This window comes from Neovison vison, chromosome 11 (genome assembly GCF_020171115.1).
Source record: "Neovison vison isolate M4711 chromosome 11, ASM_NN_V1, whole genome shotgun sequence".
Classification (NCBI taxonomy): domain Eukaryota; kingdom Metazoa; phylum Chordata; class Mammalia; order Carnivora; family Mustelidae; genus Neogale; species Neogale vison.
Window position 1 is genome coordinate 80,572,862 of NC_058101.1, and position 72,089 is coordinate 80,644,950.

The 72,089-nt window shown below is 35.0% G+C and overlaps 1 long non-coding RNA gene across 1 annotated transcript; it reads left to right on the top strand.

The window, feature by feature from the left end:
- The first annotated feature begins 18,822 nt into the window (after window positions 1-18,822).
- On the top strand, window positions 18,823-47,305 carry LOC122890111. The gene is made up of 3 exons (XR_006381059.1): window positions 18,823-18,839; window positions 38,918-38,989; window positions 47,284-47,305. It is a non-coding gene; the product is annotated as an uncharacterized LOC122890111 (long non-coding RNA).
- The last annotated feature ends 24,784 nt before the right edge of the window (window positions 47,306-72,089 follow it).

Here is a 72,089-nt window from a genome sequence, read left to right on the forward strand (position 1 = left end):
AGAACCATATTGCTACATTTCCTTACCTTTTTTCCACCTCATCTTCACCACCTAGCGTTGTATCTCCCCAACTACTGACACTTAATACTTTGCCTCTAGCTCTGTTTCTAGAATATCTGGGACAATAAACATGGTTAACTTTCCTTAAGAATGATCGTGGTTTTATGATATAAGAAGCAAACTATATTGTCTAAAAGTCAGATAAGAAAAAGTGCTGTGGCATAATTTTTAATCCAAAGAAGCATTCTATTCTTATAAAATCAAAGTGAGCCTATAGTCAAAGAGCAAATCTAGTAGGGCTCAATTATGGAACAAATCACATTGAGGGCAGTATCTCTTCAGATAGTTATAAGGTTGTATTTCACAGTCTCCAGGTTTACAAATTAAGTACAGTATAAAATCTAGCCTCAATCATATTTGTTCAATAAGCCATTAATCCTGATTTGGAGCTACATCTTCTCAGATACATTTTATGAAATGCACTCGATATGGGATACTGACAGCCCTATCTTCAGGCTCTCCTTTTATCCACTTATGTTGTTATGTGAAAAATTAAATTTAAAATTATGATGACAAATAATTCCAAAGGGGGGAAAAATGGCTTGTAATCTCATCATGTCATTCAAATCTGATTTAAATATATTTGTAAGATGGTCAAAGAAGTGGAAATAACTTTGGTTATTGAAGACTGTAGCCCCATACTTTAGTAAGAAGAAGAATGAAACCAAAAGAGATGCTTTCATCAAAACATGGTTTCTCAATTCTCCATAAAAGGACATCTACCAGGGTACCAGCATGGCTCAGTTGGTTAAGTGTCTGCCTTCAGCTCAGGTCATGATCCCAGGGTCCTGAGATTTAGCGCTGCATGAGGCTCTCTGCTCAGGCAGGAGTCTGTGTGCTCTCTTTCTCTCTCAAATAAATAAATTAAATTAAATTAAATTTTAAAAGGGACATCTACCTCCAATGCTTACCAATACATAAACAGTTGATCACAGAATGTCTGATATAGAACAAATACTAAATTGGACAAATAAACAAATTTTGACAAATCAACAGTGTATAGTCCACTATGTGCAATATTTTTTTACAAAAAGAACTAGTTTTGTGGCATATCTTACCAATTTCAAAATGTAACAATCTTTGATAAAGGTTCTAATAGTGTTAAATGACAAAACTAAAGCAACTTAGTAAAAAGTTTGATGTCATTTACTCAAAAGAAAATGATTCATGAATTGGGGGAGTACAGTACCTCTCAAGCACCAAAGCACTCTTCCCAAAGAATTTTGGGTGAGAGCAAGTTTTATAGAATGACATGAGAAGAGACAATGCAGAAAGGGCACGATTGGTTAGGAGGTCTGGGATTCCTTATAAGACTAACAGGTCCTACTTTCTAGGGTAAGCTAGCTAAAGCTGACTTAGAGGACTGTGATTGGTGTATATGAGGTTTCCTTGACAGGTGTTTCTGGAAAGTGCAGGTTGACTGAGGGTTAGATGTGTGAGGTAGGCCAGGCCACAAAGGTAGCTTCCATTTTGTGGATCCTGATATGTGAATTGACTTTGTTTGAGAGACACTCAGACTTCTTTCTGCTATTCCTAGACCAGTAGGTACTGTGAAAGACAACTAAAAAACAATCTTGGAAAAATTCACTCCAGACATAATATATCACATATTGCCTAGCTTGGCACAAATTAAGATAAATATGTACCCCCATGTCCTAATTAGATCAGTGTACTTTGTTCCTCCAAATTTAAGGCTATCTGTAATTTCAGTTATATCACTTTATCCAGGATAGTTCAGGCTTTCATCAGCCAAACTTAGAGAAAACTAACTGTTGAACTTCTCAGGACATAGAGCTTTCTAGTAACTAGAATGGTTTCTCTCCTTTTCTTAGTAACAGGCTTTCTGGAGGTGATGGGGTAACTGGAAGTTTTTGTGGTGTTTATAGAGCTAACATACTGTGATCATTTATGGGAAACAATATTGAGAAGTAATTTCTGGATTATTCAAATTTATAACTTTATTCTTTCTTAGGCTGGAATATCCTTACTTGCTGCTAGCAGGGAAAGTTGAAAAAATATTAAATAAAATACCTCTAAGATTACAGCAGGATTTCTAATGAGGAAGAATGATTGAATTACAAATGCATGGGGAGAAGTCTCTGCTGGTGGGTGGTATTTGTATTTTAAGAGACAGCATTTCATGGATCATAGGTTCAAGCAAATACCCATTGTGCTAGACATTAACCGCCACTTAGCAATAGTGATACAGAAGTAGAAAACATCTGGTTGTGGATAATGAGCCAGAGCTTCTCAGCACCCTTGGATGCTAATAGCATGGGGCAAAGGTCATGGTGGAAGGCCATCTGGCATCCTGTAAAGAGATGTAGAGATCTTTCTTATCACTGCAAATCACTAGCATATTTGTAAGATGCAGGTAAGAAAATCTAAGTGGTAAATATTTAACCACCAATTTTAAATATCTGATATTAATATGTTTTATTACCATTGTGGCTACTAATAATTAGATTTGTATCACAAAATACTGAAATACTACCTGTGTCCTGATAATATACAAATTCATAAAACTATATTATGAATACAAGACAAGTCATTGCTCATATACTTAAGTTATTCAGGCAGCAGAGCTGTTTGTAAAATTGTAATTTAGAAGAGATTTGCTTTCAGTAAATACTATTTTCCCTTTCTGATTTTTCTTTCTTATCTTTGTTGTGCCCAAATTCCGAGACCCCCCAAAGACGACCACCAGAGTCCAGAGTCAAAGCCAAACAGCAAGGGTGTTAATCACGAGTTCGAACCCAGACCTCCGCGCACTTATTGCCGGTGATGCTAAGAGGTCCTGAGCTCAGGATCACAGCACTTTTAATACTCTATTTTGGGGAGGCAGGGACTTAGCATACATCATAGCACCTCATAACAGATCACTACATACCGCGGGAAAATCAAACAGCAACTCTATAACATGACTGGCGCGCTACTGAGCGGGAAAAGGCTGAGAATAGATTATTGGTTAGATCAAAGGGCTGTCATTCTTCAAACTGCTTAGTTGGCGCTGCTAGGGTACTGCCCCCTCAGGATTGGCCGGGGTCTCCCTGTCAAGCCGCGGGGTGCCAGATGGTTATTATCTCCCGTACCCAAAGCTGAGTGGGGGGTTTGGGGGCAGTCACTTTGTCTCCTCCAATTCTGGGTGGGGGTTTCTCTGGCGCCAGATGGCTGTTACCTCTCCGCCCAGAGCCGGGAAGGGGTCCAGGAGCAGCCACTCTGCTAGGTTTAATTCTGGGCAGGGGTTGTGTGGTTACAGAGTGCCTATAGGAAGTTTGCTGCTAATTTTCCATCTCCTCATGGGTTAGCAAGCGAAGGTACAGAAGCAGAAATAGCGGTTATGGTTATAATTCAGGCATCTCATCTTCATCATATTTCTACCAAAAAATTACTTAGTGAAAAACACAAGCTATCATTCATATAAATTTAAATCTTCCTTTCTTTTTTAACCCAAAAAAAAAAGAAAAAAAAAAAAAGGAGCATCTATTACATCTGAGATGGCATGACTGGCTTTAAGAACTCAGCAAAATTAATGCCATAGTTATAGAAAAAGATTATAGAAATGTTTACAAGACTATTTTGTAGTGTAGTATAATAAACGCTCTAATAGAAACATGCTCCGGCCCTTATAGGAGAATGGTCGTGGAAAATTTCATTGGAGAAATGTTACCCAAGTTCTGACTTGTGTAAGGAGGAGGCACTGACAAAAAATCTTTGCTTCATCAAATTTTAGTCAGGCTCCTGAACCTTCTCCTAGGCCCATCTGTACACTTTCTTCTATAATACTGTTTTAACAAGCATCCTGATAAGTCAGTTAAGCAAGAATCCTCCTACCCTTGAGACAAATTACGCTTGATTTGTGATTAAAATTTCTCATTCCACAGCCTTAGTATCTGATCATCCCTGGTCTGCCTTCCCTAGGAATCCTGTTGGGTGAGTTCAGCAGACTCAGAAGGTACTATCTACAAAGAGACTAAAAAGGTAATATAAATAAGTGGTATTATAAAAATGATTAATATACAACCAGAGGACTTTAAAATTATGTTATTTTTAGGGGGTGCCTGGGTGGCTCAGTGAGTTAGGCCTCTGCCTTTGGCTCGGGTCATGATCTCAGGATCCTGGGATCGATCCCCAGGTTGGGCTCTCTGCTCAGCAGGGAGCCTGCTTCCCTCCCTCTCTCTGCCTGCCTACTTTTGATTTCTGTCAAATAAATAAATAATTTTTTTTTAAATTCAAAAAAAATTATGTTACTTTTACATATAACATGGGAAACCTAAAATAATATGGCTTCACTTCTTGATAATTTGAAAAATTTGATTAAAATGTATATTTTTAAACTTAATACTAAACACTCCTATTAAGCAAATATGTTCAATAAATACCATCTATGCCATATCAGAAAGCAAAATGCAAGTAAAAGTGATGTTAAAAAGTAAATAGCAGATAGATGAAAATAAAAACCAAAGATAATAACAAAATAACAGAAAGTACAAACCAAGGTAACAACAATATATTTCAATGTGATAATAAACTATATCCTTAATGTGTAAGAAGCTGAATTTTCAGAATAAAGATAACAAATTAAAAGAGTAAAACATATCCCCAGCTAAAATTTAGTAAAATCCATGTATATGTATATAAATGCGTGTGTGTGTTTCTGTGTGTGTGTGTGTGTGTGTGTGTGTATCTCAACACATGAAACATACAAACAACCGTAAAATTAAGGAAGAAGTAAGAAACAGATATGACAAACTTGCAACATCTCTTTCAGAGTATGACATGCAGGTAGGGGCAGAAAAACAGTTTCTTTTTTTCTTTTTTTTTTTTAATATTTTATTTATTTATTTGACAGACAGAAAGCGCAAGTAGGCAGAGAGAGAGAGGAGAAAGCAGGCTCTCTGCTGAGCAGAGAACCCAATGCAGGGCTCAATCCCAGGACCCTGGGATCATGACCTTAGCCGAAGGCAGAGGCTTTAACCCACTGAGCCACCCAGGCACCCCTTGAAAAACACAGTTTCATCATTTTTTATTTAGTTTTCATACAATCATTTACTACTTACTGCATATCTGCAAGCTCTCCAACATTTCCCATTCTCTTCATTGTTAGGCAATCTCTGGGTCTGGTTCTGGGAAATCGGTTGTGAAAGAGAACATTAGTTATATCATTTCTAAGCAAAAGCATGTAAAACTCATTATGCAACACCCCTTCCCTTCAAATATTTCATTCTCTGTCACATAATTCAAGATCATCATGGATCACATAGAGTGAAGTTTGAGCTTCTGTCAGTTTGGGCTCTTGATCAGCTGTGATGGACACAAATCATTAGCAAGGTATAAAATTTTGTTGTATTAAACCACTGATTTTGGTGGGTTGCTTGTTATGCAATACAATCCAGTTTTTCTGCAAAAGAGAGAAAATTAAATATTTCACTCTTTGTAGGCTATTTAGTTGCTTTCTCAACTACTCAACCTTTCCTTTGTAGCACAAAAGCAGCTATACACAATACATAAACAAATGAGTAAGGCTGCTTTTCAATAAAATTTTATTTACATAAACAAATAGTGGGCCAGATATGGCCCCAGGATAGTTTGCTGACATCTGATCTAGATCATGTAGATAATAAACTAACATCTTAATCATGAAATTGTACTTGCTGCATAGCAGAAATGTAAGGTTTGTTTCTATATGCTTCAAAGTTTAAAATGCTCTATGGAAGTAGTTCATTGATAGACGAATGGATAAAGAAGATGTGGTGTATGTACATGTACGCACACATACATGCCTACATGCAGTCAAATATTATTCAGCCACAAAAAAGAATGAAATCTTTCCATGTGCAATGACATAGATGGAACTACAGAGTATAATTCTAAGTGAAATAAGTCAGTTAGAGAAAGAAAAATACCATATGATCTCATTCATATGTCAAATTTAAGAAACAAAACAAACAAGTAAAGGAAAGAAAAAGAGAGAGAAAGAACCAAAAAACAGACTCCTAACCATAGAGAATAAACTGATGCAATGTGTGGAATTGTTTGGGAATGTTAGTAAAATTATACAAAAAATGAACAGAAAACTAACTACAAAGAAGCTGCACTGTTGCTCTCCTTCCAACTACTTGAGCAGCAGAACAGTGGCTACAATACCCACATCTCAAATGACATATTAGAAGAAAGTCACTCAGGGCATAAATGAGGCTGAGAGGTAGTCCAGGAGAATTCACCCTCATTACATATGGATAAATCAAGGACAAACATAGAGCTACCTACAACTAACAATCATGGGTAGAACATTATTAAAAAAGAAAAGAAAAGAAAAGAAAGAGAAAAAAAGGAAAGGAAAGGAAGGAAAAGAAAAAAAGAGAAGGAAGGAAAAGGAAAGGAAAGGAAAGGAAAGGAAAACTGCTACAGACATTGGGAAACAATAAAAAGAAAAAAACATGTAGAACAAAAAAAAAATTTAGAAAAATTGTTTTGCAAGCAGAAATCCCACCAGAATAGATTCTCTTCTGCAATAAATATTTTGTGTCAATGTTGAAAATGAAAATAACATCTTATCTATGAGAAGGAGAATCAAAATGATACAAAAAATCAATAGAAGGATATGAAAAGGAGACTAAGAGAAAAAGTAACAGAGAACAAAAGCACAAAAACAATATCATCAGGAAAACATTACCCAAATTAGAAACAAAGAACACATACATATTCACACAAAACCACAATTGAAAATTTAATAAAGTGTGACATAAATCATCAGAGTATGAATGCAGCAGAATGACATGATCAAAATTTTAAGACCTGGAGAAATATGACCATACAAAGAAATTCTAATAACTAAGAGACAAATCAAAATAAGGACATGTTAAGGGGGAAATACAGCATAGAACATAAATGAGCAGGTAATGAATACTGAATTCCTTTCATACTTAGAACTTACGTGATATAACAATGGGGATTATAGTTATAAAAAAGATTCAAATAAATCTATAAATAGTAAACATAAAAATAGTAAGATTACTACAATGAGTTAGGGAAAACTGCAATCCCTACTACCAAAACTATCATAAATTGGATAGAAAGTGTATGACTTAGGCAGAAGTGTAACTGAATTAATGTTATATCTTTGGGCATGGGAGTAATTGGATAGTTTTAAATACCACTGAGGATGTAATGGTTATCACCTTACAACTCTCAAATCACTAGTGGAAAAGAGAAAAAGAATATCAACCTAGAAAAAGTATTAGAAACAAAAACAAAAGTTTCTGTTAATTCAGATGGCACAATTAGTACTTACGTTTACATTGGTTAATATAAATTAGATCTATGTATATATTAAAGAAATGTACTCTTTTTGTGTTATATTCAAATAAGTTTAGTTTTAATGATTCAGAAAAGTGGATCATAAAAATAAAGACCCTCAATTTACCAAGAAAGTGCTGGCAAAATGGGATTGATATTAGTTTCACACACAGAGATCAGTCACTCCCCAAACTGAGACCAGTTCTTATCTGAAACTTAGTTTGAGGACATAGTTTTAGCCTAGTAACTTAATGGCTGAAGCAGCAATTCTGCTTTATTGCTTACTCATTGATAGTACTCATTGATAGCACACTTACCCACCAAGGACATGCCTTTCTTTAGCTATGTCCATGCCAAAACCCTGTCATACCCTAATTGTCAAAATTAGAGAGTCAGTAAAATAAGAAGATTATCTTTGAAATTGAACAATACTAAACTGAATATCCATAATCTACCATTTTTCTGTGGGAGCTTCACATTTAAATATGAACATGATTAAATAAATCTTTGCATTGCTGACTAACGTAACTAAAATAACTTTCGCAAAACACAAAGTTCAGTATTTAGCAGGTAGCAGACAACAAATAATTGTTAGTCCTCATGCTTCATTCCAAATCCTTTATTCCTACTGAGTTTCTTCCTTTCTTCTTCCTTTCTCTCTCAGAGCTTAGTCATACTTCTACTCTTAAAGGAAATCTTAATGCCTCAATCTCTTTTGCCTTCCTGACAGATTTTGTGAAGGAAACATTGTCTTCCAACCCTCAGACATCCCTGTGCTTTACCCAATTAAATATAAGCTCTACCAAGCTCTGCCATCTGTAGACTATGCCATCCTACTGAAAATTCAGCTCTTATTAGTACATAGGTGAGTGGGTATAAGGGTAATATTGATTTAGGTTATTTTAATCCCATGTAAAATAATATTTAAAGATAATAATCCTTATGTTGCTTAGGTAAAGATTTACAAAATTACTTGCGTATTTAAATATTATTAAGATAAATGCATTTGCCCTTCCCTTATTTGCTATGACAAGGATGAGATGTAAAGAAATGTCATGCTTGAAAGACATTATTTCTTAAATATTAGCTAAGGTTATTCTTTTTTTCAAAATTGACATTTCTGGGCAGCTATGTTGTCTTAGGAAGCAATATCATTTGTCCTAAGTTGCAATATATATACTCCTTCAGCTAGAATCAAAAACTTTTCAAACAGAATGCACATCAGTTAAAGATTAACTTCTAAAGGAAGTTCCCCATCATTTCAAAAAGGAACTGCTATAATGTATAGAAGTTCACAATTTTTATAAGTCTGGAGAGTAAAATGTTCTTTATAATGTGAGCCATCTCTCATTTTTTAACATGTAGGTTAGCAGCACAATTTGCACTTGACTGAAAATGCAATTTGCTTTTAAAATTGTTATTTTTTTTAAAGTGTGTTAAATTACTGAATTCTTCTCCCCACATCTTCCCTCATTTGTCTGACATAAAAAAGATTGAAATCAACTGCCAATAAGTGTATTTTAGATTAACTTAAGTTTTAAAATTAGAATATAACAGAATAGGTGTAAAGGAAATATTTATCTTAAGCTTAGGTTACATCAACGTGCATTCAGGACGAAGACAGGTTCATGAAAGAGTTTGCAACCAAGGGTAACAGGATTAATGAGATCTGGAGAACTGAATTAAGGGGTGGGGGAACCCACCTGTTGATTGGAAAAAACCAAAACCAAAACCAAACCAAACCAAAACAAACCCCCTTCAATGTGGGCCATAAAAATAGCTCATCTGAAGTTCAAATCTGGCCAAAAAGCACTTTATATTTTTCTTCTACTTGGAGTACCTTAAAAGTAGGGTAAGCATTTGGCCAGTGAGACCAGCAATGCAAGCCACAGGGGCAGACTCAGGGAGGGCACAGACAAGAGAGGCTATGCTAGCACGGTGGAGGCGGCTGGGGCGCTGCTGGCAGATGATTCCCACGGCTGTGCTAAGCCTCCCAGCCAAGGCTGGGCTGGGAGAAGGAGGGCTATTACCCCCTGCTTTCCTCCCTTTCTTGGCGAGTGTGCAGCCACCATGTCCTTCCTGCTTCCCTAGGCTTCCTGCAGGCCTCACAGCACCAGGTGAAGGGGGAGAACAGTAAGGTAGGCATTTCCTAATAAAAATAGCACGAGTTGAATATTAGCTCTAGGAATACACTTGGCATGCTTGGGAAAAATTTGATTCAATTGAGCAAAGACTACATAAAGGATGGGACATTGGTAACATTTAAGAAGCAAGTTACACTAATTGGTTATGAAAGACTGATCTAGATAGTCTCTGGTGTACGGATTGTAACGGGAAAGTTCGAAAGTCAGAAGAGTATTCAGATAACTATTTCAGCAATCCAGGCAGAGTAATGAGTTAATAGGCAAGACAATGACAGTGAGAACTGGGAAAAAACTGATTGAGAAGCATCCTGAGAAACCATAAACTAAATGTTCCGATAGACTAGTTGTAGAAAGGACCAGGGAAAATTGAACTTTTTTTTGGCAATGTCTAACCTGAGGGTATATAATGGTATATAAATAGGGAGGTGAGATAAAGCCATTCCCTTTGAGGGAAAGGTATTTATCTTGTTAAATGCATGCTGAATTTAAAATGACATGTGGGCATTTACAAGGAAGTATCCAGTAAGTAGAATGTGAAGAGACTCCAGGACACACATCTGCACTGGCCGAAGAATGCGAGAGAAGGAAATGGTGGCTGAAGAAAATGAAAATTTAACAGGTAGGTTAAAAGCATTAGCCATTATCCCAAAGGAAGCAGGGAGGATTTAATCACATACACCGGCATTAGCCCTAGAAAGCCAAAAAGATAATTTGTAGCATTTTTAAATTTGTAGGAAATTGCCAAACTCTTACGAAGTGGCTGCGCCATTTTATATTCCCACCAGTGATGAATTCCCATTGCTATGTATCCTCCTCTGCATTTGGTGGTGTCAGTGTTTTGGATTTTGGCCCTTCTCATGGGTGCGTATTGATATCTCATGATTTTTCTAAATTGCATTTCCCTGGTGACTTAGGATGTGGATCATCTTTCCATATGTTTATTTGCCATCCATGTATCTTTTTTGGTGAGGGGTCTGTTCGGGTTTCATGCCCATTTTTTAACTGAGTTGCGTTCTTACTTTTGAGTTTTAAGTGTTCTTTACATTATTTTTGGACAACAGTCCTTTATCAGCTATGTTGCAAATATTTTCTCAGGGTGTGATTTGTTTTTCATTCTCTTAATGGTGTATTTGACAGAGCAGAAGTTTTTAATTTTAATAAAGTCCAGCTCCTTGGTTTTTTCTTTCATTGAATCGTGCTTTCGGTTGCATATAAAAAATTTGTTGCCATGCTCTAGATTGTCTCCTATGTTGCCTGCTAGGAATTTTATAGTTTTATATTTTATGTTAATGTCTCTAATTCATTTTAAGTTAATATTTATGAAACTTTATTTTTTATTTTTGCATGTGGATGTCCAGTTGTTCAGCATTATTTTTGAAGACTATCGTTTCTTCATTGTGTTGGCTTTGCTCCTTTGCCAGAAAGATCAGTTGATTGTATTTGTGTGGGTCTGTTTCTGGGATATCCATTGATCTCTTTGTTCTTTTGCCAGTACCCCACTGTCTTGATTACTGTTGCTCTTATAGTAAGTCATAAAGTCAGGCAGTGTCAGTTCTCAGACTTCATTCTACCTCAGTACTGTATTTGCTATTCTGGAACTTTTGTCTTCCTATATAAGCTTTACATCAGTTTGTTGACATCCACAAAATTATCTGCTGGGATATTGACTGGACTTATACTGGGTTTACAGATGCTACACATTTTTAATCCCCCCATCAACTTTAATTGAATTTCATATCTTAATTTTGGGATTTATTGGGATTTATTCATCATGAATGCAGAAAAACCACTATGAAATCTTCCATCATTCAAAACAAATTGACATCAAGTTAACTAAGAGTTTGTGTAGAAGATACATCATTTCTCAGGGAATTCATTTCTTCCATCATCATTTGAAAGTTATTTTTCTCATAGGACTAATGCTTAATTGTATCTCTCAGATTTTACATTTTTGGGGTATATTTATAATATGGCTGAGGAAGATTAAATAACAGCCTTTCAAGAGTATTTATGTCCTAATCCTCAAGCCTGGGAGTAAGTTATATAAGTTGCCAAAGGACTTTGCAAATGTGATTAAGAATCTTGAGATAGGAAGATTACCCTATGTTATCTAAATGAGATCAATGTAATCACAAGAATCTTAAAAGAAGGAGGAAGTACGATCACAGATATGAAAGGTGACACAATAATGGAAACAAGGAGCAGAGGGATAGGAGAGAAAGAATGAAACAAAGGTCAGAGAGAAGAGAAGATGCTATGCTGCTGGGTTTGAAGATAGAGGAAGGGAGCATGAGTCAGAGAATGCAGGCAGCCTCTAGAGGCAAGGATAGAATTTAGAACCCAAAGCCTCCATAGCAATGAGCTTGCATCAACCTTGATTTCAGCCCTTTGAAACAGGTTTCTGACTTCAAGTCTGCAGAAATGTGAGCTAATAAATGCTAATAAATTTAAACCATTAAGTTTGTGGCAATTTGTTACAGCAGCCAATGGGAAACTACTATTGGAGTTCATTGTTATTTTCTTCAGTTTTCTTCTATTTAAACTGTTCCCGCTGGAGTATTTGTATCATGTGTTGTTAATAATTTTTTTGATAAATAACTGGAAGCAAAATCCAGCCAACTCCCTCTATATGTGTGTCTTTATGTGCATATATACATACATCTGTTTTGATATGCAGTTATGTGTATGTACAAATATACATATATGAAGTCCTACATATGCATAGCTACATGCATAACTAGAAAAAGAAATGTGAAATTTCATTTAGTTAATGATTCTTTTATTTGATTATATTGTGTAACTCAGCATTCTAGTATGTCATTTTTCAGTAATCTGGGAAATCTCAGATATTACTTGAAATTTATTCTATATATTTTTAGAATTCCTTTCAGCTTAGTTAGTAAAAAATTTTGAACCTAAATCTATGCATAATCTAATATCCATTTCAGTCTGGTGGTTCAATTTAGTATTATATGTACAAAGCATGTTTTAACAAGAAGGCTAAACTGTAAAAATAGGTTGATATATTTCAGTTTGAATTTGAATGGTGAAGTGATTCATTCTCAAATGTCCCTATATTTTTTTTTAACACAGTAAAATAATTTCACTGTAGTTTATAAAATTTAATAAAGCCACATTGAAAATAAAAATTATTGAAGAAATGATATTTGAATTAGTCCATCATAAATAATAGACATAATAGATTTCTGTTCATATTCTTTTTCACTAGGATTTAAAACCTGTAGAGAAATGCATATATGCATATACATTTATATATATAGTATATATATTAGTTATTTTTACTTTCTTATTATAATTTCCAAAAATAATCATATTAAATCTATTTATTTTAAATTAAGAAGTTTGATAGTAATTTTTCCAATAAATTTTCTGTTTGTAAATTACTTTAGGATAGAATTTCTCTGATATGGGCTTTAGAAATTGAATATTAGACTTGGTAGCTGCAACAAACTTACACCCAACTGTACACAGCTCTACAACAACAATGAAAATTAAAATTATTTTTACCCTTGTTTAATCATTAAAGAATTCTTGTACAGTATAAAAAATATGGTGATAAGTTTCAGTGTTGGTCCCAAAGCAAAAACTTAATAATACTTGTTCATTAATTGTGTTTACTGAAGGTTTTGTTTTTGTTTTTGTTTTAGATACACTTCATTACATTAAGGATATTCCTTTGTTAGACTAAATAGTGCATTGCCAAAATATCCTTTGTGTTGCTGTGAGTACTGGGGCCAATGACTAAGGTATTGTGATCATCTGCAGAGCATTGCCTTTGGCTAAAGGAAGCTTCCTGGCCTAGAGAAATATGAGATGTTATGCTTTCTTTGGTGATGGATGGCTGAATAATACAAAGATTGAAGCCCAGCCCTCTTGTTTCAAGGTAGAAAAACTAGTTTTGCTATTTGTATTCCAGAAGTTACCTGTTAATGACACTAAAATTAACTTTTGCCAAATATCTCATTTTTGCTCAGTCCTTTCCCTAGTCTTTGTTTCTGTCTCCCTTACAGTATATTCTGGATGAATGGATTTTCTAAAAAGTATTTGCATATGAGTCTATCTCAGGGATTCTAGGTCCTTCTCAGGAAACTGACCTAAACCAACTTCTCTTTTGACTTACTGTGATTTTGCATTATGAATAGATAGTGGGTATATGTATTTCCTGTCTTTATCCATGATGATAATTATATTGTTTTACTTTTTTTTTTTTTAAGAGGTTAGCAAACACTTTAATTTTTATGTAGGTTTATTTATATCAAAGTGACTATTGGAAAGAATCAGATAAGGTATACTGGTATGGAGTATTTTATTCATTTTAAATAACTGAAATAATGTGAGATTGTATTGATTGATTTTAAGATGACAAAGAACCTTTTATTTCAGGTATTAAACACTGGTCACTGTTTTAGTCCATTTGGGATGCTATAGCAAAACAACCATAGGTTAGGTAGCTTAAAAACAACAGAAATATATTTTGCACAATTCTGGAGACTAGTAATTCCAAGATCAGGGTACACATAGTTTGTATATTTTATAAATGATGATCTTAGTCATTTAAGTAATATATTTAGTCTTATTTAATATAATTTTTATATTTTTAATTTATTTCTATTATTTTTCTTTTCTATTTAACATTTTAATGTTAAATCTATCATTATCTGTTTTCTGTTTCCTCACCTATTTTATTGAGCTCTCATTTCTTGCCTTCTTTTGGATGAATTAATTTTATTATTCCATTTTTATCCTCATTACCTTGCTAGTTACACATTTTCTTAATCTTCCTTTAATATTACACTGAAGATTAAAATATTTGCCCCACTTATTCAAATCCATATAAATTAGGATTTTTTAAATCACTTTCAGAATATGCCAGGATTTTAAAACATTTTAAACATATTTTCCCTTTTCTGCCTTTTGTTCTACTGCCATATTGTCTTTTAGTCCTCTTCTGTACATTTTAGGGTTGGTAAGGAGACTGCCTTCAGCTCGGGTCATGATCTCAGTTTCCAGGGATCAAGCCCCATGTCAGTCTCCCTGCTCAGGGGGAAATCTGTTTTTCCCTCTCTGTGATCTCTCTTACTCTCCCTCTCTCTCAAATAAATAAGTAAAATATTTTAAAAAAATCATGTGTACATTTTAAACTCCATGACACATTACTATTTTGATTTTGTATAACCGTAATTTGTTCGACATGTTCACCTTAGCTCTTACTTTTTGGTACTATTGTATCTCTTATCTGCTGTGGGGATAATTGTGTTTTGCCCTGAACTCCCTTAATCCTGGTTTCATTGTGATGAATGCTGGTTTTTTTTTTCCCTCTGATATCTAAATTTTTTACTTGTTAAAGTATATTATTATGTATTGAATTCTACCTTAACTTTTATGTTGCTATGTATTTTACCTTATGGTGTTCCTTCTTTATTATTTTTGTTACTATTGATCCTTAAGTCAGTATCTTTTTTTTCCTCTACTTTATCTTCACATTTTAGAAGTTTTACTCTTATATTACAGGGTGAGGTTTTCTTTAAATTTGTGCTGCTTGGAATACATATATTCTCTTGAAATTTTCTTTTGTTTCCTTGCAGCAACATTGGAAATTTGTCAGGTGTTATCTTTGTAAATACTTGTCCCAACCAGTTTCTCTTCACTTTGTAGGACTCTAAGTATACCTGTTGTAAGGCTTGTGATCATCTCTGATACAACTTTTATACTATTTTAAAAAATATGTTGTAACTTTTTTTTTCCTCTATATATTTCAATGTAGGTATTCTTTTTTGATCTACTAGAAAGATCAATTCTACTAGAATTCACAATTCTCTTTTCAGAAGTGTCTAAGGTATCATGGCTTTCCCATAGTGTATTTTTAGTTTCTAGATTTTTTCATTTGTTTTTTTTTTGCAAATTTAAGCATCCCGCTGAGAGTATCACTCTTTTCACTTAATTTTTGTATGTGTTAGTCATTATATTTAAATGTTAATAGCTCCTGTATTTCTATTTCATAAGTTGGCCTATGTCTATTTTATCTTTCTATGTATGCTGGGAGTTTCAGTGCACTCTTCTGAAAGCCAAATTTTCTTTACTTGAATGTAAGATATTTTGTCTAAAAAATTTTAGAACTAAAATTGAACCTCCTTTTAAAGTAACCTGCTGCCTGAAAAGTTTTACTTTATTTCTGGCATGCCTTTGAATGATGTATTATTATCTTATCCAATCAAAGATTGATCTGTTTTGCAGCTGGACTTTTGGAGAATTTGATATTTATTATTTACTCTTAAACCTCAGTGTAGCCTTTTTGGGGTTCTAACTGAAATTCCTAAGTGTTTATTAGGCCTTCCTCCCAGGTCAGCGATGAACTGTTTTTTTGTTTGTTTGTTTGTTTGTTTTTTCTTCTATCCCTAAGTATTTTTTTTTAATTTTTTTATTTCTTTTCAGCATAACAGTATTCATTGTTTTTGCACCACACCCAGTGCTCCATGCAATCCGTGCCCTCTCTAATACCACCCTGGTTCCCCAACCTCCCACTCTCCGCCCCTTCAAAACCCTTAGATTGTTTTTCAGAGTCCATAGTCTCTCATGGTTCACCTCCCCTAAGTATTTTTAAATGAAAAAAATTTTTTTTAATATTTTATTTATTTATTTGACAGACGGAGATCACAAGTAGGCAGAGAGGCAGACAGAAAGAGAGGAGGAAGCGGGCTCCCTGCTGAGTAGAGAGCCCTATGCGGCCCTCAATCCCAGAACCCTGGGATCATGACCTGAGCCAAAGGCAGAGGCTTTAACCTACTGAGCCACCCAGGCGCCCTAAATGAAGGCTTTCTGAAAGACAAATGTCTGCTCAGTTCTCAGCCTCTGTAATCTCTTTCTCCTGCTCAGAATCTCAGACTTAACACACACAAATATATTTTCATTCCAGCTTTTCCTGGTGGTTTTATCAATAATGTTCATCAGTGGGGATGCCTGGGTGGCTCTTGGTTAAGTGTCTGCCTTCAGCTCAGGTCAATCCCAGGGTCCTGAGAGAGAGTCCCCCTTTGGGATCCTTGCTCAAAGGGGATCCTGCTTCTCCCTCTGCTTACTACCCCTGCTTGTGTACTATCTCTCTCTGACAAATGAATAAATAAAATCTTAAAAAATAATAATGCTGATCAGAAACATGGAAGCCCATTGAGGTCTGAAGCTGAAGTTTCTAGACTGGAAATGTTTGAAATTTGTAAATATTTTTAAATAAAAATAACTGAGAATTAACCAACAGGCACCTGGGTGGGTCAGTGAGTTAAGTGTCTGCCTTCAGCTCAGGTTATTATCCCAGGGTCCTGGGGTTGAGCCCTGCATTGGGATCCTTGCTCAATGGAGAACCTGCTTATCTCTCTCTCTGCTGTTCCCTTGCTTGTGCTCTTTTGTGCTCTTGCTCTCTCTCTCTCTCTCTGTCAAATAAATAAATTCTTTTTTTTTTTTAAAGATTTTATTTATTTATTTATTTGACAGAGAGACATCACAAGTAGGCAGAGAGGCAGGCAGAGAGAGAGAGAGGAGGAAGCAGGCTCCCCGCTGAGCAGAGAGCCTGATGTGGGACTCGATCCCAGGAACTTGAGATCATGACCTGAGTCGAAGGCAGTGGCTTAACCCACTGAGCCACCCAGGTGCCCCAAATAAATAAATTCTTAAAAAAAAAATTAGCCACCAAATTTAAAGCTATGAGTTTTAAAAGTTATTTTTAAAGTTTTCATAAGTGCAGGCAAATGATTTTAATAAGCCATTTTAAAATAATACAAAATGTTTGTCTAGGGGAAATTCCAATATACCTCAGACTTAATACACCCCCTAAATTCAGCCCTATCCCAAATTACAAGGATCATTACTCTAAAAGAAAATTCTTCTGACAAAGAATTTACACAGCTGATAAAGTTAAGAAAAGCATGTTATAGGCACACAATATTGAAGTTTGGTTTTATGTTCAATAAACATTAAAAAAGCATCCCTAAACTTAGGGAATACAAAGCAGCATAAATGGTATTTTATAGAATTACACTAATAATAAAAGGTCCTCATTAGTTAATTTTCCTTGACTATCTCTATTGGAAAAAAATCTCCACATCTGCTCTACCTTTAACTGAGATGGTTTTGCATATGTTATACATCTTTCCCTCCACAGTATTGGGTTTACCATCCAAAGTATTGAGCATTTTTATTTTATTATTTCCTTTTTCTTTAAGATTTTATTTATTTTTTGACAGACAGAGAGACAGCGAGAGAGGGAACACAAGCAGGGGGAGTCGGAGAGAGGGAGAAGCAGCTTTCCGGCTGAGCAGGGAGCCCAATGTGGGGCTTGATCCCAGGACCCTGGGATCACGACCTGAGCTGAAGACAGACGCTTAATGACTGAGCCACCCAGGCACCCCTATTTTGTTATTTCTATAAGATCCAAAACGTTAGTAAGATTGATGCTTGAAATGGAAGAAATTCATTTAAACTTTGACATATTCAGCTTAATACAGGAGAATTGAAAATGAGGACTGGCAAATAGGTGTTTTTCATAAATGCTTTGACAATTACAACTTCATCTATTAAAAGTCATATAATAACATTCTGATGTAGGACTCTCAGACATTATCACACATACACACACACACACACACACACACACACACAGAGACATGCACACACATACATATACACTCTCTCTCAGGCAGAACAGGATATTTGGATGTGAAGTCCAAGGTCTATTTTTCGTTGACATCACCTACTTTCTTGCTTCTTTCTTTCTTTTTTTTTTTTTTTTTTTGTTTATAGGTAAGTTTATTTATTTATTTTCAACGCATATTTAATTACAAATTTTCTTATTATATTCAGTTAGTGAACATATAATACATCATTAGTTTTATTTATTTATTTATTTCAGCATAACAGTATTCATTATTTTTGCACCACACCCAGTGCTCTATGCAATCCGTGCCCTCTCTAATACCCACCACCTGGTTTCCCAAACATCCCACCCCCCGCCCTTTCAAAACCCTCAGATTGTTTTTCAGAGTCCATAGTCTCTCTTGCTTATTTCTCTATAAAAAATCATATCCCTTTTCTTCTATAAAATTTTACTTCCATTTTTTCCTGATAATTGCAATGAGAAGTGATATAGAAAGCACATGTAAAAAATAATTTTCTCTGCATTTTATTTTTATTTAATTATATTTAGAAATAAGAGAATATTAACATTATTGTTTTAATTTAAAAAATGGTTCCCTTTGTCCTCCAGTAGTTCTATTGGAAGGTCTTTTTGGTTATATACCAACATCTGAAAAAAGGCATTCATTACTCTGGGTAAGTTATGTTATAAGAACTTTTGTTTTTAGTATCTTAAAAGCTTGTCTTCCAGACAGGAGACTGATGGTTTCCAGTAGGGGGAGGTGCTGTGGGACTAGGGAACAACAAGTATGAAATGACAACTTGGACTGGAAGAATGGACTCTCATTTGTGGGCCTGGATTAAAGTTATTTTTCAAAATCAGCATTGTGGTACATGGTTCTGATTTAGAAAAGTCACTGAACATAAGAATATGAAATCGAACAAGTATGTCTTTAACATTCAGTACACATGGAACGGTGACTGTGTAACAGGACACTCTTTTCATTCCTCTCTCTATCCGTTCCCAAAGCTCTCTTCTCACTGGTCTGGTTAACTAGAGGAACTTAGAGCACTGAAAATAAAAACATTGACAGTGGCTTATTTCTTACAAGTCTTCTTATAATCTAGAGAAAAGAACATGAAATCATTAGTTATTTCATAGAAGGATTCCCTTACTTGACTTCTGTGAGTATCCAAAGGGTGACTACTGGAGCAAACCCACACACACAGTCACACTAGAAAAGACACTTGTGAACCAAGATCAATCTGAGGAACAACACAGCCCACCTTCTTAATGAGGATGAAAAGTTCTATTCTATTTATGACACAATGTGCAGAACTTACCATGACCCACAGCAGATATAATCTTTGATATTTCTGTTAAGGAGATATTTCTTGGATTCTTGTCTCACTTTCATTTTGAGCCTCAGGGAATAAGCCATACCTATGAAGCATAATGCAAAAAAACATAAGAAACTTCTCTCCGTGGATGATCAGTCTCATCTAAACCAAGATTCACCAGAATCTTTATTACTTTTTATTTCTTCATTTTTAAGTTAACCTGGAAGCATGATGAACATCTTGCAAAAATACCTTATAATCACTATGAAATAGGATAGAGGGAGTTAAGGATTTAAGTTCCTCCAGTCCAAGCAAAGTCCCTAGAGTAAGAGGAGAGAGGATTTGATCTTCACTTACGTTTTATATTCAATAGTGGGAAGAGAGCATATATATTTTTTACAAAATATCCAGTAGATCCAAGCATGAATCCTGGGCCATGGTAGGTGTTTATTTGAAAAACAGTTATTTTTATTTTCATTTAAAATCAAAACCAAATTGGAGTGATTTAAAATATACAGGGAGGTAACACTGCAACAGCAAGCAAATCCCATGGAGATAGTGGAAATAACAGACGCTATCGAGAAGGTAGTACAGGCAGGGAGAGGAGCAAATAAAAAAAGGAAGAAACTGATGAAGACTCAAAAGAAGATTAACGTCCCTTGTGAGCACAGCCTTACAGCTGATAGCGCAAGTCTGATGTAAGGGCTGGAGAAGGGAGAGCTGCACTTATCACTACCTCCTGTGTACTCATGAGATGTCTGGAGATGAAACACCAACAGAGGCACTAATTTATCTTTCCTGGAGGTTTCACTTATCATTTAACAAAAGGACAAGCATGGTTTTTTACAAAGATTTTTTTTTTTTTTTATTATGTTACCTACAGATAGCAAAATAAAGCCTCGTGCTTTATGGAGCCTATAAATATAGGCCTTACCATCATTTCTACCTCATGCAACAGTGGTCAGTCATGCAGGAGAAATCAGAGACGGGCAAAAGCTAACATGACCACATTTTTAAAAGTACATGGGCATTATTTCCTTAAAATATAAAAATTAACATTGGGGCACTCAATTAAAATTCTACATTATTTTAAATTTCTTAAATTACACGGAAATCTTTAATTTTATTATTGATACATTGCTATTTATATATGTAACATTTTCATTAAAATAAAGCTTCACTGGAGGAAGGTCAAAACTTTTTACTTCTGCAGACCAAGAAAACCACCAAGAGTTGGAAAAGGAAGTGGGTATGAAACCTAACCTGTCAAGACAAAGTATATTAGAATTCTTCAGAAAACAAAACCAAAAGTACACACACACACACACACACACACACATGCACTCACACACCTATGTGTATATAATCTTAATCTATGAAACTCAATATGTTAAGAACTATTATTGTCTCTATCATATAATAGCAAAATGACAAAACATATTGTACTTCCTATTCACCAGAAACTGTTTTAAAGGCTATAAGTATTTTTTTAATGCTTGCCCCAGAGTGGCAAGACACATTTACAATTAATCTAAGTCCACTTCTAAATAACACAATAGTGATTCATGATAGTGCAGGCATCTTATCACAGAGGATTTCTGTTTCCTCTCCCCCATCCCTTATGTTGCCTACTTTTTCCTTTGGAACACTTATCATATTAATCAGAACTATTTTAAATTCCCTGTCTGTAATTCCAAAATCTGTGTTATGTTTTGGACTCTTTGTTTGTTTGTTTGTTGTTTTTCTTCTTTGCTCTTAGAATGCCTTGTAAGTTTTAATTGAAAGCCCACATTACATATCAGGTAATAGGGACTGAGGTGAAAGACCTAAATTTAGGTGGCTTTAAGTAAATCTTGCTGGTTCCACCATGTTTAATATTTGCTTCAGTTGTAAGTGCAAGAGTTTTCAACTTCTCTCTCATTCCTGTGTTCTTTGGGTTTCCCTAAAAACTCCTTCAGACTGCTCTGTACTCTTTCAGCTGTAAGCCACAGCTCTGACACTGTGACACTGTGGTGGTGATGATGTGTGGGCCAAGTGATGCCATCTACAGCCTTCTGATGAAGTCTGTCTTCTGGTGGGCCTGTGTCATTAAGCTGTGGCCTTCCTAGGTGTTTTTAAACTTCTCATACCATTTTTGTTGAGACAGGAGAGGTAGAAGGAGCTGGAGCTGGGGAAATGTCCTATACCAAGAACACACTAGGCTTTGTTAATGTCTTGTCCCCTTTGATATGGATAGCACACTGGGTAGATTTCACATGGTTACTTTTCCCATCCCCTGCCAGAAACATGAGGTCATCTTTCTTGGCTATTCGCTCCCTCGTTCCTGGAGGTAAAATCCATGAATATGCGGGGGCCCCCATTAAGACTATGGCCCAGAAGTTTCTCACTCATCATGCTAGTCCACATTCAGCCTCCAACTGTTGGTCAAAATTACTGTTTAAGTGTTTCCACTATTTTGTGCTACCAGTGGCTTCTGCTCCAGGTAAAGGGGAACTCAGCGAGGACTTTGGATTCACTTGATTGTCCAGAGTTTGGGGTGATATTTGATCCTATAACCTCCGTTCAATGATGGGTTCAAGAAAAGTCATTGATTTTCAGTTTGTTCAGTTTTGTTGTTGTTCTTGTAAGGATGGGAATGGCCACTTCAACTTCTTTACCTATGGGAACTGAAACTAGTACTGTAGCTTTAAATTTGAAATTATTTAAATCATATAACCTGATGTATATGTTTTCCTCTACTTCATGATAGAAGAACTGAGTCACAGAGAAATTAAGTACCTTATACATGATTTCAGAAGTAGCGTTAGAAGTACTATTTGATCCAGATAATATGGCTCCTGAAACTACTTCTTTCATCACAATACCATATTGCCTTTCAGAGCAGCATCTTGTCCAAGGTCACATAACCACTAAAAGATGGAAGCAGGCATCCTGTGTCTTTAACCACAACACGGTACTGCATGGATTCAGATCAGGTTATTGGTCCACATGTCTAGAATGCCCTAGAACATCTAGATGTTTATCATTTTATGTACTTCAACTTATACAAAATTTCCCCATTTACAAATTCTGTAGAGACACCCAAATTAACATTCTATCTTAATCACCCAACATATGTTGGTGACATCTTTCTCTGGCATCAGCTAATAATATCTAGCATGTATTGAGTACTTACTACATGCTAAGTGATATTCAGTGATTTTTGTACATTAGCTCCTTTAATCATATCGAGGTACCATGATCTTATTTTAAGACATGAAGGTCCTAGATTGTAGAAAGTTTAAATAAATTCTCAAGTTTTTATATAAGTCATCTTTTATTTAAAATACATCTTTAATGTTGCATTATTTTTACATGCTACAGTAATTAACACATGAAACTGTAAAGTCAGTGAGACTTGAGTTTTAATCACAACTCTACCATTTATTAATGTGACCTAGTTAACTTAATAAGCTGATGGACCATAAAATTTTGAGAAAAAGGGGAGCTTGCATGCTTATATTGAAATAGCTCAGGAAAATAAGATTTTAAAATATTTTCCAAATAAATATATTTTGCCAAATGAATTAAGCAAAGAAAAGCATGATGACCCTAAGCACAGTAAAGTAAATCAAGTTATACTGCTTTAAAAAAAATACACAAATTGTAGTATGGTAGAATTTTACTAATGTATACATGTCAGTTGTTACAGGGTTTCTTTTGGCATATCTTGAAGCATACAGATTCTTTCCTTGGCACTTTCCAGTCCACAGATGAATCCATCAAAGGCATTCTTCCTTTGTTATAGGGTTTTTTATTTCTAGCATTCCCTGATTCTCAGAATTAGTCTCTTCGCTTATATCACCCATCTGTTCTTGAGTATGTCCTTTTTCCATTAGAGCTCTAAACCTCTTAATTATACTTATTTCAAATTCATATATTGTCAGTATACAAACATATATAATAATTATATGCTGAGAAAAATTTTGTAGTATAGCATAACATAACCCTATGAGCTTATGTGGTGATAATTATATATCAACATTTTTAGAGTAAATTTTTAGAAAATAATGACAGTTTGGACACGTAATTTTAAAATAAAATTTAATACCAAAAGGGCTTACTAGATTATAGGATCACTTCAAAAAATAAGTTCTGAAGGTCTATAATACTGCTCACATTGTGTTAAATGTTGTCTTTTATGACTTTAATGGTCTATTATTTTATATCTCTAATTCATTCAACCTGGGGCACCTGGGTGACTCAGTTATGTGGCTGACTCTTAATTTTGCCTCAGGTCATGGATCTCAGGGTCCTGGGATAGAGCCTCCTGTTTGGCTCCCAGCTCAGCAAGATGCCTGCCTGAGGATTCTCCTTCTCCATCTGCTCTTTTCCCCTGCTAGTGTGCATGCATGACTCTTTTGCTCTCAAATAAATAAGTCTTAATTAAAATATTTATGCAACACTGGGGCATCTGGGTGTCTCAGTCAGTTAAACATCTGCCTTCCTTCGGGTCATGGTCCTGGGATCCAGCCTGGTCAGCAGGGAACCTGTTTCTCCTTCTCCCTCTGCCTGCCTGCCGCTCTCTCTCTCTGTGTCGAATAAATAAATAAAATCTTTAAAATAAAAATTTGCACAACATGAAACTCTGTTTTTCTCCCCTGTATTAGTGTTTTAAGGTCAAATGATGGAACATTTTATCAAAGCAAATAAATAGGCTTTTTCTTTATATGTAAAACCGTTCATGAATCATCTGAGAGAAGTATTTACTTTAAAGATTTTATTTGAGGGCGCCTGGGTGGCTCAGTGGGTTAAGCCACTGCCTTCGGCTCAGGTCATGATCTCAGGGTCCTGGGATCAAGTCCCACATTGGGCTCTCTGCTCGGCAGGGAGCCTGCTTCCCTCTCTCTCTCTCTGCCTGCCTCTCCATCTACTTGTGATTTCTCTCTGTCAAATAAATAAATAAAATCTTAAAAAAAAAAAAAAAAAGATTTTGAGAGAGAAGAGAGAGCACAGGAGGAAGGAGAAGAGCAGGAGGAGGGAGAGGAACAGAAGGAGAAACAGACTACCCACCAAGCAGGGAGCCCACCACAAGGTTCTATCTGAGGATCCAGGATCATGACCTGAGCGGGAGGCAGACACAACTGACTGAGCCACCCAGGTGCTCCACTGAGAGAAGAGTTAAAAAAAAAAAAAAAAAAAAAAAAAAAAAAAAAACACACCTAAAAACAAACAAACAAACAAACAAAAAAGAGTTATTGGAATTATTCATTCATTATGGTACACATGCTAATGTAGGAACAATATCCACATTTGATTCAGTTATTCAGCCTAAGAGGCAAGGTCAGAATTCTCTCCCCTCTCTAGTGGTTGCACACTGACACTACCTTATAGATTTTGAGATGAGTGTGATTTGGAACTTGATGCTGTCAATCCATCTCCTTCTGGTGATTCCTCCTAAAAAGTGCATGCAAGTTAATTACTTTGTCAGACTTATCAAGTAGCAGAATTCACAATTTCAGCTTTGTAGTTTCTATAAACATCACAAATGAGTCTACTTCCCCTTGAGTATAAAATAAATCTTAATCATTTATACAAAATTAATAACAAAGGACAATGGGACAGACCTTCTCTGTCCCAGTGATAATTATTTGGATATCTAATATAAAGTAGAATTATAGAAGTACTCCATCTATACATCGCATCCCTTCATTTCATAATTAGTGCTGTAGACATGCCAAGGCATGCCAACCCAGACACAGAGCAAAGCTAATTAGCCTGGAGGGATTGAGGCTCCTCAACTAGTTGTAAATTTTTATTCAGCTGGGTGAAAGGGCCCATGAAAGGTCAAATGCTGCTGCCATCAAACCAGCACATGGAAAGAGAACCACACAGAATGGTCAAAGAGGTCATCAATGATAATAAGTACAGAGAAGTTCAAGTTCAGGATGAAAATATTGCAGAGTGATGAGTTGCACAATTTCTGAAAAGGCAATTAAATTTGAAGTACATCTAATTAACTGCAGGGGTGAAAAGGAGCCCTAGAAAGATAGAGGAGGAGGAATAAATCATGGGCCTCTAAGAAAAACATTGTTTTCTTCATTAAAATTCTTTTACTTAAATTTTCTTCTGTAAAGTTTTAGGGATGGCAGAAACCACCTAATTAAAAATTCACACATTACCTATTAGTCATTTTTCAATCATATTATAGAATGCCCTTGGAAAAGAAGCTTTTGATAATAATGGATTCTACCAATTAAAGTAACCCAAAAATTTCTTTGATTTACAGTAAAGAAACTGTACTTGACAATGAAAGTAAAACTACTTGATTTGAAGTCTCTAAAACAACTTCAATCGTTCTGTGCTTCCTTTAATGCCTCTTTCTATACCTAAATTGGGTATATCTTTATCAGGACAGCTTGTTAGAAGTAATTTGAGATTATGACTAATCTAAGTGAAAAATACCTATTAGGAAATGTATGATTTGACTCATTTCCATTACATTCTTATTTGAAAAGGCTTCTGTTTCCTCAGGAAAGCATAGAAAGACAAATAATTGGGATTATATGTAATAACTAAAAGCTTCACTAATTTTTCAAACACTCTTCAGCTTTTAAAAGCTTATAGAATTCACCTAAAATCACAGTGATTGAAAAGGCATTTTCCTCCCAAATGATCAATTTGCCTAACTCATATTCATTCACACTATTGCGAACATTTAGATGATTTTAATCAAAATATTAATAAATTAGAAAAGTAAATGCATTTATACAGTCTTGCAAATGAGCAATACTTTGAAAAGCTGAAGTTTAAGGGAGCTGTTCCCTTTGCATAATAAAAAAATTAATTAAATTCAATATAATATTCATCAGAATCTACTTGAATTAAAAAAAAAAAAAGATTTCAGGATAATTATCTTGAAGTATGAGTAGGATTATAACAGTCAGAATGAGAAAAGGACATACCAACCTAAGGAGAGCAGGGGATTTTTAATGCGTGGGTGATATAGCATAAAGTAAGAAACTGAACAACAGAAGAGCTTCTTTTATATCTGGCTTAACCACCAATTTGATTTCTGTCATTGAGAACATGCCTTTTTTTCTCAAGGCTTAAATATTTTTGACATTATAAAAATAAAAATAAGGCATTTGTGGAGCATAACAAATAGCATGGAGGACAAGGGGCGTTAGAGAGGAGTAGGGAATTTGGGTAAATTGGAAGGGGAGGTGAACCATGAGAGACTATGGACTCTGAGAAACAATCTGAGGGGTTTGAAGTGGCGGGGGTGTGGGAGGTTGGGGTACCAGGTGGTGGGTATTATAGAGGGCACGGCTTGCATGGAGCACTGGGTGTGGTGAAAAAATAATGAATACTGTTTTTCTGAAAATAAATAAATTGGAAAAAAAATAAGGCATTAGACCTATTTTTTTGTATTCTAGATTTTTTATTATGTTTGATTATATAGGCACATTGAGGAGTTAAATTTTGTTGAAGAATGGAATTGATTTAGTGGCATCATGGAAATTAAGGCCAGAGAATTATTATAGAACCATGTTGTAAAAAGTTCATGCATGCCAGCCTGAGTGAATGCATAATCCTGTAAATTAAGTAAAACAAAAGTTATTTATTAGCACACTTTCTCAATAGAACGATAGAATTTTTATAATGAGGAACACAAAGTCATAGTAGTTCAAGGTGATGCTTTTCATACTTCTATTGATGTGCTCCTAACATCAAAGCAATATTAAGCCTTGGTCCAGAGAAGCCCTCTGAAAATAAAGTTTTGTTTGTTTTTAATGTTTGGGTTTAGCTTAAAAAAATTCATGAGACCTTCTACTATGTACAATAGTATATCCATAGTTTTTGAAATGGTAAAATACCCCAGATCTTTGAGTTAAATTAAATCTCTAGAAATATGACTCATATCCCATTTCACGCTTCTGGAGATGGGTCTATTTAAGCAATAGGGGTCTAAATTTTGTGTATGTGTGCATCTATATATCTCTAGGTGTGCATGTGTCTTTGTATGTGTATGTGAGTATATACACATATATGTATATACCAGTGTTTAATTACAAAATGAAATGAAAAATGTAAAATGAAGAGCTCATAGTCACTTTTATGTACCTTATTATCTTCTTATAGTTCTCTTTGTAGAGTTATACAAATGTGCTCTGTCTTATTTAAACAGACACAGTTTTAAAACAATCAGTTTTTTCTTTGCATTAACACAAAGCCAAATTATACAAGACACAAATTGATTTAGGGTCACATTTTTAGCAAATATGCTTTAACCAACAAATTTCTAAGTTTGGCTATAAATCCAAAGCTTAAATAAAGAAATAGCCCAAGCTGAACATTGCCAGATAAATTAACAGAAAAGGAATTTACAGCATTTAATCATGAAAGTCGAATTAACTAATCATTTATTGTCTAAGGATTTCAAGGCAGTAGAAAAAGTGAAGAAAATTACTCAAAGTTATATGTAAATGTGTATATAATATATAAATATGTGAAATATGTGTATACATATATAAATATGTATTAAGGGACATTGAAAGTAAGTTTATATAAATAATCATTGTTCCTAAAGTGGGATTTTTCATGAAAGAAATCTTACTTCTAAGAAAACTCTATGATGAAATATGTCTTCTCAAGTATAAAGAAATCTTTTTTAACATTTATTACATTTTCATCAGAATTTAAAATTTTAGATTAAAAAGTTAAATCACTTTAGGAACTTTGGCCAAAGAAAAGGAATGATGAAAGACTTATTTTTTAAAAATAATCTGTTTGGAGTGCCTGGGTGGCTCAATGGGTTAAAACCTCTGCCTTCGGCTCAGGTCATGGTCCCAGGGTCCTGGGATTGAGCCCCACATTGCGCTCTTTGCTCATCAGGGAGCCTGCTTCCTCCTCTCTCTCTGCCTGCCTCTCTGCCTACTTGTGATCTCTGTCTGTCAAATAAATAAATAAAACCTTTAAAAGAAATAATCTGTTAATAATCTGAAAACCAAACTTTTTTTTGAGAGAGAGAGAACACGAGAGAATGCGAGAGTGCACTCATGCACAGGAGCAAGGGGAATGGCACAGGGAGAGGAAAAGGGAGAAGCAGATTCCTCACTGAGCACAGAACCAGATGGGCCTCATCCCTGGATGCTGAGATGGTGACCTAAGTCGAATTCAGACACATAACTGACTGACCCATCCAGGCATCCCTTGGCACTAAACTTTTATAATGAACTTCTAATTTGAATTTTAAAGTGTTTCCAAATTGTGTTGAGCACCCCCGTGTTTATGGGCATCTAATATAAAATGGCTTTATTATAAAATCAGTAAAAGTGTTTATTAGACACTTGTGTGCTATAGACTCTTCTACGACATGTTTAATCATTAAAACTGACCAGCTCTCTAAGAGGTAATATTATACTTGTTTTCATGATGAGAAATTAGACTAACATATATAGATAAATTACCTACATTCACCTACCCCTAAAAGACAGAATTTCAGTTGTCAAGTTTGATTAAAAATTCAAGATTTTCCTCACTATACCTTATTGCCTCTCAAACTGCAGGAAATATTACTGTTGGGGGAATTATTTTCATGGTCTAAAATACCAAAGTGAAGGTCATGGACTGTGAATGATGGAAATAATCCCAGTCATTTGTCTTTGATCTCTGAACCCAGGCCGCTTCCAAAGTGCTGCATATTCTACACATGCCCTTTCACAAACCAAATTTATCCTGGAATCAGAGCTTTTAACAGGCAAACTTAAGGTTGTCTCTCTAAATTCTAAGTTGAAAGATATTATCATGCAACTGTACGACTTTCATAGATCTGGTTCCAGTTTTCCCTAGCCATAATTATGAATAAATCAGGTGAGAAAATGATGGAAGTTACGAGAAAGGACTGGGAGAGGTGATTAGTCAAATGAACCACTGTAAGTGATGCATATTCACATTGATGAATTTGTTTCTTCTCCCTTTATTTTTTTCTTAGATTTCTTCTTCTGTTGTTTCTCTGTTGTCTTGAGCATTCCTTATGAAATGAATTTTTCCTACATACAGGGATCTCTATGTTTTATAATGGGTAGTGTTATTATTTCAACAATATTAACTGGTAGAAAATCTTAAATGAAAGTATTTTTTCTGGATATCTATGCAATTTCTTCCATAGAAAAGGATTTGTGTAAAAATGTAAGACAATATATGTTCTCTAAAGCTAGCAGTGAATTAAGCTTTTTTTTTAAGTTCTAGAAAATTTTATTTTTAGTTCGTGAAAAATGTATGATATATATTGACCAGATAACACAGACTCTAAAATGGAAAGAAAATTTGTTTTCTGTATTTCAGACAAACTCTTATAAAAATATTTTCCTCATCTCTAATTAGATATCATTTTCTACCTAGGTCATCAAAAAAATGGGTACATGATAACGATTAAAAAAAAAAGAAAAAGAACATTGTAAACTAAATTCTCTGTCCAATAAAGGAGTTAAGTGAGAAAAATAGTTGTGTTTTCCATTTTCACTAATCTTTTTAATTTCTTCCTTACTTGTATCAGCTGGGTTCTCATATCTACATTGGTATTCAACTTACTACAATATCACAGGTCATACAGCCTCTGGAAAAAATCTACTGTACACTCATATACCTTATAAATCATCCAAAATAATTCTTTCAAAATGGAACTATGATCTTATTTAAGTCCCACTAGACCATTAACTTCATTAGATCAAAACCATGTCTGTCTTACGAAACAATATATACCCAAATTATGAAGCAGCCTTTTCTTCTTCAAAACTTTCCAATGATTTTCTACCCTATCAAAAAAAACCTTTTTAATATAAATTATAAACCCTTCATCTGCATACATGTCTTTAGCCTCATTTCTATGCCTTGTCTCTTACTGTCCGCATACATTTGCATTTTGAATCCCATACATATTATTTTCTAAATTTCTCAACAAAGTCAGGCTCTCCCTTTCCTCTAGGTTTTCATGTATGCTGTTGTCACCTGGCCAACTCCTCATTTATTATTTCTTTTAAGATATTAGTTGATGGGGCACCTGGGTGGCTCAGTGGGTTAAGCCGCTGCCTTCGGCTCAGGTCATGATCGCAGGGTCCTGGGATCGAGACCCGCATCCGGCTCTCTGCTCAGCCGGGAGCCTGCTTCCTTCTCTCTCTCTCTGCCTGCCTCTCTGCCTGCTTGTGATCTCTCTCTGTCAAATAAATAAATAAAATCTAAAAAAAAAAAAAAAAGATATTAGTTGAACTATCAGTTTCTCTATGTTTCCTCCCCTAGCACTGTAAATAAAACCCCATCTTCCTTAGGATCTCAAGTGAAAGAAAAAGTTAAAACTAAATATTATACTTGAAATTTTCTTAATTGCCAGAAACAGTGGTAACACTATTTTGTAGAAAAGAACTTTAAATCATAATTTATACACATATTCAACTGTAGAGGAGAAAACTATTTTGTGTCAGGATGGGAGAATCAACTCTGATTTTAGAAACAATATTTGTAAGTTTTTTAGTTAGAAATTGAAGATGCTCTAAGGGAATTTTTTTTTCTTTTTTTCTTTTCTTTTTTCTTCCAGTTAAGATGCAAAGTGACTTGCTGAGGTGTGGGAGTAAGAAGTGAGGAGAAATCAGATCTGAGAGGAGTGCTGGTTTAAAATAATGATTTCAGGTGATGGGGAAATAAACTGAACAAAGGTGTTTGGCAGCTTGAAGACAAGTTATGAGTTTGGGAGCTATAAATTTATATCAAAACCAATTATCCCAGTTTTATAATTATCTTCTTTATAGAAATTTTAAAAGTTTGATATATCCTTTAGGTATAATTTTCATGGACAAACATGGTTAAGAGAATAAGGATCAAGAGGGTTAAAATAATGACAAGAGAATAGGGAGAAAACCCGTGGAATCTAAATTTTAAAGGTGGTCTGAAAATAAACAGAAATTAAGGAATATTAGAGATGCCATGAAGTTTGCAAATTACTGTATTTAAAAAGTAAGCTGGACAAAATGGGGAGAATACAGAGTATTAGGAGGTCTAACTTACTGGAAAGCAGAGCAGAGCATATTCAGGTGAATGTCAATTATGCTATGGGAAATGGCTGCTGGAGTGGAATAGAGGGGATGTTGGAGATGAGGTCAGTGAATAGAGATCAATGTATTACATGGACCAAAACAATTGCATGGCTCATGATTCCCCTCAGCAAATGAGGAGACATAATACTGATAATTATAAAACACACTTGAAATGAGAAGACTGGTAGGCAAACATCAGTGAAACTGTTTGAGGTATTTGTGCCTGTGCATATTTGTTGTTCATTAATACACTTGTTTATAAGGTAGAAGAGACTTGGCAATGGGTTTCAGAGTGATAAAGGCGTGAGAATCCCACTTTGAGACAGTGAAATGCATAGAATGTTAAAATAAATAAATAAATAAATGTTAAAAAAAAAAAAAGAAGCAATTACTGCCTAAAAGGAGAATGGAGCTTTCTCTATAACATTAAGAATGGGAGAAGGAAATAATCATTGAAGAAATTAAAGATTAATGCATTTTTGATAAGGGAGCAGGACTTTCAGAGAGCAACAAGAAAAATCATAAGGAGAGAACACAAAGGAATGGAAGGAGTCATTAGGGCAACTGATGTAGAGAATCTCAAGGGGACAAGTGTAGCATGAAAACAGGGAGCTGAAGCTTGGTTCTGTCTCTTGGAGGACATTACCAGGTTTCTCCTTCAGAAAGAACTGAAGTTCTTTTTGAAGAACTTCAGAAACAGTGAAACTCACTGTGCTTACATTTTATCATTTGGCCAGTTTCCATAGTTCCTTAATACGGTTTTCTACTTACTTGCTTTTGGAGGCTACAAACAGAAATCTATTAATATTTAACCTTAAACTACACAATACTTAAGCCTTCTACTTCCAATGGACACCTGTTTTCCACTGAAAATAAGATTATTCCATACTGGCAAAATATCTTATTTTGGGGAATTCACAACCTAATATTCTATGGAGTACACATGGTCTATTAAGCTGCTTTTTAAAGCCTTACCCCAAGAATAACACAATTTAAATGCAGGATAAGCTCCCACATCTCTTCTGAAAAGTTACTAAATCCCCTCCACGGAGGAATCAATGAGCCCCACAGATACTTTTGTAAAGTAAGAAAGCTATTGAGGTACTAAGGTAGTAGTATGAGAAACAGACCAGTTTACTTTATACTTTTCATAAATTTGTTTTACATTTTTCAACACTGATTTTAAGTTTTATTAAAAATATTTTCACCACTATTATGAAATTCTGAGGACCTTGGACACTTTACCTCCATTTGATTGTTTGCACTTTATTGATGCTATGTGTTTTCATTTTAGAAATGGTTTTAAACAAATAAGCACCATGACCACTGCTATCCTTTGCCATGGTCTCTGAGACCTTGATCTGGACTTCTGCTAATTTTCCACTTTATTTCTCTCTCTTCTTCTATATTCTACTCCAGCCACTAAAGGACACTGACTTATTGGCCCATGAAAAGCATGCTTCTGTCTCAGGTCCTTTGCTTTGAGTCTTCTACTGAAGATTCTGTTCTGTTAGACATCCATGTGTCTTATGCTATCATCTCTCTCAGGCCGTTACTCCAGTATCCCTTCAGAAGCAAGGCTTTTCCTGAAAACCCTCCATGTTCTACCAGTCTTCCTGCACTTCACCCTAATCTCTATTCTCCACACCCACTCTTATTTTTCTTAACAGCACATGTTGCCATCTGTCAATGGCAGATGATATATTTATGGGTTTACTTGTTTATTGTCTATCTTTCAGTTATAGATGCTAGGCACCAGGACGGCAGAGACATTGTTTCCCTTGCTTTTATACCACAGTGCCAAGAATGTGGAAATAATTAAATATTTCTTGAATGAATCCATTTGCTAACATTAAGATGATTATGGGTTTATCAAGGTTCTCTGTTAACCTGTAGAAGCAGAGAAGATTCTGTCGTCTGCAGCTAAGAACCTTGAAAGATAGAGCAGCATTCTTAACTCCTTTTCCTGATACTGCACTTCCATGAGGGTGATTCTCGGTTTCTTAGATGTGGTTTACATTTGTACAGTTATGTAATATGATTGTTTTTCTGTTAGAATTATGGGAATCCAAATCATTATTTTTATTAATGAAAGCTACCACTCTTTCTTTTTTATTATTATTAACATTTAATGTATTACTTATTTCAAGGGTACAGGTCTATGAATCATCAATCTCACACACTTCACAGCACTCACCATAGCACATACCCTCCCCAGTATCCATCACCCAGCCACCCTATCCACTTCCCCCCCAAGAAGCCCTAAATTGTTTCCTGAGATTAAAAATCTCTTATGGTCTGTTTCCCTTCTTGGTCCCATCTTGTTTCATTTTTCCCTCCCTTCCTGCAACAACACCTGCCCTGCCTCTCAAATTCCTCACATGAGAGAGGTCATATGATAATTGCCTTTCACTGATTGACTTATTTCACTTAGCATAATACCCTCCAGTTCCATCCACGTCATTGCAAATGGCAAGATTTCGTGGTTTTGATGGCTGCATAGTATTCGTGTGTGTGTGTGTGTGTGTGTGTGTGTGTGTGTGTATCACATCTTTTTTTAAAAGATTTTATTTATTTATTTGACAGGGAAATACACAGCGGGAGAGGGAATACAAGTAGGGAGAGTGGGAGAGGGGGAAGCAAGCTTTCTGCCGAGTGGGGAACCCGATGGGGGGGCTCGATCCCAGGACCCTGAGATCATGACCTGAACCGAAGGCAGACACTTAATGACTAATCACCCAGGCGCCCCTATACCACATCTTCTTTATCCATTCATCTGTTGATGGACATCTAGGTTCTTTCCATAGTTCGGCTATTGTGGACAGTGCTGGTATAAACATTCGGGTGCATGTGCCCCTTTGGATCACTACGTTTGTATCTTTAGGGTAAATACCCAGTAGTGCAATTGCTGGGTCATAGTGTAGCTCTATTTTCAACTTTTTGAAGAACCTCCATACTGTTTTCCAGAGTGGCTGTACCAGCTTGCATTCCCACCAACAGTGTAAAAGCGTTCCCCTTTCTTCACATCCAATACCTGGCATTTCCTGATTTGTTAATTTTAGCCATTCTGACTGGTGTGAGGTGGTATCTCATTGTGGTTTTGATTTGTATTTCTCTGATGCCTAGTGATACTGAACACTTTTTCAAGTGTCTGTTGGCCATTTGGATGTCTTTGCAGAAATCTCTTTCTTTGCTAATTCTTAGCATCCATGGCATTTGGACCTGAGGATTTATGAGAAGATATTTATGGAATCTTTAACATTTCAAATAATTACAGTTTAACCTTTCAAGGAATTTCCAATCTTCCATTCTCTGGAACTGCTTGCCTTTATTAACTTGAAACTCTTTTTCCCAACCTTAGATATCTGTAGATACAAATTACCTTGCAATTGCTTTGCTTGTTGCCCAAGTTGTTTACTTTCTGTCCACCTAATTTTTAAGGCAGTCCTGACATTTATATTTCTTATAACTCTATTTATTATTTCCACAAACAAATATATTTCTTAAATAATTATTTATATGGTACTGTGCATACTAAATAGCAGTCCACTTTTAATTACATCTAGAGCTTTTTTTCCTTCAATCAGCTAAATATTTCAATATGACAACTTTTAATTCTACTTGAAAGGCCCCATTTCAAATTTAGCTTACAAGTTAAATTCTGTATTTGGCACAAATTGTCATCTTCACTGTCTGTATCCTTGATGCAAAGAACATAGTAAGAGCTCAAAAACATTTACCAAACTAATGAATTTTTCTTCTCTCACCTTAATTATTATTAATTTAAAAAGAATGAATTCAGGGCACCTGGGTGGCTCAATAAGTAAGCATCTGACTCTTGATTTCAGCTTGGATTATGATCTCAGTGGGACCAAGCCTACCTTGGGCTCCTCACTCAGCAGGTAGTCTTCTGGAAAGTCTCTGCTCTCCTCCCACTGCCCCTGCCTGCCCCTTTCCCCCACCCAACTTGTGCTTGCTCTCGATCTTAAATTAATAAATCTTTAAGAAAACCACATCAAATAATTACAAACTATGTGCAGGTGTAACTATGAGCATTAAGTTTAAAATGATTAAGACTAGAAATATATATTTCTATATTCATGGAACTCCATATAACTGTAAAGCAAAACTTTTTAAAGTATCAGATATAAAATAAGTGCTACAAAGCAGCAAACATCATGCTATATGAGACTATCATAGAGATATACAAATTAGTCTAAAAGTTCAGAGAAGGCTTTTCTGAGAAAATGAAGGGTAAGTAGGTTATCTAAGTTAAGAAAGGGAATGGAAATATTTCAGGAAATCATTGTACAAAGTTCCAGTGGATGTTGGGGCCTATGGGATAGGAGGAATGAAATATCAGTAGAGCAGCAGTTTAGAACAAGGGAAAACAGTGAAAGAGGAGTCTAGATAGGTTAGCAAAATTCAGATCAAGCAAGGCTTTGTAGGCTATAAGAAAAAGTTTTGTTGTCATTTTAAGAACAAACAAGAGAAAGTTATTGAAGAGGTTTAAAAAGGGGTGGGACATATTTAGAAATGTTTGAAAAGGAAAGTGGGGGTACCTGGGTGGCTCGGTGGTTTGGGTGTCTGCCTTCAGCTCAGGTCATGATCCCAGAGTACTGGGATCAAGCCCCTCATCAGGCTCCCTGCTTAGCAGGGAGCTTGCTTCTCCCTCTCTCTCTGCCTGCTACTCCCTCTGTTTGTGCACTTACTCTGCCAAATAAGTAAATAGAATTAAAAGAAAAGAAAAGGACATAGTAGTGGGTACTGTGGAAAGCAGATTAAAAGGTTAAGAGTTAATACTTGGACAATGGGAAATATTTTCACTAGTACAAAATATATAACTGAGTTTCTGAGATTAAATTTATGAAATTCTGATTCCCATGTTGTTGCCTCTAGACTAAGAACATTTTGGTTGAATTATAGAATTTACTTATGAAATAGTCTCATTACTTCCATTTGTTTTATTATAACTATATACAAATAGAAATCTCTGATTTAAGAACTAATCTCTATATTCCTGTGGATTAATTAATGAAGTATTTATATTAACTTGGTATTTTGGGTACTTACCTTAGTACTCATATATCCTTGAGTTAATATGTCATTTTAACATCTGAAATAAATTTCAAAACTTTAACTATTATTTATGCAATTAAAGGTATAGGTATAGTTTTCAAAGTTTCAAACATCATATAGATGTGTTCCCATTAATAGTGTATGTAAAAAAGACAAATGAATAAAATGAGGAAGCTTAGAGGTGTAATTTTAAAAATATATTTTTATATTTTATTTCGTAGCTCTGAGTGAGGCTGGACTTGAAATATGTGTTAACATACTAATTTTACAGCTACTAGTGACTAGATACAAAAAGTCAGATTTCCTTCATTTATGCCAAGCGTATTTTGAATTTTGAAACTTAATTCTATATCCATGTGTTTTTATATAGGAGACTTCATGGGTCTTTGAATTCAGTATAAACTATATTTAAGGATCATGCAAGGTAAAATTTTGAATCAGATTTTCAAGGACATAAATATCGTGGCTAAAAGAGAAAAGAAAAAGAAAAAAGTGTCCTAGTTTCCTGACCCCAAGTCTACTTGAGAGTTTAACACCTTGAAGCTCTCCCTGTCTTTCTTCGAGCTCCCCAGTATTGTTGCTGTCAGCCAGGCCAGCTTGCTTCTGTTTCTCACATCCTTAATAATGGACCAATGCCTTGCTTTCAATACTGGTACCAATAATCAGATCAGTTACCCTTCAGTTCAGGCATCAGAGACTAGGCTCTATTTATAAAATAGATTTAGTTGGATATTACATAAATTATAGTCTCCAGGATGACAGTAAAACCTGGCCAAAAGAGCTAGAAAAGATTCCCAGCACACAATTGACCTATTCTGGTAAAGACGCAAACTGCTATTGCACTCAGCCTTTGCTGTCCAACATCGTCCTCCTACTCCCGTCATACTGATGAGGAATTTATTTAAGTTACTTATATTTTTATTTCTGCTCTATAAAATAGTTTCTTTTCAGAAATAACTTGCTTTATTATGCTTCTTTAGCTGAGCATAATTCCAGACCTCAGATTTCTATATAAACTACTATTCAACTGTCTTACTAGTTCTAGTAGCTTTTGATGCCGTTTTTCTATGTCAATGAATATATTCTTTGCAAATGACATTTAAATCTAATCCCTGTTAATCTTTAAACTCTGATCCCTTTCTTTCCTTCTCTTCTTCCTTCACTCTCTTTCCATCTCTCTCTATCTCCCTCTCTCTCTTTCTTTCCTTTTAATATGTTCAGTTAGCCAGCATACAGTACATCATTAGTTTTTGATGTAGTGTTCAATGATTCATTAGTCTGTCTCTCTTCCTGCCACCCTCCCTTCCTTCCATTATTCTTATACTGTAACCAGGACATTAAGTACTATGTTAAAGAGTGGCTGTGTTAATGAGAATCCCCATCTTCGTCTTGTTCTTAAATGTGTCTCTATAGGTATTTGGTACATAACTTTTGCCATTTTAGGAAAATTTCCTTCATATTGATTTTTTCTAAAAGTGTTAACCTTTATCAAATGCTTTGCTAACATGTATGACATCTAGTCCATTAATATGAGTTATAAGGCTATTTTATGTTGAATCAGCAAAGACTTTGGGGGACAAATCTTATAGGATTATGATGCATTAATTTTAGTAAACTGTCAGATTCACTAACATTTTATCTAGGGGTTTTTCATCTATTTGTAAATGAAAGAGATCTATAATTTTCCTTTTTGTATTCTTTTTATCTAATTTGAGATTTATACTAAGTTCATAAAATAAATGAGTACCTTTAGCTATTTCCATTTTTTTTCAAAAATGCAAAAAATACTCACTTTGGACATTTATAGAATTTGGTTTTTGTCTTTGAATAGCTTAAATTTCAATATAACATGTAGAAATAGATTCTCTTTAACTAGGGAGTTCGGCATCCTATAAATTATTTCACTATGAGATTTTAAACTTTGCAAGTTTTATAAGTTTACTATTTCATCAAACATTTTCTCTCACTTTGGTATTCTAGGTCTAAACACAGGTAATTCTACTTTTCCCCCTATTTAATATTTATTTCATCTTTCTCATTGATGATCTAGAAAATCACATTCAGAATTTTATCAGCATTTACTCATCCTTTAGCTATTTCTAACAAACATTTTATCTTATCCATTGTAAGTAAAATTTCTACTTTGTTATCTTTGGAGGTTTTTCATTGCTAATATTCTTCCATAATAAACTTCCATAAAGTTCATCAGTTACTTTAAGTTCTTAACCATCTGTTTAAAAACTTAACATCATGTATTACATTTGTTATTTTTCTTTATAATAGGTTGACTTCTCCGATAGGATAATTTTGTCTTGTGAGTTTATACCCTTCCAGTGGTATAATCCACCCTTTTTGGTAAGTGCATCACAGGAGGCAGTCATAGTTGTGTCTTTTTTAGTAAACTAAGGGACATATAGGGATAAGCACCAGGCTCAAGAACTTCAGGAGCCTCCAACTTTTTAGTCAGTATAATCTCTTGCAATTCCACCTGATCGGTTCTGGATTTCTCCTTATCCTGAATTACTTAGGGTCTAGGTTAAGTTTCTGCATCGGGGAGACCCAAAATTTTATATATATGTGTATGTATATATATACACACATATATATATATAGTAATATACATATATATATATATATATATATATATATATGAATTTTATTCCAGTCCAAAGGGAAGTTATCTAGAGCTAAAGAATATTTCTTCACCACCAAGTCATTGAAAGACTAAGAATAAAAGGTAGTCCTGGGTCAAAGGTGTGTATTCTCCTTTCTATGCCAGCAGGAAAGGGGGTCATTGAAAGGGGAGGAAATTTACCTTTCTAAAAAGATATAATCTAGAAGTTGTAAACACCATTTCCACAGATTCCACTGACCAGCATTGTATCGTATGGCCACATGTGACAGTCAGATTTGGGGGAAATTTTAGCATTTCATATTGAAATTTTAAAGGCCTGAGGATAGGTTAAGTTCAGTATTGTATGATAGAATAACAGTAAGGCCAAAGGAAAGATTATACCTCAATGGATAACATAGCCGTATTGTTAACAATATTATAATTTTTAGACTTCAATAATTATGTTCATTTTAAACAAGCACACTAAAAGACAATTGCTCAGCTTTACCTTTGATACAATATTTTTTTTTCATCTCCATCTGCCTGATGGAGTTTGTACAAACTTCAAAGAACTATCTTTACTCAAGCTTATCATAGTTTTATCTTTTAATACATTAAGTAATTCCCCATAATCCAGTCTCAGTTTGAAGTGTTAAGTCTCTGGTGACTGAGAGAAGCCTATAGCTCTAGTCAGAAATGGAACTATGAAAGCAGAAGTCATGAGCTTATTTTAGTGTGTATGTATGTGTGTGTTTAACTCATCCACTTCCAAGTTAAATAATTTCGTCTACTTTGAGTATTTCCCCAGGTCTTCCTGAATAGTCAAATAATCAGAAAAAGTCAGATCAAGGTATTCTTACTCCATTGTGCATTTTACTTTTCTCTTGCCATATTTTTTCCTGTGGATCCTAGGTCGAATTGGTGCTGAAAATACATAGATTATAGATATAACTGTTCCATAAGGATTTAAATCACCACAGGTTCTTTGTCTCTGATTATTTTGGTTTTAGGGTCAGAAATCCATAATTGCCTTCTAATATTTATCCCTCCCCTGTGTAATAACAGAACTGAGCATGGCTAGAGGCTGCAATTCCTAGCCCCTTATGCCCCATATTGTGAACATATAGATTTACTCACCAGTGTGATAGCAGAAGTGATGTTCACTTTTAGGTCATGCATTCAGAGGAATGTTTGTGTGCTTTCCCAATTTTTCTTCTATACCTAGTGACCTGGAGATGGTGCAAAAATAGCTGCCTAAGAAATAGATACCTTGAACACAGAGATAGTCTCCCTACCAACTCTGGACCTACTATTTCTGTTCTTTTATATGAAAGATGAATACATTTCTGTATTGTTTTTGCTACATTTGGGGTGACTTTGTTACAGTTACTTGTGTAAACACTAATAAAGTCTCAAAGTTAAGGCAGATATCCTTAATGTTGGAACTATGCTTATACTTGATATCACCCACTGGATTATTTTGCAGTTGTTTCTTTTTATCTCATCCTTGCTTTTTACTGCATTCCTTCAGAAAATAGATACTCAGGCATACAGAACAGGGCAGAAATTTTGTTGCTCTGATAACAGGTATCAAACAAGCTAAGTCTGAAAGAATAATTTTCATAATTCGGCATGGTACTGAAATTACAAAGAAAAAATGGTCAGCAGATAAAAGAAACACAAGGCAAGAGAATAAGCAGTTTTCAACAGCATTATCTTGGGAAACGATGTAATCATTAAGGACAGGAACTTATCTTAAACTAGCTGTTTATTTCTTCACTCTTATTTTTATGACAATAATATAAATGGGCATGGAGGGAACAAGAAACATTTATAGTCATGTACCATATCATAGTTAAAAAATCATTACTTTGTGTTGAAATACTAACTAAAATATGTCAAAAATTGGACAGAAATCAAAGAATTATCGTCTTGTACTTATAATTTTAAAACTAATGTTTACATATTCAGAGACAAAAACTAACTTGAACATTTTCAGGTAAAGAAAAAGTACACCTATATAAGGGATTATAAAATCACTTACGGTTTTCAAGTCCTGTGGGGGTAGAAAAATTATTTTCTGAATGTATGTAATAAATGAGAATATGTGTGTGGCTCAAAATGTGTCTAAACCACCACCTTACCCATGGGAAAGCTGGGAAAAGTAATTTACTATATTAATACATTAAAAAAAATTCCTTTTGCAAAGGATATCAAATCTTCTTTTCAAGGGACTATAAAAAAGAAAATGATTAAGACAGGTTTCCTGAGTAAGAAACTAGGAATTTAATTTAGCAAAAGCCTTTAGTAAACAAGTGTTATAAAGGGAGAATGAACGTGATACATAGATGTTCAAATATAATAAACTTAAAATTTATTTTAATTCAGAGATCAGAGAAAGATCCGGAGATAAGATGATTTTTGCTTTCAGTTTTAAAAGGAGGAGGATCTGAACTTTGGAGAGTAGAAGAAAAGATAATTCCGGGTAAAAGGAATATAATAAAAGATAGTGTAAAAAAAAATAATAATAATCAGGAGTGCCTGGGTGGTTCAGTGGGTTAAAGCCTCTGTCTTTGGCTCAAGTCATGATCCCAGGATTGGGATCAAGCCCTGCATCGGGATCTCTGCTCAGCGGGGAGCCTGTTTCCTTTCCTCTCTCTCTGCCTGCCTCTCCACCTACTTGTGATCTCTCTCTGTCAAGCAAGTAAATAATATCTTTAAAAAAAAAAAACAAATAAATAATTTTTAAAAATCAGACTTATGTAAGGAGAGACTTACTTCAAAAAAAACAAAAAACAAAAAACAAAAACAAAAACAAAAAAAACCCAAACTATTGCAATAGGAAGAACCATAAGATCTGCAAGACCCTCTAAGTGTAGGAAGAAAGGGCTCTTAAATAAGGAGAAATAAAAAAAGAAGAACTGGGGTGGGAAATCAGATGAGCTGATACCATGATTGGGCAGTTCATCAGAGAATGTTTCTTTTGGCTATCAGTTGCTTTGTAGGGACCATTAATGATATGAGCAGTAGGGTTTTAGTTGTCTGATGATGAATCCAGGAAAGCAGGAGAAAAATTGTAAATTAGTTTGGAAAACTGTAGTCAGATATTAAAAGGATACAGGAAGAATTAGAAATTTAGTTAAGTGTTGCCAATTTGTGCAAGGTGATGGGACCCAATCCAAATTGCAGGTAGGTAATAGTTTGTTTTTACAAGTGAAAGAAAATGTCACTTGAATTTCTACCAGAAATGACAGAGTTTGCATCTCTATCAGTAACCTCCAGTTTAAAAGGAATAGCAAAAATAGCCCAAGACAATGAATAGGACCACAACAGGATAACACAGAAGGACATGCTAGGTTTTCTAATGAAACACAAAATTTCTCTCAAAGTCATCCTTCCTTTCCCTATATCAAAAATAATTAAGGGAATTTTATTCTTCATCACAAAATAAGGTCCGTCTCACTAAATTTGGCCTGATTTTTTTTAAGTGTAGACTTAGCAAGAATGATAATTTTCTATAAAAGCCTTTTAAAGTTTGCTTTTTTGGAGTTTTTCATCAGAAATATCACATTGAACTTTTAAAAGTCTCTTGCAGTGCACACTGGGTGCCTCAGTTGGTGGAACGTCTGTCTTCGGCTCAGGTTATGATCCCAGGGTCCTAGGATCAAGCCTTACATCAGGCTCCCTGCTCACCAAGGAGTCTGCTTCTCCCTCTTCCCTTACCCCTCCTGTTCATTCCCTCTCTGTCTCAAATAAATAAACAAAATCTTTTAAAAAAAGTCTCATAAATTTTCAAGAATTTGCAATCAGATTTCATGCAGTACCTACCTATAATTTTGGGTGAATTCCTCCTTTCCTGAGGTCACTGAAATATCCAGAGATTCCTATGCTTTCCAGAAAGTGATCTTTCCTAATTTCACCTGTAAGACTGGAACCCTGTAAGTCAGATATGAGGTCAGTTTTTTCCAAGAGGCTTTGTAAGCACTGGCTTCATAAAAACAAAGACAAAAAGAAACAAACAAAAGACTTATTTTCTTAAAACTATCTGATGGTTTATAATTAAATAAGCATCATTCTCAAATGACATTCTATTCAGTCTTAGTTGTATAACCAATGTTTCCAATTATCTCCAATTAGCAAGAAGCATAGATTTTCATTTAACCTTTATAAATAGCTCTATTGGCATAAAATAAGGATACTCAATAAGTTTCTGAATTCTGGAGGATTAGACAAGAATAAAAAAGGATTAGACTAGAATAAAGGTTAACAATAGCATAGTGAACAATTGACATGAATATAAATAACTTGAGAAAAGAGAAAGGTGTTTCTAATATTCAGCAAGGAGAACATTAAAATATTACCAGTATTCCGAGCAAAACCTATGAACCTCTTTCATCAGTTAATATAGTCCTATGTAATTAAATTTTATTCTATTCAATATGGAATTAACAATCCCATGAATCTGCTTTTCATTACAGTTCAGGAAACCTAGACTCAGTCCAATGGTATGATCTTGAGGTAGAGCAAAGCCATCAGAACCTTGTACCCAAGAGTACCTAGAGTAGCCTTTCTCTTGGGTCTCTAAGACAAGTCATTCTATATTAAAGATGAAACATTCTGTCCCATATCTGATTTGCAGGCACTTTCAAGTAAACAGAATAAAACAGAAGTCTTCCTGTAGATGGCATAAATCTATGGCCATGGTTACCTTACTGGTAATTTTCAGAAGTGTTTTTGTTTTTTGTTTTTTGGGGTTTTTGTTTGGCTTAATTTATTTATTTGAGATGCAGAGAGAAATAGAGCAAGAGAGAGAGAGAACATGAGCTGAGGGAAAGGCTGATGGAGAGGGAGAGGCAGATTCCCCACTGAGCAGGAAGCAAGTCACACCTTGATTTCAGGATCCTGGTACCATGACCTGAGCCCAAGGTAGATGCTTACTACTGAGCCATCCAGGCACCCCAGAAATGATTCTGGTAAGAGTTTATTACAAAAGTAATAATACAACTAACAAAGAGAGTTTTGGGGGATTCAAAACAAAATAAAGACAATCCAAAAAAGGTTTCTGACAAAATACTTATAAACATAATTAACCCTATTTTTCAGGAAAAGTAGATCTATTTCATTTATAAAAGTGAAGGAATTTAATCCTTAAAGAGAAAAAGAAATCTTCAGATATAATATTGTTGAGGAAGAAATATTTTCCTCTACTCTACAAGCTCTTTGGCTAATATAAAGAATTAAATTGACATGACACAGATTAACAGGAGAAAATCAAATTTAATCATGTACATATGGGGGCTCCATAAGATTATGAGGCCCATAAACATTCAGACAATTGAGGTTTAAATGGTCCTACATATCTGTAATTAATAAACCTCTGTAGAAAGGTTTATCAAAAGGTGAATCCCCATTTGACAACACTGGCCTAAAACATACTCGATTCAAATTAAAGGAGTAAAATTGAGACTAAATTAGTTTTTTTTTTTTTTAAACATAACTAAAAACATGACTTGTTGTCTTAGGCAAAGCAGCAGTGAAATTATGGTAAGTTGAAACATAGCAAGTCATTGATGATCTTTGCAGGGATCATATAATTTCTGAAATATTAACAGTTTATCCACACAACAAATTTCACTAGTGTTAGACATCTTTTCCAATTTGATACTTCCCGCTGAACTCATACCAACTTAATTTTTTATACTGCCTCTCATTTCACAGAATGAAGGAACAATTCTTTTATGATTCTCCAAGGACTTCTGGGAAATCTCAAAGACAGTTTATAGTGCAAAAGCTATCATTTAGGATTTGTTTGGGGAAGGCAAAATGTCAAAAGTTATGAAGAGATTTGAACATTTAATTAAAATAGGATCATAGATTAGTGAGAAAATACATGGATACCTATTGATCAAAGGGCCCACAAAGTTTTCAAAAGTAAATATAGAGGGTAATATGACAAAGAACTTTATTACTTTCAAAGGTGAAAAGACTTGGCTCTCTTGGAATAATAAAAGACATGACAAAGTCAACATGAAGTGCAAGATATTTTTCTGATAAGACACAAAAATCGCTTCCTTCTAGAGCAGATTTTTCAGAAGGTGAATAAACTTTTAAAAACACTTAAGAGTTCACCGATAATCCAAGAAAGTCATTTTTTTTCCAAGAAAGTCATTTTAACAGAGAAAACCAAATTTTAGTCTTGCATTGGTATAATAAATGTAAAGTTTTTTAAATTGATAAAATTTTAGCCAGACACAATAAAATCCTTTTCTGCAAATGTACAACTTTCTATATGAATTGTGGAACAACCAGTCCTTCTACTTTAGGACAAAACTGTTCTTTTCCTTAGCAAAAAGACGTCCTCTATACCTTGCATGCTGAAGATGTTCCTTTTTGCCATTATTTCTCCTGGTGGATTCTCCTTTACAAATAATGGTTACAACTGAACTACAATAACTTCTGTTTCACAGAGAAAACTATCAGGTGGATAACTGTGAACTGTCTATTGTACACAAATATTGAAGAAGCAGAGTTTATGAATTTATATCGCTCAACTTTATGGCCATGTACTTAATTCTCACTTGGGCAAAAATGAACATGTGCATTAACAGATTATATAATCTTGCCTATATACTAGAAAAGTAAGAGGCACAAAAGTTAGTTTCTATGAAAATAAATTTTAGTCATGATTCAGGCATAAACAAATAAATATAAATCTCATATTACATAAAGGCTCTGGCTTCCCTCCTTGTCCCACCTACACATTTTTACCAAGATTGAGTTTTTAACAGATAGAACAAGTTGAGGTTACCTAAGCAATATGAGCACTAAAGTGTCCTCAGCAATATCTGTGGATATCTTTAAGATTTTTCTTCCCTTGTTGTCTAACCTTATAAAGGCTGTGGGCTCAATTTTGGGAGAGGGACTGAGGAGAAACAAAAAGCTACTAGCTATTTCCAAAGCCAATGTAATGAATGAATGACCCAAATATTTCTAATTGGCTTTTTAATCCTCAAGTGAGTACTCATAGGGTCCCTGAGAACCTTAATAGCTCCTGGCTGGAAGTAGGGACATAAAGCTTGAGTAACTATAAGGAGGTGATAAGTCTGGCAAGGTCCATAGAGGGGTAGACAAAGAGGTAAGATGTTGAAGGAAATAGAAGAAGGATTCAAAGAGGTAGAGAAGGTCAAAGTTGTAAAAAACAGAAAAGGGGAGTGGAGATGATGGTAAGGAAGAGGTCTTAGAAAAGATAGTTTGGAGAGATAACAAGTTTCCTAAGCGGTCATAAAACTCCTAAATGATCTTTAATAAAATGTTGACATTTTTAATGTAATCAACTGAATTAGTGCCATAATAACAAAGCATGTAGTCCACAGGAGAAGGGGAGAGAGGATACCAGTAGACTGAAAGTTACTGATAGGGTTAGATAATTGCCTCAGAAATAAATTGTAAAGGAGCTAGTAGAAAGTCCCATTCAAATACTCCCCAGGAGCCAAAGCAGCTCACCCTTCACCCCAGAGGATGATCTTCAATCCAGGAGCTGAAGGAACATCCTCACTCAATCCTCACTGAAGGACAAAGGAAAAGGAAAAACAGAAAAAGCCTCATGGGTTAAAAAATCTCCTTGCCTGCTATAAACATTGGGGTACAGATGTCCCTTCTTTTCAAGACATCTGTATCTTTGGGGTAAATACCCAGGAGTGCAATGGCAGGGTCATAGGGAAGTTCTATTTTAATTTCTTGAGGAATCTCCATACTGTTCTCCAAAGAGGCTGCACCAACTTGCATTCCCACCAACAGTGGAAGAGGGTTCCCCTTTCTCTACATCCCCTCCAATACATGTTGTTTCCTGTCTTGCTAATTTTGGCCATTCTAACTGGTGTAAGGTGATATCTCAAGTGGTTTTAATTTGATTCTCCCTGATGGCTAGTGATGATGAACATTTTTTCATGTGTCTGATAGCCATTTGTATGTCTTCATTGGAGAAGTGTCTGTTCATATCTTCTGCCCATTTTTTGATATGATTGTCTGTTTATAGCAGCAATGGCCACGGTCGCCAAACTGTGGAAAGAACCAAGATGCCCTTCAAAGGATGAATGGATAAGGAAGATGTGGTCCATATACACTATGGAGTATTATGCCTCCATCAGAAAGGACGAATACCCAACTTTTGTAGCAACATGGACAGGACTGGAAGAGATTATGCTAAGTGAAATAAGTCAAGCAGAGAGAGTCAATTGTCATATAGTTTCACTTATTTGTGGAGCATAACAAATAGCATGGAGGACATGGGGAGATAGAGAGGAGAAGGAAGTTGGGGTAAATTGGAAGGGGAGGTGAATCATGAGAGACCATGGACTCTGAAAAACAATCTGATGGTTTTGAAGGGGTGGGGGGGTGGGAGGTCGGGGTACCAGGTGGTGGGTATTATAGAGGGCACAGATTGCATGGAGGACTGGGTGTGGTGCAAAATTAATGAATACTGTTATGCTGAAAATAAATAAAAAATAAATTAAAAAAAAAATCTCCTTGCCTGAAAGGATGTAATTCTGAGATTCTGCAGATAAGAAGTGTGGAGCACTGGATTAGAAACAGGGCTCACCACTGTGAATCCCAGTTTTCCCAATCAGGAAAGGAAACAAAGATACAAAAAAGCTGACATAAACATCTGTGATGAGATGACAGTGGGATCCCAGAGGCAGTGAGCACTTCCTCTAACACTTAACATCAGAAAACTTCTTTTTCCCAAAGACTATGGTACTACTACAATGTGCAAGAATCTCCACAATCAGAAAGAATGAGCTTTTCTTTTATTGAGAGGAGTAAATAAGCCTAGAAAGACCAGGTGGTGGGGAGTGAGATGAGCAGGTGGTATGACTTTTGATCACAGTTTTTCTCTACAATTAGTTGATTCTCAGGTGTGGCCACTATGGTGGTGTTCTTTTTCAATGCTTATTTAGTTCCAGAGGGAGGTTAAAGTTGAAGGGCCTGTAGGCAGGAGCAAAGTCTAACTAAATTTTGGATGTGTGGTGCATAAACAACAAATTCTGGAACACTGAAAAAAAATTAAATTTAATTTAAAAAGAAAAAGAAAAAAAAAAGTTCAGTGAGAGGGCATTTTGTCCAGATTGATCAGGTGACACATTGTTAAGCCACTTACAAAACTAAGAATGGGAATTTGGAGGGTCTGTCCTTGACCTTATCCTATGTAAACAAGGATATCATCCTCAAGTCTTATCTATTTCATCTGGGGAAGGGTGGCTCTTTGGAGTAAACCATTTTCTGAAACACCAAAAACTTAGGAGTCTCTAAATCACCTTAATTTTCAAGGTGCACAAGGCTTAGGTAAATTTCAACACTGTCAATAATATGAGGAATTATGAAAATGCACATAACATTCTATTACTGTCATAACCATCCAGATTGTGTATGTCTTTTTAATATGTCATTGAACATTTCAAAATCAATAAATTCTTATAAAACTGATTTAAGTATTTCCATCTGTAACACTCAGGTTTAGAAAAATAACAGAGTAATTAAAGTAAATAACAATAATTTGTGACTTTGATAAGTACCCAAAGAATAAAAATAATCATAATCAAATGCAACCAAATGAAGAAGTTAACATAAGATTTTAAATGCTGAAACAAACAAAAAAAGATTGAAATCACTGTTCCTATGGATCTACACATATTCATTAGAAAATTGGCTCAACTCTTTCATAAAATTCTCATGAAGTTGCAAAGAGAATAAGACAGTCATGGCTTCCGACCTTAGGATTACAGTTCCATTTTTAATCTTTCCATTCCAGTGGCTTTAAGCATAATGAAAATTTAACAGTAATTAATGGATCTTTAAAATTGTTCTTCGGGACGCCTGGGTGGCTCAGTTGGTTAAGCAGCTGCCTTCGGCTCAGGTCATGATCCCAGCGTCCTGGGATCGAGTCCCACATCGGGCTCCTTGCTCTGCAGGGAGCCTGCTTCTCCCTCTGACTCTGCCTTCCACTCTGTCTGCCTGTGCTCGCTCTTCTCTGACAAATAAATAAATAAAATCTTTAAAAAAAAAAATTAAAAAAAAATTTTAAAAAAAATTGTTCTTCAATTGAAGACATATGCTAATGACATTTCTGCCAGGGTAGAAGCAGAGGAAGAATGCAGAGAAGAGATCCAGAAGAGCTCGACCATAATGTGAATATCTATGAATAGCTCTTTCAGTGACAGAGCACATAGTCTGTGAATGCTTGATATTAATAGTGATTTGCTCATAAGAATGTTTGCTTTCAATTATGGACCTATGACTAAATTTTAAAGCATGTACTTCATAACTAAGAAGGCACTCATTCTGTCAGGCTCACTATCAGAAGACACTTGATTAGCAGTTTGAAGTTATTTTGGGTTTTTTTGTTTGTTTAACTCTCTGAAGCTATTATTTAAATTACACTTTAAGGTTTTATTATCTTGAATCCTGACAATGTCAAATACATCTCCCATTTCAATTCTCTTTTCCTTTGTACCTTATCTGTCTCTGCTTTATTTCAAGGAGTAAGCTTATTAAATACGATACAGAGTCCACAAACTGCTAGTAGAAGTGACTGTTTATTGCTGTTAAAAATCAATTGCAGGTTAGATATTTAAATCTGAATATTTGAACATGTGATATGTTTTGGCTCCAAGATGATAATCCATATAACCCCTTCTACTAATTATAGAAATAAATACGTTAGAGAAAATGATGATAGTTGAACATTAAAATTATCAGCAGTAATCTTAAATGAAGCATAAGCACTATTTTTTCAATATAATAATTTCTCGAAATCTTCAGTAAGAAGGCCCACATTTTAAATTTCAATCCAGTCAATAAGGCTTTATAGAAGAGTGAATGAAATGCTGTACTTGAGAATAAGCAGGTGCAATATTTCTGGATTTGTAAATTTATGATAAGTAACCTTAATCAGTTTTTTTTAAGTTTCTAAAAAATATGTCATATGGTCAAATAATCTTCGACAAAAGAGGAAAAAATATACAGTGGAAAAAAGACAGTCTCTTCAATAAATGGTGCTGGGAAAACTGGGCAGCTATATGTAGAAGAATGAAACTCGACCATTCTCTTACACCGTACACAAAGATAAACTCAAAATGGATAAAAGACCTCAATGTGAGACAGGAATCCATCAGAATCCTAGAGGAGAACATAGGCAGTAATCTCTTCGATATCAGGCACAGCAATTTCTTTCAAGATATGTCTCCAAGGCAAAGGAAACAAAAGCGAAGATGAACTTTTGGGACTTCATCAAAATCAAAAGCTTCTGCACAGCAAAGGAAACAGTCAAAAAAACAAAGAGGCAACCCACGGAATGGGAGAAGATATTTGCAAATGACAGTACAGACAAAAGGTTGATATCCAGGATCTATAAAGAACTCCTCAAACTCAACACACACAAAACAGATAATCATATCAAAAAAATGGGCAGAAGATATGAACAGACACTTCTCCAATGAAGACATACAAATGGCTATCAGACACATGAAAAAATGTTCATCATCACTAGCCATCAGGGAGATTCAAATTAAAACCACATTGAGATATCAACTTATACCAGTTAGAATGGCCAAAATTAACAAGACAGGAAACAACATGTGTTGGAGGGGATGTGGAGAAAGGGGAACCCTCTTCCACTGTTGGTGGGAATGCAAGTTGGTGCAGTCTTTTTGGAGAACAGTATGGAGATTCCTCAAGAAATTAAAAATAGAACTTCCCTATGACCCTGCCATTGCACTCCTGGGCATTTACCCCAAAGATACAGATGTCTTGAAAAGAAGGGCCATCTGTACCCCAATGTTTATAGCAGCAATGGCCACGGTCGCCAAACTGTGGAAAGAACCAAGATGCCCTTCAACGGATGAATGGATAAGGAAGATGTGGTCCATATACACTATGGAGTATTATGCCTCCATCAGAAAGGATGAATACCCAACTTTTGTAGCAACATGGACGGGACTGGAAGAGATTATGCTGAGTGAAATAAGTCAAGCAGAGAGAGTCAATTATCATATGGTTTCACTTATTTGTCGAGCATAACAAAAAGCATGGAGGACAAGGGGAGTTATAGAGAAGGGAGTTGGGGTAAATTGGAAGGGGCGGTGAATCATGAGAGACTATGGACTCTGAAAAACAATCTGAGGGGTTTGAAGTGGCGGAGGGGTGGGAGGTCGGGGTACCAGGTGGTGGGTATTATAGAGGGCACGGATTGTATGGAGCACTGGGTGTGGTGAAAAAATAATGATACTGTTATGCTGAAAATAAATAAATGATAAAAAATATGTCAAATGGGAATACAATCTGGTTGAGAACATTGCAAATAATAAATTAAATCATATCTCACAGAGTTATTGAAATAATTTGTGATATCAATAATATTAGTTTAAGTTGTTATACATATCCACAAAGTCCTAATTCATTTTTAATGAAAACAATGTACTTAGGTATTTGACAAAAAAAATAGTTGCCTTATTAAATAAAATATTTAAATTATAAACTGGTCATTCCTATTAGAATTCCAAAATGCTTTTGAGTACAGAGCAGATCTGAGCAGATTTCCCCTAATAATGCAGTTCTAGATGCAAAAACTAGTATATTTTTATATTATATCCAAATCACTTTAAGTGCTTTTTTGCTATTATTTTTATAAATGCTACTAATCACAGTCCATTCATTCTTTATAACAGTACAGTTGCAATATGATATTCTATCTTCCTCATGCAACTCCTTCCAAATTTTAAAATCTCTGACATGTCCACCTGGCCAGTCTTCTGCTAAAATGACATCTGGGAATATTGTAGTCCCTAAAGGGTACTTGAAGTAGCAACCCTGGCAATGAAACACCATGATCCCAGATTGGAGTCTTCATAAACACAGTGAAGACAACTTCCAGGCAGTGTGAACCTTCTATAATGCCCAATATTTAGCCCAAATATTGCCAGCCAGTAGCCTTCAGGGACTTTACTTTCCTGATACAGGACAGAAATTGTTTGAAATTTTAAAACCTTTAAAAACTTTTTAAAAACCTATCTTATTCTCTCTAGGACATTATCATAGAGAGTATGTTGGGTCAGCTTTCTTGGGCTGCACAATAACATTTGTATGCAGTGCGCAGTATTTGGTTCCAGAGTTTTTTATTTCCTTTATAAAATTTTTATGTATGTTCTATACATACAATATGTATAGAACATTATGCTTATATTGCCTTTGTCCAGTGCTACTCCTATTCAACCTTTATATTTTGGATCAAATATCTTCTCATCTGGGGAATTTTACAGGATATATCTAGACAGTTTCTATAGCATTTATCATTCTCTTATAACATTATTGTACTCTACTATTTATGAAGGTGATGAGCCCCTGGATTCTTGTATCACTTTTGAATCTCTGTAACCTACCAGAGTACCTGGCATAGAGAAGATACCCAATCAATATTGACCAAATGCATGTGGATTTAGGAGTTGTTTATTTTGAACCTACCATGTGATAGATGCTGTTTTAGGTACTATCAGCTGAGCCTTTAGCCAAGCATAAGTTTGTTTGCATGTGTGTTTGTTTGTTTTAACCTTCATGGAGTTCATAGTTGGCCTGTTCATACCTGGAATGTTGGTATTTCAGTTTTTTAAGGATTAGATGCTAATGATCCCTCTTTGTGTGAGCTCAGTTCTGATGAGTTCCTAGAAATCTGTAATTTTACAGGTTTGAATATGTGATAAACTCTGGTCTTTGGACTGTATAGTTCAGTAGGAAAATAAAACCTTTCTATTCTAAGGTACTCAAAAAGAACAGAAAAATGCCCTCAGAGAGGAGATAAAAGCAAACATTGTGATGATCAGTCCAAAGACTCTGGTTGACTGCTGAGTATGCAAGGCAAAAAGCCTCTAACACAGAGCAAATTTGTTCTAGATTACACCAGTGAAACAAATGTTATAAATTCTAAAATAAGTCTCCTAACTTACTCAATATATAAAGTAAATAATAGAGGTGTTAGTCTTTTTCCCTTTCATATCCTCAAAGCCCACCATGATATCCTTGGGTTGGAGAATCACTATTGGAAAGTCATGATGTATGATTTGCATTTGTGTATGAACAGAAATAGAGTTGTTGCATGGATTTTGTTAAACTGTGAAGAGGACATTAGTTTTGAACATATTAAATTGCCTTGTTAGTGGAATATCCTTGTATAAACAAGGGAGATAACTTCATTTACATTTCTCAGCCACTTTAAGAAAGGCTTTTCAATTCTGTCCCCATATATCTCTCAATATGTTTCCTACCATCTATCTTCACTTTTTTATTTTTCTCTTTTTTCTTTTTCTTTTTCTTTTCTTTTTTTTTTTTCTTTTTTTTTTAAAGTAGGCTCCACACTCAGTATGGAGCCCACTGGGGCTTGAACTCTCATCCAAGAAACTGAGACCTGAGCTGAGATCAAGATTCAGCTGCTTAACCAAATGAGCTATCCAGGCACCCACCATCTGTCTTTACTTCTACAAAAGAAATTCAGTACTGCCATTTCCCATCAGACTACTACAACAGCCTTCAAACAGAGTGCCCACCCTTGAACCAGTACAGGGTAAAGGGATAGAATCAATGTTTCTGCTTTAAAAAAATTCAAAATGACCCAAAGATTATGCAGTGACTCATGCTGTATTTCTCCTTAACATCGTTTAATTGCCACTAATTTGTTACATGATAAAATGTAAGCATTTTTTCATGATCCATTAGTCAAAATAGGCTAGGTTGCCGTGTTTTATAAATTATCCCCAAATCCCAGGGGATTAACCAATAAAATATTCATTTTTCACTCATACAAATCTAACATGGGTCGGAAACTGCCTTCATTTACTCTACACTATGGATTTTTGGTGTCTTCTGAGGTAGCTAGAAGTGAAAGAAAGAGCATGAGAAAAGCACATTTGTCTTTAATTGCTTAGGCCCAGAAGTGATGTTGTAGATCAACTTTATGTGACATATGTTACATGTAACATATATGACTTTTATATCATTTCTACATAAAATTATCTGGATTGAATCTAATTCCAGGTTTGTAGAAGAGGCTGGGAAATAGAGTCTTCTTAAGTATCCAAAAAGACTAAAATGAAATGAGAGTGTTAAATACATAACATTATATCGTTCATGTCTGCTACCCAAAACTTATCTTGATGTACCCTGTCTGTTTTTAAGCTTCATATTTACCTATTTTTAAACATTCTTTGAACACTTTTAAAAAGATTTTATTTATTTATTTATTTATTTATTTATTTATCTATTTATTTATTCATGAGAGATGGAGAGAGAGGAAGAGGCAGAGGGAGAAGCCAGGACCTGGGATCATGACCTGAGCTGAAGGCAGACACTTAACTGACTGAGCCACCCAGGCACCCTCTTTGAACATTTTTTAAACATTTTCAAGCATTTTAAAATATTTTGTTGTTGTTCCAGCCATAACTGAGTACTCTGAAGTGCATCATGCTATATGATTTTATTATTTTGAAAATTCCTGAATATCATCTTAATTACTCTCTCTTGTCCTTCTGTTTTCTACAAAAATCTCACACATTTTTAAGATTAAGTAATTCTTAATCTTAAGAATCTTCCATTCTTAAGCTTATAGCTACAAAATCTAAGAGTTGTTATTCAAAAGTTGATTTATGGTATGGTGTGCTGAAGACAAGAGCAATTAGTCAGTTGTAAAACATAATAGGAGGAACAAAAGAAGGAAGGGGGGAAGAAAAAGGACAAAAGCAAAAATATCAGATTTTCTGTCAGGCTAGATAGGGAAGAACAACATGTATAGGAATTAGGAATTGGAGTAAAAAATGTAAGGAAAATATGTAAAGAGTAATTTGGCAAAAATTATTTTAGTGTTCAACCAGAGAAAGTAAAACTAATAGGAGTTTAAATATATAAATACAGATATACATATAGTTAGATATGGTTGTAGTGAGAGAGAAATTTATTATAGAACATTAAAGTATATAATTGTAGTCGCCCAAAGAAGCCAGAAATTCATAGGTGCGCAGTCAGGAAGGAATGATTCAAGGAAACAGAGAACAACTGAGGTTTAGCTGCTGATTAATATAGCTCAATGAAGTATATCAGCAGATCTGTAACAATTAAGTGATTGTTGAGGTACCAAAATGTTGAAATATTTGACAATGTCCTTTTATTCTGAAGGATTCTAATCACCAACTACAATTCTGATCACCAATTCAATTTTTCCCCACACATCCAAACAATTCTCCCAAACTATCTGAATGCCCTATATATAATTCAGCTCAGTTCTAACATCATCTACCTGAAGATAGCATCAGGTCCTACAGGTAAATCTCACTCCTACAAGACTCCACCTACCCGCTCAACTTCAAATGTCAATCATAAGTCCAGATTATCATCTGTGTTTCTGCCCTACTGGCTATAGATTGGAGGTTCCAATGACCTCCTCCTTGGGTTCTATTTACTTGTTAGAACAGCTCACAAAACTCAGAGAAATGTTTTACTTACTAGATGATCAGTTTATTATAAGAGGATATAACTCAAGAACAGCCAGAAAAAAAGAGATGCATGAGGCACAGAGATGCATGAGGTACAGAGCTTCCATGCCTTCTCCAAGGATACCACTCTCCCCAAATCTCCGTGTGTTCACCAACCTGGTTAATCTCTGAACCTCCTCCTTTTCAGTTTATATGGTAACTTCATTACATAGGCACAGTTGATTAAATAATTGGCCCTTGGTGACTTAGTCAACCTCTAGCTCTTCTTTTCCTGGAGGTTAGAGATGTGAGACTAAGAGTCCCAACCTTCTAATCACATGGTTGGTTCTCCTGGCAACCAGCCCCATTCCTAGGTGGGATCCAAAAGTTACCTCATTAATACAACAAATACACTTTTATTGTTCTCATCATAGGGAATTTCAAGGGTTTTATTAGCTTGGTACCAAAAAAGGGGATAAAAGCAATATATATAGATAGATAGATAGATAGATCACAATGTCATACTTCTGTTGCATGGAGTCTTTGATTTAGTCCTTCTTTAAAGGGTTTTCCCCTAATTAGGCCAGTCTGCCAAGGATAATCTCCCTGGTGAATAACTATAATAAATTATTTGGGGTTTAATTACATCTGCAAAGTTCCTTCTCAGCAGCACCAAACTAATGTTTGATTGAATAACTAGGGAAAAGTATATATATGCTACAAAATTTCTGCTGTTTTTTTTAGCTATCGAACTCTTGGGAGAATCTCTCTGGTTTCCTACTCTAACCAGAAACATACTAGAAAGGGGAATTCTGTGGTTTGTAGTTCAGCCTAGCCAGGTTGATATACCAGAACATAGTAAAACTAAATGTATGAATGTTGGAGATACTGGAGGGAAACTTCTAAAAATCATCCTTGACACTGCTTTATGCAGAATGCAAAACTCAGTTCTCAGCAAACTCATACTGGCTTATATATGTAGTTGATTTTTGTTGCTCACGTTAATTATGTTTAATAAAGCTGCAAATTAAATAAAGTTGAATACTGCACTATTGCCCCTAAGATAAGTTTAGGGTTAAGTTCCTATGAACCTCTGGTCTCACCATTTTTATGCACCAAAATGTCATCTACATTATATATGCTCATTTGCAGGTTGTTATAAAACAAGCCAATCTCTTCAATGCTGAGAATCTCCTTTTATAAATAACCCCCTTTCTGTATAACATTTAGCAGGTACTTTTAAAATACTGCAGTTTCTTGATCTTGTCAACCTAAAAGCAAGAAAACTATTCAAGAGACAAAATATTTATTTGGGATCAAAAATTCCAATTTGAAGTACACAGATTTGGGTAGAAATTCAAATAGGATCCTGATTATAGGAGATAGACTTATGGGTTTTATGGGAAAAAAAAAGGGAAGATTAGGTAAGTTGTTTTAAAGATCAGTTCATTAGTATTGACAAGGATGATAGATTTGTATTTAATTGCTTGATCAGTTAAAGTGGTTGCCAGGCAAAAGTTTACTTTTATCAGTCTTTTCAATCAGGATTTTCTCATTCTTGTTAACTTCTTGGAGTGTTGGTGGTTTGGCCAAGTTCAAAGTTTTTAAAATAGATGGTGCAAGAAAGTTGCTCTAAAATAGTTGCTCTAGGCTGTATTTTAAAAATGGGTCTCCTTAGGACATTTTTCACAATATGTGGAACCTGCGTTGTCTACAAGTTGAACATTTTCCTCACTGTATTGTCTTTTTTGAAACATGAAAACCAGCCAGCACTACCCAAAAAGAATTTGAAATTTTCTTGATGCTGGGATCAAGATCTTGATCTTGATCCTTCTGCTAATTTCCTTGGCTTTCAATGTCACACAATGTTATTTACTATGCTATGTTTCTTCAATAACGACACCTTCAATTCACAAATTTAACCACCTTTCCATTTTTTCTATAGCTATGGCATGCACTGCACACTCTCTGTAACCATGGAAGTAAGCATTTCACATCACCTATGCTGAAGACCCACATTAGGGAGAGAGCGATATACAGTGGCCTGAGTGTGTTCTGTGGATAACTGCAAAACAATACCTGGAATAAGAATTTGTTAACCCCCCGTGTAAGAGCTCTCATAATTTCTGCCTTCAAACTGAGGGGCAATGCATATCCTCTGCCTGGGCTTTAGATGGGACTGGAGAATGTTGAAATCTGCAAATATTTATGTGAAGAGAAATAAGAGATAAAATTTTATATTCTAATACTAATTCACCGTGCACCTGGGTGGCTCAGTGGGTTAAAGCCTCTGCCTTCAGCTCAGGTTATGATACCAGGGTTCTGGGATCAAGCCCTGCATCGGGCTCTCTGCTGAGCAGGGAGCCCGCTTCTCCCACTCTCTCTGCCTGCCTCTCTGCCTACTTGTGATCTCTGTCAGTCAAATAAAAATAAATAAATAAAAAATCTTAAAAAAAAGTTATAATAGTTATAATCCTAATTCACAACTACAGAATGTTTATTAAATATGAGTCAACAACTTATTCTTGTCCCAATGTGTGTGTGTGTGTGTGTGTTTTTAAAGATTTTCTTTATTTATTTGACAGACAGAGATCACAAGTAGGCAGAGAGAGAGGCAGTGAGAGAAGGAGAAGCAGGCTCCCTGCAGAGCAGAGATCCAGATGCAGGACTTGATCCCAGGACGCTGGGATCATAACCTGAGCTGAAAGCAGAGACTTTAACCCACTGAGCCACGCAGGGATCTTGTCCCAATGTGTTTTTAAAATGGTAAGTTGTTTAATGGTGAGTTGAGATAATCAGGTCCAGCAATATTTATGTGCAATAAAACAAGAGTGGTGCAGAAATATATGGCAGTAACTCCCTGCCTTCCTCAACCTAAATGGAGAAAGTGACAGAACTACTAAGAACAAGGGACAATTTTAAATACTCAGTTCACTCATTTCTGTTCACTGATGCCATTGTCTGTAGTCTCTGCTCTCTGTATACACACAAAATTACTTGCAGAAAGAACCATTGAAGCCAAAGAAAATTGTTTTCTTTCCCTTCTGGGCAAAAAGGGGAAAATGTGTAACTGATATTCTACACAGGCACAGGAAAATCAAGCATCATATTTTAAGCTATTATATAAAAATGTGGTTAAACTGAGGATTGCTGGGGGGAGGGGTGTATGAAGATGGTGGTTGGGTTATGGACATTGGGGAGGTTATGTGCTACGGTGAGTGCTGTGAAATGTGTAAGCCTGACGATTCACAGACCTGTACCCCTGGGGCAAATAATACATTACATGTTAATAAAGAAAAAGAAAAAAAAAGAAAAAAGTGGTTATATTTATACATGTAAGTACACCTTTCTGAGTTTATATTTAGAGTGAATATAACACTTTGTAAATAGAGTCGATATTAATAAAAAGCATAAATATAATTTATGTTACGGTAATTGCTTTTCCAACTTTTTTTCAGAATAGCATACATCCTTTTTAAGGAAGAGCAATTTAGACCTATTTAATTTTTTTTTTTTTGATTATGAGAAACTTGCCTGCAATTTGAAGGTATAGAGCAGGATTTACAAATGTAGAACAATTTAAAGTGACCAAAAAAGGTTTTAGGCAGCTGAAAATAACCATAATTAGTTGGCTAACCAAGGAAAGAAAAAGAAATATGTCTAGAGTGAGCACAATTTCAAAGATTCAGTATGATCCAGCTGTCCCCCACAAACCTGTCCACTAATATTTACCATACTATCCCGAATTTCATTTATTAAAGTCATTATTTTTGGCAAAAACACAGTTTTCAGGAGGCCTTGGTTTAAAAACATATAGTTATAATAGTAGTAGTAGCAGTAGTAACTAGAACAGGAGTAGCAATAATAAAATGTTAATCTACCATATGTCATGCATCCCTGGAAATGTTTTACAATGATTTTTCCTTCCAACCTCCTGCATGCCTTTCCTCATCCTCACTCTCAGTTAATGGCATTTCTTCCTATTTTAATGAGAAAACAGGAACAATTAAAAGAGAACATCCCCACACTTCAACCACTATATTTATCTGCCTGGCTGTCTCAACATGTTCTTCATCAACTTCTAGGACAGCACACATATCCCATTTCCCCATTCGCTCTCTGCCCACCTTGCTGTCCTCTTTGCTGGTTCCTTTTAATGGAAAATATGGTAAACCATTTAAATGCCTCAGTATTGAGTCCTCGTCACTTATGACTTTTCCCTCTTCTCTCTCTTTCGGTGATCTCATCCAGATATATTTTATCTTTGAGATTTGTTCCTGACTCTTGTATTTTTTTCTTTAATTTGTACTTCTTCTTGAACCCAAATGGTAAATCTAACAGCTTAGTTGACTCCATCTTCAGGGTATCTAAAAATTATATATCATCAGCTATCTAAACTTGAACTCTTGCTTTCCCTCAGTGCCAGACTTCTCCTTGCACAGTCTTCTACATCCTCAGTAGGTATCTTTCTTCCTTCCAGTTTCTTTGCCCAGCAGGGTATATGTTTCATTAGGGAAGTAGTTTGGTCTATTTCTGTTTATTGCTGTATCTGCAGAATACTGGATAGGACAAGGGTATTTTTGCCAGAACTTGATAAGTACTTTTGAATAAGGGGCACCTGGGTAGTTCAGTCAGTAAAGTGTCCAACTCTTGATTTTGGCTTAGGACATGATCTCATGAGGTCGAGCCCCAAGTTGGGCTCCACAGAGTCTCTTTGGATATCTCTTCCTCTGACCCTACTCTTCCTCTTACCTCCCCACTCCCTGCTCATGCTCTCTCTGTCTCTGTCTCTCTAAAATAAATAAATAAATCTTCAAAAAAATACTTTTGAATAATAATAATATGAGTTACACCTGTATTCTCTGTACTGTTCTAGATTTCACAGGTTTATTCAGTTGTCCCCAAAAGTCTCAATGGTGGGTATTCTTATTCTTATTTACAGACAGCCTCAGAGAGCTTAAGTAACTTACCAAAGATAACAGCAAATAGACAAGGTGCCAACTTTTGTGAGTGTGTGTGTGTGTGCAGAGTTGCTTGCACGTGTGTGTTTGCAGAGAGAGAGAGAGAGAGAGAGAGAGGCTGATTATCATCTAGATTACCTTCATTCTGAATTAGCAACTTTCTACAATGGCAGGCATGTTGGTTAAAGGCTTTTTGGATATAGAAATCACATTCTTTTTTTTTTTTTTTTTTAAAGATTTTATTTATTTATTTGACAGAGAGAGATCACAAGTAGGCAGAGAAGTAGGCAGAGAGAGAGAGAGAGAGAGAGAGAGAGGAAAGCAGGCTCTCCGCCCAGCGGAGAGCCCGACGTGGGACTCGATCCCAGGACCCTGGGATCATGACCTGAGCTGAAGGCAGTGGCTTAACCCACTGAGCCACCCAGGCGCCCCTAGAAATCACATTCTTAGTTCTAGTAGCTCTGCGGCAAATTTTCTTACAGTTCTTATTTATTAATTTCTTCTCTTATATTTACCTTTCCTTTACACAAAAACAGAAATTGGGATAAAGTACAAATGAAGTACATGGAAGTAGTAGAACTAGACCTAAGGTGGCATTCACAAGTATTATTGTTAACTTCTCTCTAGCTATCAGGAAAAATGTTGATGTTGCATTGAATAAATAGGTAATAGTATTAATTCATCAATGCAATTTGAGATGTGCATGTATTTAGTATCAATATAAAAAATTCTATGACCAATTTAGAGGTTTCCAAAATTACTTCCAAAAAAAGTAATTGCAATTAAATGATTTAGTTATACCCAATATGTATAAGGATTAATACACTTTGTCAAGTAATGCTTTTACTACAGGTTTACTATTTTCATCTGATATTCCCTACTTCACCATGTATTTAAAAAAACATGATTTAAGAAACTATTTTTGTTTGTTTTCTCAGCAATATTTTAAATAATTTATTACTTTAGTTTTATTTGTTTTGAGAATGAAATCTACTGCTCAATATAGCCTTTATGTCATTCTTTGTTTTAACAGTTTAGATCTTAATATCACATATAAACCCAAGTCTATGAAATCCCACAGCGATTAGGCTAACTCAGCAATATTTTGTTGGCACTTATTTTTCTTTCATTTTATTTTCATGTGGGAACTTTGTAGTTTCTAAGATATAAAGAATATTTTGCATTCATTCTTAGGCTTCCAGGTCTATAGTGGAATGCACACCAACACTCAAATGCTGTCCTAAATTCCCACTGAGGTGTGTTACAGAGTGCAAGGGGAATGGAAGCACTAGAGTGAAGGAAATGTAACAGATGGCAGCGAAGTCACACTTCTTGACTTGGTGGCAACTGGGACTGAGGGGTGATGTGCCATGGAAGCAATGGAAGCAGTAGTGAGTACTCTTTGGTGAAGTCTTATGAGATGCCTAGTTTGACATTTTAGGAGAGGTGAAGAATTAGATATGGGACTAAAAAAAGAAAAAAAAAAAGGATTAATTAAAGATTCCTCTACACAACAGCTGCTCCACAAATTATTTCATCTCACCCTCACACTAGGAATTCTGACATTTGGGAGAGAGGTGCAGGCTAACAGCCAGTTCCCTGCCTGAACACATCCAAATAAAACAGGTGGGCTGTAGCACCCTGGTTTTGTTTTCATGCAGTTTCCCACTCATGGGGAAGAAGTTTGGGGAAAAACAGTTCTATGTGTACTGCAGCATAGAAAATTCCCTTTGACTGCATTATGAATTTCCAAACAGTCATTTATTCCTAAAACAGAATCAACAACCAGGATTGATCACACTGGTTGGGAGCACAAGCAACATAAAAGGCAAAGGCTGAGATATAGAAATTAACCCTAGTCTAAGCTGAGACAGCCAAGAAGTAGAAGAAAACTTAACAAAAAATCTATGAAATTAGAACCCTCTGAGTCATATTAAAAATATTGTATCCTTAAAAGCAGGAAGAGGGACAATTAGAGGACAATAAAGCACTCTTTATAAATCATATAGGTATGAATACCTAGGTGACCATGGGTTTGGTGAGGACTTCTCAGACATAACACCAAAGCTGGATCCACAAACAAAAAATTGGTAATTGATAATCAGTCACCAATTAGGGGAGCTTAACAGAGCATGGTAAGAATAAGAGCAATCAAAGACAACCCTACAGAAACCACTGTCATCCCAGTGTGACTGTCCATGTCCCAAGACTGTGCTCTCTGATTAACATCAGAGGCTTCACAGCATAGTGGAAATAGACTTCACTAAAATAATCCAGTCAATCGCTAAACAAACAAGTGAAAAGTAGTAACAATCCTGGAGGGTCAATGGCAACATCAGAGCTCTTAAAATATGTTTTCTAAAATGTCTAATTTTAAATTAAAAAAGATAAAATGTGCAAAGTATCAGGAAAAAGTGACCCACAGACTGGAAAATGCCTTTGGAAACAACTTGTTGGATTTAACAGACAAATCTTAAAAGTAGCCATTAAAAATATGTTAAAATAATTAAACCAAATCTTCTTTAAAAGTAAAGGAAACAATGGTTGATTTTATGTATCTACATGATGGATTGAGGGATGCCCAGATAGCTAGTAAAACATTTTTTCTGGGTGTGTCTGTGAGGGAGTTTGTAGAAGAGATTAGCATTTGAAGTGAACTGAGCAAAGTAGTTAAATAGCTATGGATTCTTCTTTGGGGGTTACCATGCATTATCTCATGTAATCCTGACAACAGTCTGATAATAAGTATTTTTATTTTTCTACTATAAAATAATATTTTACAGAAAAGAAAAATGGAAACTAGAAAAAGTATAGACATCAGACAAAAGTGACGTAACAAACCTGTTGTTCAAGGATGAACTTTGGATATATATATCTGTCATGCCCATGACATACAGGTCTGAGTAAAGTAAAAGAATTCTGCTAACTCAGATTTATATGTGGAATAGATGATAAAGGTAAATAATGGATTCAAATATGAAAGTCCTTTGGCAGAGAGATAGCTAGAGATGTAGAAAATCCTGAGAACCAAGGGACAGATGTTTTAAAAACATAATCTAGATCATAATCTATGGTTTGAAAATCAAGGTACACCTGTCAAATTGACTTTACTGGATGGCTTTCATGAAATTTTAAAGGATTTCTCAGTACTCTAAAATATATATGTATACTTAATATTATTAATTTTATCTAGACCTTATGAAAAGTAACAGTTGTTTATTTATATTACTTAGATCCTTCCCTGGTGCACCCAGGGTATGGTGAAATTTATTAAGAAAACAAAAGAAACTTCCACATATCCATGTTCAATTAATATCTTACGGTTTCTCTTATAGTAGACTTTCACTCATTCAGTTTCTTTTTCTACATTTTGCTTGTTTTGGATTCATTAAACAGCTCTTTATCAAGAAATCATCATAGTGTCTGAGATGAGATAGATATTTGAAAAGAAAAATTGCAGAGAAAGAGGATATATATATATATATATATATATATATATATACACACACACACACACACACACATACAGAATCCTCTCCAGTTCTGAAGTGCTCCTCATGCATGACTAAACTGGAGACCCCAGGAAGCCTACCCAATAATTGGCATCAGCCAGCGCTTTTCATTATGTGCACAGCTAGATTCCTTGTGGTTTTTTTCCCAGTGTGTGCTGGATCATGGCCCTGCCTGGGCTTTAAAATGCTTTGTACAACAAAATAGGATGCATTCGATGCCTGCTTACCCTTCATTCACATTTCCAAGTAACAGTGTTATTATAGTATCTCTAAACACCTCACAGATTTAGAAGTTATTAAACATTTTATTTAAAAAAAAAGATCTTATTCATTTATTTTTGAGAGAGAGAGAACACATGCACATAAAAGTGGGGGAGGGGCAGAAGGGAAGGGAGAGGAAGACAGAGAATCTTAAACAGACTCCCAGCTGAGCACAAAGCTGGAGGCAGGGCCCCATCCCAGGACCCTGAGATCATGACCTGAACCAAAACCAAGAGTTGGATGCTCAATTGACTGAGCCACCTAAGCACCCATGGATTTAAACATTTTAAAAATTTATTTATTTTGAGAGAGAGAGGGAGAGAGAGAGAGAGAGAGAAAGAAAGCAGGGGGAGGGGCAGAAGAAGACAGAGAAATAATCCTCTAGCAGAGTACAGAACCCCAGGTGGGGCTCAATCCCAGGACCCCAAGATAATGGCCTGAGTCAAAATCAAGGGTCAAATGCTTAACCAACTGAGCTACCTGGTGCTTTATACATTTTAAATTAACTGTATAACTTTCTAAACTTCTAAAAATTGATATTAAATCAATATACAAAAATCAAATGTAAAATTGAAATAGTTTATTTAGTAGTTTCTACTGCTACTTTTTATCACATAGCATAGAAGTCAAAGTCAAAGGAGTCTAGTAATATTGACTGCTTTGCCATTAGACACAAATTATTTTAATGATAAAAATATAATGAGACAATTTTAGAAATTTTAGAAATTTTGGCTTAAGATACTCAAATTCTAGAATGTTTGTGTCCACTGATGATGCAGAGAAATCAAAGTAATGTATCTAAGTTTCTTATTCAGGTCCTGTGCCTTTTTTAGTCTGACTTCTTTTTTTTTTGTCATTGAGTTGTATGAGTTCTTTATAGTGTTTGGATATTAACTCTTTATTTGATATATGGTTGGTAAGTATTTTCTCCAATTCTGTAGATTATCTTTTCATTTTATTAATGGTTTTGTTTGCTGTGCAGAACTTCTTAGGTTGATGTAATCACACTTGCTTGTTTTGCATTTTTTGTCTATGGTTTTGGCATAAAATCCAAAAAAGAAATATTGCCAAAATCAAGGTTAAGGCACCTGTATTTTTTTCCAGGATCCTTATGGTTTCAGGCCTTAAGTTTAAATCTTTGCTCAATCCTGGGTTTATTTTTATGTATGGTGTTAGAGACCAGCTTCTCTCTCTCTTTCTTTCTTTCTTCTCCTTCCTTCCTTCCCTCCCCCTCTCTCTCTTTCTTTCCTCTCTCTCTCTCTATTTTTCTTGGATAAGAATATCCCATTTTCCTAATACCATTTACTGAAGAAACTATCCTCTGTCCAATGTATATCTTTGGCACCTTTGTTAAAATTAATTAAACATATATGATACAGCTTTATTTCTGGGCTCTCTATTCTGTTCCATTAGTCTGTGTGCCTGTCTTTATGGCAGTAGCATACTGTTTGGGTTATGATCGCCTTGTAATATAATTTGAAATCAGAAAATATGTTACATCCAGCTTTGTTCTTTTTGCTCAAAATTCCTTTAGCTATTTGGGATCTTTCGTGATTCCATACAAATTTTAGGATTGTTTTTCTATTTTTGTGAAAAATGTCACAGGGGTTTTGATAGAGATAGCATTGACTCTGTAGATTTCATTGAGTAGAAGGGACATTTAATGATGCTAATTCTTCCAATCCATGTACAGAGGATATCTTTCCCTTTATTTATATCTTTTTCAGGGTTGTTCTTCTTTGTTTGTTTGTTTTGTTTTTTGTTTTTTTGTTTTTCTTGGTCAGTGATTTACAGGTTTCAGTGTACAGAGCTTTGACTTCCTTTGTTAAATTTATTCTTTAGTAATTTATTCTTTTTGATGGTATTATAAATTGGATTGTTTTCTTTACTTCTTTTTATATACTTTGTTGTTAGAGTACAAAGTTTCCTCTCATTTTTAACTTTATTATTTTATTTGTAGTGTATCTTTTCCCTCCAGGCACTTTTAAGATTTATTTTTTTATATTTCTTTTAAGCAGTCTGATTTTGATGTTCTTTGGTGTATTTCTTTTTCTTATTTCTTCTGAAAGTGGTTAATTAAGCTTCTTAGATCCATGGTTTATTTTTTTTAATTTAATTTAGAATTTTTACACATTTTTTTCTACAGATATTTGCTTATGATTCTCTTTCTTCTTCTTGGATTCCAATTATTTTTATATTAGGCCACCTAAAGTCTTACAACTCCTTGGTGCTCTGTTTATTTGTTTAGAGTCGTGTTCCTCTTTTTGTTTCATTTTGGATACTTTCTATTGCTATGCCTCCACATTCACAAATCTTTTTTCCTGCATCATGTAAACTGATGTCAATTCTATAAAATGTATTTCCGTCTTACATACTGCATTCTTCATCTTTGAGAGTTCAAGGGGGTGTTGTGTATAACATCCATGTATCTTCTTACCACACTGATACATTCCTCTTCTTTTTCAATTGTATGGATTATATTTATAATTACAGCATTAGTGTCCTTTAATACAATCCGATCATCTATAACATTTGAGGGTTATTTTAATTGATTGTTTTTTTCTCCTTGCACTTCTTTCTGGTTGCTTTCTTACTGATGACAGACATTATAAAATTTCACGTTATTTGGTGATAAATATTTTCATTTTTCTAATTTTTTTATCCTTTTAATGCCCTTTGAGCTTTCTTCTTGGCTCCAGATAAAAGAGGTATAAACTGGTTTTAGTTTTTGAATCTTACATTTACATTTTGTTAAGTAAGCCCCATCCTATTAGTCTTTGTTCTAGGGCTAATCTGGCCCTACCTTTCAGGCAATACCAGTTTGCAGACTCAATTTAATGCCAAACTTATTATGAGGTTTTCCCATTCTGGTAGTGAAGGAGTGAAGACAAAAACATTTCCCAGTACTGCATAAGGCCTGGGGATTGTTCCATCTTCTCTTTTCCCAGGGCCTTTTCCCTGGCCTTGGAAGTTTCCTCACATGCTTGTGTTGATCAATACTTAGTTGAAGATTTGAAGGGACCCTTCTGCATGTGTGTGGCTCTCTTTGTATAGTTCCCTGAAACTCTGTCTTCTGATTTCTAGTCTCTTGACCTCCTCAAACTCTTAAACCTGTTTCTTCATCTCTGAGAGAGCTTTGGACTCTATTTTTGTTCCCTTCCTTATATGGTTGCCTTGAAACTCTATTTAGGCATTTAGATGAAACAATTGTAGGGCTCATTATGGTTGTTTCTCTTTTCTCAATGATCTCCGTCCCGCGTGCTTTCCAGTGAAAGCCATTAGTTTCTTAGATCTTATCTAGTTTTCTAGTTGTGTACAATGGAGGAGGTAGTACATTTAATCCCTCTCACTGCTTCATGCCTGAAGTTAATGTCTTAGTTGTTATTTTTTTTTCTTTTTTCTTTTTTTCCAATTTATTTATTTTCAGAAAAACAGTATTCATTATTTTTTCACCACACCCAGTGCTCCATGCAAGCTGTGCCCTCTATAATACCCACCACCTGGTACCCCAACCTCCCACCCCCCCGCCACTTCAAACCCCTCAGATTGTTTTTCAGAGTCTATAGTCTTTCATGGTTCATCTCCCCTTCCAATTTACCCAAAAGCACATACCCTCCCCAATGTCCATAAGCCTACCCCCTTCTCCCAACACCCCTCCCCCCAGCAACCCACAGTTTGTTTCGTGAGATTAAGAGTCACTTATGGTTTGTCTCCCTCCCTATCCCATCTTGTTTCATGGACATAAATTAAATAATCTTTTAAGTTTTGTGGTTTCTCTGGACATCTAATTTTCCATATGGTTCTAGAAATTTGGTAAGATTTCTTTCTGTCTCCTACTATGGACAAGAAATATTTTATAGTTCTTTTTATTTTCTTTCAGCTGATACTCATAATGTTAGTTAAACTTTTTTCCAGTGGACTATTCTATTATTTGTAAATATCCAGCATATAGTTTACTTTATAACTAGCTTTTGCCTTCTACCTACATTCTGAATGTCAGAGAATAAATCTGCAATGATGCCTACCTTCAGCCATATCTGAAATGAATCTGTTCTAAGGCCAATAATCGTTCTCTTAAATTCTTCAAATCTTCCCAAGCTTCATTTCAAAATGTTCAGTTTTCTGTTGTTTCCTTTCATTTATTAATTTGCATTCATTAGTTCCCTGTCTTTTTTGATTAATTCTCAGTAAGAAGACCATCCATCCACTAGTAGCCAAAAAGGAATATAGAAATAAATACACTTAGACTAGAAATCATTATCTGGGTTAGGCTGCATGATTAGCCACCAGTATTTTTCATAGTCACATATCTCAAACACAAACCAACTGACCTAACTGATAACCTTGAATATTCAGACATATATTTTAATTACATTACAAGGAGGTTTTTGGCATATATTTCTTTTGTTATTTGTCATTAAAATTACATTCTATAACAGATATTTAATTAAAAATTTTGAAGAGAAGGGCACCTGGGTGGCTCAGTAGGTTAAGCATCTGGTTCAGGTCATAATCCCAGGGTCCTTGGATTGAGCCTCATATTGGACTCCCTGCTCAGTGGGGAACCTGCTTCTCCCTCTGGCTCTGTCTTTCCCCCTGCTGTGTTCTCTATTTGACTCTTTCTCTCAAATAAATAAATGAAATCTTTAAAGAAAATAAAAATTTTGAGGATAAGACAAAATATGTGATAATAAAGCTTTAATTAACAAATCAATTTAGTCCTGTTTAATGTGATCTTATTTATTGTATTATACAACATACATGTGCATTTCAAAAACGTGTCATCAGTGTTTGTTGATTATAGAAACAGATACTTGAAGCTACAAAGTTCCAAAAAAAGATGTAAGTTCTATTGAGCTGATTTCTAATAAGATGTCAGATTTCACAGCTTTTAGTAGTGATACTAAAAAATAGGCATAGCTTCTAAGTAATGTATTTGTATGATGCTTATGAGCTCTTCAATTTATTTGAAGCATAATACTTCTCACAGCAAATAACAGCCCTGTCTAGCTGCACAGTATGCACTCAGAAATCTCCAGGTTGTAATACCTTCTGTTAAATATATCTGTAGGTGTTGAGCCTTTTTACTTTCTTTTAGTATTATGTTCTCAGCTGTCAGCTAAGATGTCTTTTATGTTGCATTTGGTAATCTCTTTAAATCATTAGTCATTTTAATTGACAGATATTAAAAATCTTTTAATAACCTGATTAGAGTTATCTCCATTTCATAAAGATTTATCTTCAGTGTTCATTTTCAGGTCTAACATCTGCAAATAGAATCGAGCATAATGGCCTTCAGGATGTTTGCTTTGTGCTCGCAAACAGTTTTGCTGTTAATAAATATGTCGGGATTATTTTGCATAGGATTTACCATGGTTATTACTTTATCAGAATATAAAATTTGTTATGAATAATGAATTTAAGAATTGTATTAACTAATTATAAGAAATAGCAAACAACCTCTAGTTAATAAGACTGCCCTAACTATAAGTACTGGTTTGTTTCTGACCAATTTTTTTTTTTTTTAGTTTTTTCTCCAGAATTTAAACTTAGTACAGTCTCCATAGCTAAATTCTAACTAAAGAATACTTTTTTCAAAAAGTATAAAATAATCTTTGTAATTAAGAAAGCTAATAGTTGCAAACAGTTCAAATAATATCATATTTTTCCTTTCCTATAAAAGGCTCTTACATACCTTTTACTGTGATGTCATTTGCAATATTTCTCTATTTTGGTGAGGATAATTGTATATGCCTGCTCCATTGTTAGTTGTTTTTTGCTGTCAGATTTTACTCATTCTCATGTTATTTTTATGAAGTTCCAAAACTGATCTACCATTATATGTCTAAACATTTAATGTCATACATTATTGTTATTCACCAAAATCTATGGATTTATTCATTATTCAGAGACACAGAGTCTTATACCCTCTATCCTTTGAAGATAAGCATAACCAAGTAACTCCTTAATTTAAACATAACATTAAAGAAATAGATACGTAAGAAGGGGAATTAAGTTCTTTTTTTTTTTTTTTAGGACTTCTTAAAAATTTTTTTTTAATGATTTTGTTTATTTATTCGACAGAGATCACAAGTAGACAGAGAGGCAGACAGAGAAAGAGAGAGGAGGAAGCAGGCTCCCCGCTGAGCAGAGAGCCTGATGCAGGACTTGATCCCAGGACCCTGAGATCATGACCTGAACCGAAGGCAGAGGCTTAACCCACTGAGCAACCCAGGCACCCTCCCCTTTTTTTTAATTTATTTTTTATTTTCAGCATAACAGTATTCATTATTTTTGCACCACACCCAGTGCTCCATGCAATCCGTGCCCTCTATAATACTCACCACCTGGTACCCTGACCTCCCACCCCCCGCCCCTTCAAAATTAAGTTCTTCATGCTCTTTTTCCTCAAAGTGGTAATTATAATATTTATTGATTTTGAGATCACTCAAGAATTAAACTAATTGCTGAGTCACTACACAGAGGACAGCTACATTGGAGAAACACCTGAACCTGAAATGGATTTTATTTAAGAAATAAGTTTTGTTTTGAAAAACCATTGAGTAATACTTATTCATAGTAAAAACTCTTTAGTAAACTAGAAATAGAGGTGACTTCCTCAGCTTAATGAAGAACAACTACAAAAAACCTACAGCTGATATCAGACTTAATGGTGAGAAACTCAATGCTTTGCTACTAATATCAGGTACTAGGCAAGGATGTATCTCTCACCACTCCTTTTTACCATCATACTGGAAGTTCTAGCTGATTCAACAAGATGAGGAAAAGATTGAGATGGAAGAACTAATACTGGATGTAGGGAAGGAAGAATAGACAGAATACAAAGTATTTTTAAGTATTTTCAAAGCATAGGAAATACTCTGTTATCAGAATGATGGATACATGCTAGTGTACACTTGTCCAAACTCATAGAATGTACAACACCAACAGTGAGCTATCATGTAAACAATGGACTTTGAGTGATAATAGTATGTCAATATGGGTTCATCACTTGTAACAAATACAACATGTTGGCAGAAGATACTGGTTATAGAGGAGGCTATGCATGTATAGAGAAAGAGGGTATATAGTTAATCTCTGTATCTTTCCCACAATTATGCTATGTTCTAAGCTACTCTAAAAAAAAAAAAAGAAAAAGAAAAATAAATGGTCTAGTTTTAATCTTCTGCATGTGGCTGTCCAATTTTTCCAACACCATTTGTTGAAGAGACTGTTTTTTCCTTTGGACATTCTTTCCTGATTTCTTGAAGATTAGTTGACCATAGAGTTGAGAGTCCATTTCTGGGCTCTCTGTTCTGTTCCATTGATCTATATGTCTGTTTTTATCCCAGTACCATACTGTCTTGATGATTACAGCTTTGTAATATAGCTCAAAGTTTGGAATTGTGTTGTTGACAACTTTTGTTTTCTTTCTCAACATTTCTCTGGCTTTTTGGGTCTTTTCTTGCTCCACATAAATTTAGGATCATTTTTTCCTCATCTTTGAAAAAAGTTGATGGTATTTTGATAGGGATTGCATTAAATGTGTAGGTTGCTCTAGGTAGCATAGACATTTTCACAATATTTTTTCTTCCAATA